This window comes from Miniopterus schreibersii, assembly GCF_964146895.1.
Source record: "Miniopterus schreibersii genome assembly, chromosome: 7".
Classification (NCBI taxonomy): domain Eukaryota; kingdom Metazoa; phylum Chordata; class Mammalia; order Chiroptera; family Miniopteridae; genus Miniopterus; species Miniopterus schreibersii.
Genome location: NC_138108.1, coordinates 21255599 through 21327687, shown reverse-complemented (window position 1 = coordinate 21327687; position 72089 = coordinate 21255599). Strand labels below are relative to the sequence as shown.

General features: G+C 37.9%; 1 protein-coding gene across 1 annotated transcript; it reads left to right on the top strand.

The window, feature by feature from the left end:
• Window positions 1-31022: 31022 nt before the first annotated feature.
• ICOS (inducible T cell costimulator) lies at window positions 31023-48004 on the top strand. Its single transcript, XM_081143225.1, has 5 exons — window positions 31023-31096; window positions 43284-43613; window positions 44301-44407; window positions 45445-45529; window positions 47378-48004. The coding sequence occupies exons 1-5, from the start codon at window positions 31039-31041 to the stop codon at window positions 47416-47418; spliced, it is 621 nt and encodes a 206-aa protein (XP_080999351.1). The 5' UTR covers window positions 31023-31038; the 3' UTR covers window positions 47419-48004.
• The last annotated feature ends 24085 nt before the right edge of the window (window positions 48005-72089 follow it).

Here is a 72089-nt window from a genome sequence, read left to right as displayed (position 1 = left end):
AGAGTGAGGGAGAAATTATAGCCAGTGGCTGCTGCAACTCCAGCTGTTGATCTGGTTCCAGACATGAGCATGATAATGATTTTGCTGCCAAAAAAATAACACATATTCTAGCCAGAGGGAGAACACCCAAGCATCTGATGATTTGCTTCAATAAGTGTGTGTTGTCTCATGAGCATCAGATGGATGAAGCTCAGTTTAAGTCTTTCCTTCAGTATTATTTGAAGGGATATATTTTGTGATTTTGTTATGATTTTCTTACTCAAAGTGTGGTTTATGGACCAGCATCATCCATGTCACTTGAAGCAGGTTAGGAAAGCAGAGTCTCAGGCTGCATCCCAACGCCAGTGACACAGATTCTGCATTTACACCAAGATGCCCAAGTGATTCACATACGTCTTATGACTGAGAAACATGGAAAAAGGTAAACAAAATCAGGTTGTAATATTGGGTCCGTAGGATTAGGGAGCAGAGTTGGCTGGGTGCAGCAGAGGGAGTGTGAAAAAGACCATACTGAGGTATGAGACCTGCTTCTGCCACTTCCCCTCGGTGCGACTCTGAAGAAATCACTCCCTATCTTTAACCATTGATTTCCTCATCTTTAAAATGGGAGTATAACATCTGACTTGTTTACCTCAGGATTGTGTTAGGATTGAATGAGAGTATCAGGAAAATGATCTGTAAAGTAAAAGCACATTTCAAAAGCAAGAGAATGAAAATGGTTGTAGTTGTTCAGATTTACCTAAAATGGAATTTGGGCTTTTTTGACTTTTGAGAAATGAGTCATAGCACTAATCTAAGTCAGTTATGAAGAGAATGTACGTGACAGGCAACAGCAGCCCATGAATCAAGAAAATATCTCCTCTGAGCCACTTTCCTCAGAGATGAACATAGAATTCTGACTCATAAAAATGGATTCAATGAGGCACTGTTTATGAAGTTAGCAGTGGTTCTCAGCCAGAGCTCTTCATTACAACCACCTGGGGGATCTTTTTAAAACTGTTCTTGTTTGGGTTTCAACTCAGACCAATTGAATCAGAACCACCAGGGCTGGGACACAGGCACTAGTTTTTAAAATCTTCCCTGATGATTCTAATGTGTAGCCAGGATTGAGAACCACAGATATAGTGCTCAGTCAGAACAAGTTGCTGTGTACGACTGAAACTTTCTTGTCATAGACAACTGTGGAATAAAGCTAGAAGGGGAATGCTTCTGTGTTTCCTCCTCATGTTTGAAGACTCCCTCTTAAAGTAATTCATTTAAAAATGTGGATGTGGATTTTGAAAAGCTAAAGGTGATGTTGATTCTGCTGGGTCAGGCACCACACTTTGAGAACCCAGTTCAGCGAAACAGGCATTGGTATCCCCACTTTATAGGCACAGAACTGGAGACTAGGAAGTTTACAGGATGTGCCTGAGGTTCCTTCAGAATCAGATCCAACCCAGGTCTATCCATATTCAAGTTCAAGACCTATGCTTACACAGATGTGGTGAAAGGGAAAGGTCAAGAAAAGGGAAGAAACCTACTTTGAAATGACTGGTTTCTTGTCCAGAAAATAAAGAAAAGAAAAAGCACTGGATTCAGAGTCAGAAGCTTTGCTCCATGGGACCTCATGCAAGCCCTGAGCCTTGGACTTCCTATCCATGAAAGGTTATTGTAAGGTTCAAATATATGTGAGATGGGAAAGTGTTTTGCAATATCCAAAGTGTTGCAGAAATATAAGGAATGGTTGTAATAAACAAAATAAATGAAAAGGTCAAGATCTTGATTGATAAGAAAAAAAAAATAAGTAAAAATGTGGACTTGGAGAAGCGAAGAAAAAGATAATTTTATTTTTTAGCATCAGAAACTTTGAACATAAGGAATTCTTTGAGTCATTTATTATGATATGATGCAGTCAAATGGGGCATTGCAGTTCTGGTTTATTAGGCTTGATAAATGGGTCCAGTCAAAAAGGGAGATGCTGAGAACTAAGGAATGGGCTCAGAGGACATCCAGGCAAAAAAAAAAAAATGTATTGGTTAGGAAAGGTTGATGACTGTGTCAGGACGGAAGACTAGGGAGCTTGAAGATTACTCAGCAACATGTGGAATGGGCACAGTGAGGTTTCCTTGGAGTCAAGTAAGCTTTCTGAGAACTTTTGTCTTTGTTCTGGGTCACTGAGGACTCTCATACTGAGTTCTTCTTTCTCTATAACAGGGACTACCTCTTTTCTGACTAGGGCTTCAGCTGAGCTGAGGATGGGATCAGCCTCTCTCACACCATTTCTGAGGAATGTAGCCAGAAATCCTCCATCTTTCTTAGTATAAGTAAGTTCCTTAAGATGGGGAGTGATCTGCCAACAGGAGGAACCAGAGTATAATGGGTGATTATACTCTCTCTACCACTAAAAATGCTTCATGTTCTGAAGCATGAGACATGGGGACTTTGGCTGTGTCAAGTGCCATTCCCCCCTCTCACATGCACACAAACAGAATTAGTTCATTCAGTTCTCTTTTCCTGAATAGCCTTCATCTATCTCTCCAAATACCTATGAACCCCAAGATCTACTTGGTCATCCATTGTCAATTAGCACTAGCTGGTCTTTCTGGCAGAGGGCCCTATTCCCCTAGCCCATCATCTGCACATTGCTGGCCAAGAATCAGACACCTCACTTGTCCCTTTGAGAACTGGTGCTGGCTCAAGAACTGAACACACTGGACTGAAACTGCCTGGTGTAAGACTGCAGAAGCAGCACATAACTTCTTTCCTGCTGAGGGTTATGAATTCAGCTCCTCCCACATTTCTTTTCTCATGGGACTCTTTCACTGGCTATCATGAAAACCAAAGGGATTTGGGAGCAACAGTTCTTTTAATGGAGCACATTTATTAGTAAAGCAAAAGAGAGCTATAGCTTAATTTTCTCTGTACTTTTGACCCTGAAAAAAACAACCCCACAACCCCACAACGATAGATAAGCAGCTATTTTAGGGGTTGTTAAAAAATGTGGGATATCATCAGTACTAGATTGCTTACACATGTGCATATTAGCTATTATTATTTACAAAATGTCTTGTACTTTCCTAGGAGATTTAAAAATTCTAGGAAAAAAACCAAATGAAATGAAACAAATGTCTTTTACAGTTTGCTGTGTTTTTTCTCTCTCAGTTTTGAAAAAAAGTATAATGGTAGCTGGAAGAACAAACTAAACCCTCTGGAATCAGATGGTCAGCCTTGCCTCCCAGCCAGGCCTCTAAATTACTGTTTGGCAGTTTGATTCATTTCTGAGTCCCATTTTCTTTTTTTCTATAAAGGACAGAGAAGATTATTGTACCTACCACCCCATGTTATTGTGTGGATTCAGTGTAGTAATGTCTTTGGATTTGTCAGTAGTTTTAAGTATTTTAAGCAGCCAGATCATGAAAGAACTTATTTATTTATTATCATATACAGTTTATACAATCATGTCTCCAAACACCAGTTTTAATTATTGTGAAAAAAAAACATACTCATCCTTGTACCCTGCATATATATAGTATATCTACTGTACTGTAATAATATAGCTTAGGAAGTCATCAGCCAAGATTCTTGACTGCCTTCCTCCTGTCCCCTTCCCTGGCCCCCCAATCATTCAGTTTCCTTTGCTTGGGGCCTGTGGTTCACTCCTGCTGGTCCCTGGAGATATGTGCCAGTTATGCAGGTGGTGAGATTGCTCCAGAGGGGAGAATCTTGAATGCCTAACTCTGCTAAACTGATAATAATTCAGTTCCTTGACAATGGCCTGGATAGTAAGTAGATAGTAGGCATTTTTACTTCTGGCATTTTTATTTAATTTATAGCCCAGTTCCAGATATGCTGCTTCTAATCTTTCTAGCCTTTGCCACAGTTCTGAAAGGAGGCCCAGTTAACAATGTGCTAGTTCTGTGGCCTCAAAAATCAGATTACATTTCTTTTTTTGGATCTGGCAGAAGGTGAAGAGATGAATTATGAGGTAGGATGGAGATCACATGCACCAGTTTTGGGCAGTTCCCAGATACATTATTTGGTAGAAAAGGTTGACAGTCTAGAAGGGTGGAACCAGATTTGATCTCCAAAGTGTGGTAATTAACCGACCTCTCTTAAATTTCTTAAAAACAGGATATTGCTGCTCAGGTGTGTTACATTTGTGGTCTTATTGGGTGTTCTTCCTAACATCAGTGCTGCACAAGCCATAGAATAACATTCTCAAATAATGGCCAAGCCTTCTTCCTGCCCCTGATTAGGCTCTCTAGGCCATGTAATCCAGGCAATGAAATTGCAAAAATGTACTTTACCTAAAAATTGTTCCAGTTCATCATTCAAAAGTTTCAGAGGACATTTCACTTAAAGCCATAAATGGAACCTTCATTTTTATGGGGCCTCTCTTGATTTCTTTAAATAGTGAGTTCCTCATTCGTCTTTCACTTCCCATTAGAAAGTGCTGACGTTGCTTTAACATTTTTAAAAATTTTTTTGGTATACTTATTACTCGTTGTGACTTCTATAGAGCTTCTTCTTATTTTTTCTTCCTGTTATTTTGTTTTTTGAACATTTGTAGGGTGTTAGGTGTCAACACCAATTAACCGCAACCAGAGGCCTTTAATCATTTCATAGTGGGGCTCTACGAGCAGAGAACTCTGTGGTTTGCCAAAATTCCAATCAGTAAGGAAGAGCCCCTTCCTCCACTCTTTTTTGTATTATGGCTTTTCCCCCTTCTTGCTGTGTGATACTTGTGAGAGCACAAGGCTTTGGGGAAATGAAAAATGGCTTCTGTTATCAAATCTCACTGGGGACCCTTGCTTTCTAGAAAAGTCACAGAGACATAGCTCTATTCTTGTAAAACTCTCCACCTTCCCCAAATCCTTGCCATTTTAAGAATACATTTCTCTAAACCACATCTTACCATTCTATTATATTTTCCATTTCATTCTTAAATGTCAGGATTTATATTTCAAATTCTACTATAAATGAAATTATTTTTGTACTAGTTTATCTACCTCTTTCCCAACTCCAAAAAAAGTAGACTTAGAAAGAAGGCTTTGGTGCCTTTTCTTCCTCTGATACCACGATCCTCTAAAGCTTCTGAGCCAGGGGCAGTTGTCAATGATAGATGTGTTGGGGGCTGTGTGTGTACCTCTGCTCCTTTTTACCCAGACCCAGAAATCCCAGAAATTAAGTGGTGACAGATTGTGATGGTTAATTTTGTGTCAACTTGTCTGGGCCATGGGGTGCTGAGATATTTGGCCAAACATTATTCTGAGCATGTCTGTTGATGTATTTCTGGGTGAGATTAACGTTTAAATTGATGGAGTAAAGCAGATTGCCCTCTCTAATGTGGGTGGGCTTCATCCAATCAGTTGAATGCATGAATAGAAAAAAAAGGCTGACCTTCCTGCCAGTAAAAAAGAACTCATCTTGCCTGATTGTCTCAGTTTGGGACATTGGGTTTTTTCCTGCCTTAGAACTTGAACTGAAACATCAACTCTTCCTGTGTCTCAAGACTGCCAGTGTTCAGACTAGAATTACATATTGACTCTTCTGACTCTCTAGCTCTTGACTACAAATCTTGGGATTGTTGGGCTCCATAATGTTGTGAGCGAATTTCTTACATACTCTCTCTTTTCTTGTCCTCTCTCTCTCATCCTACTGACTATATTTATCTCTTGATGTTACAGTAGCATCCTTGATTTTTAGATTTTCATGATGAGCAGTGCTAGGAGACCATGTCTCTTAGGGTTTACACCTTGGATCATTTGTTTCAGTATACAGACTTGAATTTAAGACCTGGTTTTTATTCCCATCTCTGCCACCAACTAGTTGTGTGTTTAGGGACAAATTACTTCTCTCTGTGCTCTATTTTCTTATCTACTGTATGAAGGAATTACAGTAGGGTATCCTTAGTGTCTCTTTAATCTCTAGCCCAATGGTTTTTAAAACTAAAATAATCAAAATTCACTCAGATGATCTTTATAAAATATAACCCAAGAGGGGGCTGATGAGGATGAAGGGAAGGAAGGGGATCTAGGGAATGGTGGGAAACATTATTTGACATCTTATCTTTCCAAGTATTCTCTTTGTTCTTCCTCTCATCTGCCTTGAACTCACTGTCATCTGGACTGATCAGAATTTGGGCTTTAGGCTACAGGTAACTGAAAACACTGGTGCAACTGAGGTTCTGTATCTTGTGTCTACCTGTGGCTTACTGGCTCTGTCTCCCTGTTTGGGTTCGTATGACAGGATGGCTGCAGTAATGTCTTGGGGGCAGGAGAGACGAGAAAAGTTCTCTCAAAAGCCCTTAGTAGATTTCCTTTTATATTTCATTGGCTAGAATTGGATCACATGCCTTCTTCTATAGCAGCTACTGACAAGGGAATAAAATTATTATCATGGGTTAGACAAAGGGTTGGCAAACTATAGCCAGTGGGTCAAATTCAGACCGTGGTCTGTTTTCACGACTCATGATCTAAAAAAAAGGTTTTTACCTTTTTAAAGGGTTGTAAAAAATAAAAATACAAAACAAAGAACATGTGACAAGGACTTCTGTAGCTGAAAACCTTAAAATATTTACTACCTGGCCTTTTACAGCATCAGTTTGCTGGGCAAGAGTTTAGATGAGTCACAATCTACCTCTAGATCTGAGAATGGGGTCAACTGTCCCCTGAGTTGCATGGAGGGCAGGGTTGGATATCTGAACAAACATTGAATTCTGTTAGAAGGAAGAAGGGAGAAAGAGATGTTTGTTGTGTAGGCAGCCAACTGGGTTTCACAACACTACCCCTTCTTAGCCTCTCTGATTCTCTCAGGTGTGGGAGGTAGGTCTGCATTGCCAAACTGAAGCACTGGCAATGATGTGTCCAATGAAAGATAGCATTTCTGAGAATTTAAGTTCCAGATGGAAAATATTTTGTCTCCTTAATGTTCTGCTTTCTCTGTTTATAAACAGATTTTCAAGTAACGGTCAGCTCTGCTTTTTCCTCTGGAGATCTGAAGAGAGTATTTTTATGCTATCTCAGACACACATTCTCACACACATATAAACATGCTGACACATAGAAAGACATACAAAGAGACACTCCCCTGAGCTGCTCACTCAGAGACAACTCAACAAACTTGTGCACACTATTATAATGGCTTTTAAAGGGAAAAGCTAATTTCAGTTCCTTATTTAGTTTTGGGTAAGCCCAGGTTGCATTAGGACTAACTGAGCCTGCATTTAACTGATAATATTTCTAATTACCCACATGTGCTCTTTTCTGAGTTCCTAGTATCCCACTGAGTACAATTGGTTGTTAAATATGCTCAGAAGCATAGAAGACCCCATAAACACCCTTTAAAGGTGTTGGTCCTTGAGCATTGTTTATGACCCTAAAAGAGTTTATCTTGGAGATGAGAATTCACAGACATGAAGAGCTGAATACTAATAAGCACTCATTTTCTTTAAGCCAATTATTGACTTTGGCATGTTATTCCCTATTCTGCCTTGCTGTAAATTCCTAAAACCAACTGAGGAGATTGTCATCACAGCCTCTGCATAGCTGGCCAAGAATAGTGAGAGTGAAACAGCCTGGCTATGCCACAGGAAATTCATAGTTGAAATTTATTCTTCATATGCTCAGTATGATGAGCAAGGATATGGTTTTCCCTGCCTTCTAATAAGACTTTCAAGAGGAAAGTAAATATTAAACAATTTAAAGGGATTATTTATAAAGCAAAGCAGCTTCTAGTTATTTATTCATTCATTCAACAAATATTTATTTGCTGCACTGATACGTGGCAGGTTCACTTCTAGGCACTGAAAATGCATCAGGAAAGAAGCAGACAAGGATTCCTATCCTCATAGGATTTATACTCATAGGCTGGAAAGTGAATGTAGATAGACTAAAGATTTCCAAGGACTGGGGAGCACTCTAATACTATGTGGTAGGAAAGAGCAGCTAGTGATGATGGAGGAAATCCAGGAGAGTGAGGTGTTCTGTAAACAAAGTGAAATGTTTCAAAGAGGAGAAAATATACAAATGCATCAGATACTAACAGGAGAGTACAATGAAGGCTCAGAATTAAGCGTAGAATTTTATGACATGGAGGTCATTGTTGATCCTGATTAAATCAGTTTTGGTGGAGGAGTGGGGAGAAAGGACTTGACTAAAGCATGTTCAAGATAGAGTGAAAAGAGAGAAATAAATGGCCAAAATAATAATAATAGTAATAATAATAATAAGTCTCTAACAAGGCAACATTTAATAAAGGATATTTTTGTTCATTTATTCTGCAATACCAACACCATGACTATATTGAAATCTATAGCCTGTTAGATAAAAATACTAGTCCTCAACAACTCTTGAGGTTTTATTTTGTTTTTTTAAACCTGGAATTTTAGACAAAGATTGTATTAGTTAGGGTACTAATTTAGCTGCTTTAACAAAGGCCAAAATAGCAGTGGCTCAAACAATATCACAATTTCTATCTCTCTTACTTAATGGTCCTAGTAAAGGAATTCAAGATGATCAATGACATTGGGGTCCTCCTTGCTCTACTATGCTCAACACACAGCTTCTATACTGTGGTCTATAATGGCTGCGCTATCTTCCACCATGACTTCCACATTCTAACAAACAGGAATAGAAAATAGGATATTTCTATCTCTTACTTCCTATTGGCCAGAACCTAGTCTCATGGCCACACCTAGGTGCAAGGGTGGCTGAGAAATGTAGGTTGTGGCTGTGTAGTTATGTGTCCAGCTAAATTTTACTATTACTAAAAATGAAAAAGGGGCAAGGTAATGGGATGCAATTAGCAATCTCTATTACAAAGATGGATTGAAAACAACTCAACTATGACATGAAAATTTCATACATTTTTCTATACAGTTAACTTGAACATAATTATATTCAAGAAATAATTTAAACTTAAGTTTTTCCAATTAGGAATTAGCCCAAATCTGTCATTTTCTGTGCTACAATGGTTATTTCCTTTCCTCTAGCTTGTATCTTTTACCTATCAGTTGTGTAAAATTCTTGTTTTCTGAAAATACATTTGGTTATAGTATAATCTACAAAATGCTTGTTGCCAGCCATTTGTTTAATAAGGCACAGCTTCTCTTTATTTTTCTATCTTACTCTGAGATCTTTCTATTGCTTCTGCCCATTGTTTCTTGCTCAGTATCTCCCCAAAGAACACTTTCTAACACATTTTAAGAGGCCAGTATTACCCAAATACCAAAACCATACAAAAAGGTATCACAAGAAAACTACTGATGATATTCCATACAAACATAGTTGTAAAATCTTTAACAAAGTAATAGCAAAATGAATCCACTAGTATATAAGAAGGATTATACACTGGGACTAAATAGGATTTGTCCCAGGAATGCAAAGTTGGTTCAGCAAACAAAAATCAATCAATATAATGAACCATATTATTGAAATAAAAGATTGTCTCAGTAGATGCATAAAAAGCACTTAACAAAATCTAATATCTTTCATGATAAAAACACTCAACAAACTAGCAATAAAAGGGAGCTTCCTCAACCTGATAAAGGTCATCTATGAACATCCTAGCTAACATCATACTTAATAGTGAAAGACCAAAAGCTTTTCTCTGAAGAATAGGAACAAGACAAGGATGTCTCTTCTTGCCACTTGTAATCAACATTGTACTGGATATTATAGCCATAAAAATGAAGCTAAATAAAGAAATAGGAGCTACTTCTTCCAGATCGGAAAGGAAAAAATAAAACTATCTCATTTGCACACGACACAACCATATATATAACCTAAAGAACCAAGAAGAAACTAATAGTGCTAACATACAAGTTCAGCAAGGTTGCAGGATATAAGACCAATATACAAAAATCTGTTGTGTCTACTCAAAGCATGGTGAAGGTTGGTAGTTTGTTTCTTTTGGAAAATACAATCACTTTCTGATGGGTATTCTAAGAAGGCTATACAAAGTTATACATGCCATGGTGCTTCCTTTGTAGTACTGTGAAACCATCCTCTATCTGCAGCATTTTGGGCTTTTCTGCTTAATTTCGTGCTCACAATGGAGTAGTCTAGTGGTTTTCAAATGTCAGACCTAGAAGGAGGAGTACTTTTCTTTGACAAAGTTTTACTTGTCTAAAGTTAGACGAGAAAAACATGGTTGATGTAGTGTACTTTTAATTCCATTTAAATAACCTTTGCTATTTTGAGAATATATTTTGTCTGGTAGATTATACTATGATCTTTATTCTTTAAAAAAATTATTTCCTTAATTTTATTGCTTGGCAAAGTGAAAGTTAACAAAGTTCCCCACTGATTAACCAACTTACTTTGAAATTTTACTTTGTCAAATTAAAGACTCTATGAACCATATGTGAAAGCTATATTAGCTTTTTTTTTTTTTTACTATATTTTTAGGGCTCTCTCTTAACTGTATCTGTACTCTTTCTTAGTCTCATCTTCTCTTTCTCTTCCTCAACTCTGTTATGAGCTAAAACAATGTTGGGGCGGGAGGAACTAGAAAATAGCTTGAAGGGTTTGAGATTGCTTAACTTGGAGTATTAATATCATTCCTCAGAAACAGAGAAGTTGTAATGTGAAGGGCATGGACCGTAAATATTTTTAGTCATTAAAATAGGAAGAACTGGGTTAAAATTGTTGAGCATTTGGTTGAGCCACAGGATGGAATTTATGAAATGGAGCAGTTCTTAATCTTGCAACAGCCTTCTGAGATCCATTTTGGAGTTTTAGTCCTGTGGAATGCTGGCCACATCAATTAACATCTGTCCAAGTTTCAGACATAAAAGCTTGGCCTGGTAACCTCTGGAGAATACCAGCTATCTAATTACAAAACATTTTGATGGTCCACCCAAAATTCCTGCATGATTTTTACAACACTACATGTGGTCTTGAAATTTCCAAGTTTTTAAAGTAAGGTCTATAAATCAGCACTGACTCATGGGCTAAAAATGTGTGCTTCAACCAATAAAGTGACAAACAAACCAACAAACTTCAAAACCAGTAGCCAGAGTTTGAATGACTTCATTTTCAAGGTTCTGTTGACTTGAATTATTTCATGATTATTTTGTTCATAATGATAAAAGCTGGTAAACCTTCTGCAGGCAAGCCAATGAGTGTTTTGGAGAGCCTGAAGTGCTTTTGCTTGTCTTCAGAATAGTGAAATAAAGATTAAGTATTTTCTAAACATATTCTCTATATAAAAAGTTATGTACGTTCACAACATTGGACTTAGAACCTTACTCTGAATGGCACTCTCTTTTTTTCATTTTGAGCTAAGATGTTCTCCAGCTCTCTATATAAGGGAAGGAATGGGGAGGTTCTTAGAGGTTAACCGTCTTGCTTAAGCTAATGCAATGAAGATTAGAAACCTGATTTCTAGCCTATTATTCTTTCCATATCATCAAACTGTCTTCCTCAGGATTTCTGCTCTGAAAAAAATAAACTCGAAAGAGAAAGATTCAAGCAGGGTAAAAGAAATTGTGGCACATCTCTGAAAGCCTCTTTTTTTTTTTTCGGATGAGGGATGCTATGATTTAGTTTTCAAAGTGGAACTCTGGTGCTCCACAGTTCAACACATGGTATTGTTTGAACAAACTCGCCTGTGTTCACAGACTTGTGAAGTGCCGGAACCTGTGAGACATTTGAGATTGTCCAATCTAGAAGCTTCCAAATGATTCAAAGCTGCAGAACTCTTTCTTCAAGCGAAACCTTCCATAGAAATCCATTATAAAAAGCACTTCCAAGCGAAACTCTCCCATTGAGGTGGGGCAGGAGTTGGGGGTCTGTTCCACTCCCTCTGTCATTCCTCATCTCCAGGGACCCTTGTGTTAGAGCATTGGGCTCTGTGGTGAGCAGTTTAAAAGACCAAAGGCCTGGCTTTGGCCCTCATTTTACCCTTGAGAAAATGGAGAATATACCTTTGTTTTCTTAAACTATATCCTCAAGTAAATTATTAAGAAAGGGCGTGTGTAAGGCAAATATTTGATCCTTTTGCAAGTCTGTAAAAGTTTTTATTTGGCTCTAATACTGGATTATGCATATGTAAGTTGAAAATAATTTTCCTTTAGAACTTTGAGCACATATTGTCATTGGCATAGTAGTCTAATGCCATCTGATTTTCTCATTCCTTTTGTAGGAAATATATTTTCCCCCCACTTTCTGACAGACTCTGATTTAAAAAAAGTTTTAAAATTTCCTTTGCTACATGCTTGGCCTTCAATATATATATATATATTTTTAAATATATCTTTATTGATTTCAGAGAGAGGAAAGGAGAGGGAGAGAGAGAGATAGAAACATCAATGATGAGAGAGTCATTGATCAGCTGCAGCCTGCAACCTGGGCCTGTGCCCTAACCGGGAATCGAACCCCGATCGCCTGGATCCTAGGTCGATGCTTAACCGCTGAGCCACGCCTGGCCGGGCTCAATATTTTTAATTATTTGTATTATATGTAAAAGATGCACATATGTAAGTTTGGGTATGTGTATAAATATGTGCATTCCTTATCACCCTTAACATGTTAATGTTCCACATAGTCCTTACTATTTGGATCTTATTTCATCTCTGTTTCTGCAGAGAAATGATTGATGTTCACAGCAGCCAACACTGTCAATCCCTTCCTGCTGTCACTGCTGCTGCCCTAGAACCCACTTAAAAAAAAGACTTGGAGCTTTTAAATAATCTGTGGGTTCAGAGACATAGGAAGGAAGGGCAGATGCTATGAAAGCAGGAACTACCATGAGCTGATTCTGAAGCTGGAGTCTTAGCAAGGACAATTCTTCCTATTCCTATATTGGTCATGATGGTCAATTTGAACAGGCCCTAGCTGCTAAGATATTTGGACAAACATCATTTTGGGTGTGTCTGTTAATGTGTTTTTGAATGAAGTGAACATTTAAATTGGTAGACCGAATAAAACAGATTGCCCTCCCTAATGTATGTGGGTCTCATTCAGTCAGTTGAAGACCTGAATAGGACAAAAGGGCTGACCTTCCCTTGAGTAAAAGAGAATTATTTTTTTGTTGCTTGCCTGACTGCTTTTGAACTAAGACACTGGCTTTTTCCTACCTTCAGACTTGAACTGAAACATCAGCTCTTCCTGGTATAGAGCCTGCTGGCCTTTGAATTAGAATTACATGGTAGGCTCTCCTGGTTTTCAGTTCTTTGGACTTGAACTGGAGCTACCCCATCAGATCTCCTGGGTCTCCAGCTTGCTGACTGCAAATCTTGGGGCTTGTCAGCCTCCATAATTGCATGAGCATATGTATCTCTCTCTCTCACACACACACAGTTGGTTTTGTTCCTTTGGAGAAACCTAATACAGTGGTGTACAAACTGACATTATCTGTATGTTTTAACATTAATTTTGTGTTATTAACTGGAATTCTATTAATTAGAGCTTCACTTAGTTTATCAAGCATTTTCCTTAAAAATATTGATTATCTAATACAGTGATAGAATGATAGTTGGATTCCTTCATTAAAATTAAAAACTTCTGCTCTAAGTTACTTTTCTTATCACACTAACTAGAACTTCTAGAATAATGTTGAATAACAGAGAAAAATAATTGGGTTCCTAGCCTTGTTCCTTACTTTAACTTGATGAAACATCTAGAGTTTTCATCTTAAATGTAATGGTTATTTTTTTCTCTGTTAATAATTCAGGATTAGAAAGACACATCTATAAGAATAAAGTATACTAAGAGTTTTTATTAGAAATGACTATTGAATTTTATCAAATATTTAATAATTAATTTAAATTATTTAATTTTATTTATTGTAACTTTTGTACAAATTTCATAATTATTTATGTGTACATTTACTTATGCACATGCATAATTTTCATAGATGCATAAATGTGTGGTGTATGTACTTTTTACATCCTTACCACATTTTCTCCTATAACCTAGATTAACAACCTAAGATGTATCCTTCCATCTTTTTTTCCATAATAATGTCATTCTTTACATATGTGCATTGTTTATACAGTTTTGGAGTTTGCTTTTTTCATACAATAATACTTCATGAAAATCCCTCCAAGTTAAACTGATGTTATGTTTTAGTCTGGGCCTGCTATTTATTAACTGCATGTTCTTGAGTAAGTTAAGTAACTTTCCTGGTACATGTTTTTCCACCTGAACATGAGGATAGTTATTTCTTTGTCCCAGGACTATTGTGAGAACCAAATGATATCATATGTATAAAGCACTAAACATGGAACCTGGCAAATGGTAGGCTCCTAACAAGTGTTACTTACTCTTATGCCCAACTCAGGGAGAGCAACCCTTTTCCTTTCCCTTTTGGCTGTCCTGGTTTTGGTCCTATAACTTTTAAACTCAGCCAATGCCCGAGAACTTTCTGAGAGGCCATGAGAGAGCCTGGGTGGTGGTTTCGTTCAGAGCAACAGTTCTGGAGCTTATGGCCTGGTTTTGAGTCCATGCTCCATGACTTCCTCACTACATTTATTACATTGGACAAGTTTCTTAACCTCTCTGTGCTTCAATGCCTTCATTTTAAAAATGGAAATAACAGCAGTACATATCCGTTACACCTATCGTGGGTGTAAATGAAATGATGCATGTGACGCACTTGGAAGAGTGCCTGGTACACTGAAAACACTCAATAAGAACAGGCGAGTAAAGTAAAAGGGCACAGGCTCTGAAGTCAATTGGTTTATCTCTGCCATTTTCTGGCTGTGTGACCTGGTGTGAGATTTGATGAACTCTCTAATCCCAATCTTCATCTGTAAGACAAGGATAGTAATACCCTCCTTAAAGCATTGCTTTGAGAATAAAATAAGGTAAGGTATGGCCAGTGGCGGTGGTGGTATGTAGTTTGTAGCCAGGGCAGTCTGCTTCCCTCTGCCTGTGTTATAGTCCAGCCTATGGGTTGGATGTGTTTGATCAGCTGTCCAAGGACTCTAACCATCCTTCTTAGTTCTCTCAATTCCAAACAGGGGACTGCCAATGGACTTTCAGAATGTATGTTCTCAGTGAATTGGGGCATGCCTCTTTCCTGACTGTCCGTTGTCTTCTAGTGGATCATCATAACATATCCCAGTGGACACTGGGGACATGCTCTGTTCTTAGCAGCCTCTGCCACCTCCTTTTGCTTCATTCTTGCATGTGGGAGTATGTATTTTATTTCAAGTTACCCATCTTGCTCTGTGGGGTACAGATTTACTGCTAGTGAGACAAGCTCATGAGGAGAGTGATAAGGTGTGTTTGCAGGTAAAGGGTGTGGGAATGGGGTCAAGATGAGCCAGTTGGGTGCATATCAATTTCATCTGGCTTTCTTGCACTCACTGGGATATGCAGTTCTCCAATGATATTTCAGTTTCCTTTTCAAATATTTGAGGGGAAGCTCTCTCACTACCCCCAAAACAAAGAAACACACAAAAAGCACAGGCAGTCATCTCCTTCAATGCAAACACAAAATCCTTTCAAGACAATAATTCAAGGGGCGATATCGCTACATCAGATAACTTGTCCCTCTCTTCTTGCTGAGCTTTGCTTGCTTCTAATGGCAATACAGGAATTCACAATATTTGCTCTATGGGTCTGCATTGAAAATGCTTTAAAAAAAAAAAAATCTTGCCCCTTACATTGCTCTGCACACTTGCCTATGAAATGAGTTGTTCCCTCTACCAGAAAAGAAACAAGCATTATGAAGCTGTGAATTTTGTGTGAAGTATGATTTAGCAGCATCCTCTAGTGGCTATATTTGGGAACTGTAGCAGGCTCTGAGATGCAAAGGAATCTTAGGACTTCAAAGCAGGAAACTAACAGAAATCTACATTTTTTTCCTTTTAACGTCTAATATTGTGAGTCACACCCACCATTCCAAGTATGTTTAATTACATAGAACTCTTTTTAATCACCTCATTACCTTTTTAAAGGCAACTCAATTGAACAAAGAAAAAACTGCACCTCTCTGCTTTGGTTTCATGAGTCACTGGAATATTCCTTTGGGGCCCCATTTCTGTCTGCATCCACTTAAGCAGCACAGCCCCAGAAAGGAGTACCCAGTTCTACTCTTTTATTAAAGATGATTCTGTCATTCAGCCCCTGGGGTGGGCCTTGATGTGAGCACAATGGGTTTTCACTGTGATATCGATTTCCTTGCCATGGAGGTACTGGCAAAAGGAATTATCCCAGGTAATAACAAGCAGGTCACAAACTCTGGTTTCTCCACTAGACATTCTTACTAATTAAGAGTTACCTTATGTTCCCTGATAGATGACTTGGCTTCCCATGCTTGGAGAGCCTAACCCATTTTGTACTTTGTACTAAAGTGACACCACTTTCTCCATTTGCTAAGTGAATGGGCACATTAGGGTCATTATCTTTTATCATAAAACCTACTGATGGATAGAATATCTTCAGTATAGAACTGATTTTAAAAAATTAAACATTAAAATCTGAAAAAATGAAACACTTAAGGGGTTTAGCTAACTGGAGAATGTGTGACTATAAAGAGAGTGATGAAATATATGAATCCCAGCCTGCAGTAGCTATTTTCTTGAGCCTCGATTTTCTTACCTGTAAAGTGGAACTCCTGTAAGTATTAAATGAGATAATGTGTATTGAATTCTTAGCACAGTGTATAGAAGCTTAAATGTCAATTTCCCCCCTCTGTCATGTAAAAAAAGAGAAAAAAGCTAAAACAGAGAGTTTACTCTTGAATTATGGGATTTGAATTAACTGATATTGTAGCTTTTAAAAAGTGTAGCAGCTATAAACTCTGGCTCTGGAATTCTGTCCCTCTGTTCAAATTCTGCATCTGCCACTTAAGCCAAGGGACCTTCGTGCAACATACAATAGCTTTGCCGCTCAAGCTCCTTGGCTACAAAGCAGGGAATTACAGCATCTACCTTATCAGATTGTTTAGGAATTAAATGATTTAATAGAGGAAAGTGTTTACAAAAGAGTCTGGCATAGAGTGGGTTCTCAGTAAATGTTAATTGTTATTAGTATTAAAAGGTGAAATACATCAAAAAGGTCTAAGAAAAACATAATTAAATCCATATTTCTGTTACAAACATGCTCTTTTGTTACATACTAATTATTTTATGTATTGTATCAACCAGCGCTGTCTGATAGAACAGTATTTTGAACTACTAATGTATGTAAAACGTTTATAGTAGCCATGCTAAATAAAAGTAAAAATCAGCAGTAATAAGACATAATGACACCATAAACTCCTTGATAGTATGCACTGAAAAGAACATTTCTCAGCTGTGGTCTTTCTTTCCCAAAAGCCATAACCTCATTCCAATTATGATAAAATACAAGAAAACACCAGCCTAATTTGAGGACATTCTGTAAGATAACAGGTAAGTACTCTTCATAAGCATCAAGATCATGAATGACAAGAAAAGACTTAGGAATTGCCATAGATTGGAGGAGACTAAGGGAACATGACAACTAAATTCACTGTGGTATCTTAGCTTGGATCCTGAAACCACAAAAGGGACATTAGTGGAAAAAAGTGGTACAATTTGATTACAGATTATTGTTTAGTTAATAGTATTGTATCAATGTTAATTTCTTGGCTTTGATAATTATAGTGGTTATATAATCTATTAACTCAAAAGAGAGCTAGCTGAAGAGTATATAGAAACTCTAACAATTGCGCAACTTTTCTCTAAATCTAAAATTGGTTCAAAATAAATTAAAAAGAAACAAGTGAATTTAGCTTTAATATTTTATTTAACCTAATTTATCCCAAATATTATCATTTTAACATGTAATCAGCATAAAATTATAAATAAGAGATTTTACATTTTTTGTACTGTCTTCGAAAATCTGGTGTAATTTGCACAGATAGCACATCTCAATTTGAATTAGCCATTTTCAAGTGCTCAATAGCCATGTGTGTCTGGGAGTTGCCATACTGGACAGCACATGGGCAGATGCAGTGATGGGATGTCATCCAGGGGTCCATCAACTCCTGGTTAGCATTTTTCTGGGGTAACATATCTCCAGCTCTGGTCCTGGGCCTTCCCCTACAACTCTTAGAACCCCTAGAGGTGATTAGCCCTGGGGGGAGGAGGGTTCAGGTTAACTAAAGTGTCCTAACATTGTTGTCTGGTCTAATGAGAACATGTATTAACTTGTAGAGAGCATGGTCCTTTCTAGGGTATGAAATGCTCACAGTCCCAGTGCTTGCTGAAGTGTAGGATAAATACCACTAGTTTTAAGAGGGGTGTAAGAAAAAGTGACTTCAGGTTGTACTTGGACATTTCATTAAATTACATTGACTCACAAAGTGAGAATATTCTTTTTCCATTTAAATTCTTTCATTCCTTTTGGTTACACAGAGGATCAGGTCTCATTTAGTGCCCTTATATCTTAGCACTTCCCAATGTTTGCTAATCTCAAACTCTTTCTCTCTCTGGCTAGAATTCAATGCATTACTTATTTCCAGTTTATTTATTTTTGTCATGACCTTTTATTTATGGAAAATAATACTGACTTTCCATTTAATTACTGACATAAAATTTCTTTCTTTAAGCTTTAGATAAAAATATAAATATAGGAACGCATTTAATAAAGATATAAATATTAAGATAATTGTAACTCAAGTGGCCCTGGGAAATAGCAAAACAAAATAGAAACAAAACCAAAAACAAACTCCCCTCCCTAAATCATCAAGTGACTACAAGAACGTCTGAAATTTGGGGAGCTTGTAGATCAAGTCTCAGCTTCAGAGGTTTTACCTTAAAGAAACCTCTAAGAAAACAATTAAATCTGGAAGCAGAATGGGGTGTTTCAATAAATCAGCTCCCTCATTAAATCTTCCCCTAGAAAGATGGATTTTCTTCTTACAGTCCTCTCTTCCTCTGGTGGTTGTCTTTCCCTCCCCCTTTCAAGTTATTTCTTAAATCTCCTGTCCTTTCTCTGCTTCCTCTCACATTTTGCTCTTTTATCTCCCACCTTTTGGTGAAATTTCTGGCTCCCATCCACCAATCACTGCACGCTTCTGACGTTAGTGTTCCAACACCTGACCAATCAGGATGCAGCTTCTGAATCCTTGGGCTTTAGGCTTCCTTGTGGTATCTCCAAAAGAGGACCCATGTGCACACAAGACATTTCCTGGATATATTTTTTAATTCTTTTAAGGTTATTTTAACAAGTTCTGAGTTCAAATTCAAAGCGACTAGAGGATACTCTTCTCCACAGAGGGAAACATTTTCCATGGCTTCCCTGGATGAGATAGGTGGGTTTTCCAGGTTATGGTGCACATTGTTGTTGCTTTTTATTTTATGCACCAAGGGGCAATAAAATGATACTTCTAGAAACTGGTTTGTATAATTTATGTCCTTGAAGGATGTTATTGCATCAAATTCTGGGGGTATATAGGGAAAACACACCAATGTGAAACTATATCCAAGAAGGCAGTCAATTTGAAAATGATTTGGGCAAAAGTAATTTTTCCCTCTCTTCTAACATTGCTATGGATGGAGTTTGATAGGTAGGAAAGATTCAGTGGAGGTTTTCCCACTATGAGATAATACAAGAAAACTTTCTACCTCAGGCCTGAAAATAATGGCAGTTTCTGCTTTTAGTTTCTTTCACCGCTCTTCTCCTTTTTTACATTTCATGTCAGTCATCTTTTTATATTCAGCTTTTGAGCACACATAATAAAATGCTTTTAAATTTTTATTAAGTCTTACAGGTCAAGCAAGAGAAAGTTTGAAGTGATTTTTTTTTAAGGTGATTAATCTCTGCATCTTCAAAACAAAACCCACCAAGGAAGCTGGTGTCACAAAACCTCAGCGCCACCACAGGCCCAGCTCAGGGTCCCTGAAAGAGAGCTAGAGGTTTGACCAGCTAACCACGCAGCACACCCCCTGGTTCACACAAGCATTCCCAGTCCTTTCATTGGCTCTCTGACGAGTGTAGGAGGTAGAGCTGAGGTCTGCAGAGAAGGGCTGAGAACTCATGCGCTATTTCTCTGCTCACTTAACACTAGCGGCAACCAATACTTCCTGAACAGTTAAACCATATTATATACTAGTGGAAGTACTTTGCTTGTGTTATTTGATTCCCACAACAAAGGAACAGGATAGGTACTGTCATTATCTTCATTTTACAGAAGAGAAAACAACTGAGAAGTTCAGTCACTCACCTAGGGGCCAGCAGCTAGTAAAACCAGGAGCTTGGGTTCAGATCCAGGAGGCCTGGCTCCAGAAGCCCAGCTCTCAATGTCTGCATGAGGCGCCCAACCCTCTGCTTGAAGCACTGTTGCTCCAACAGAGCCTGGAGCCAACAAGAGTCTGTGAAAGGGATCCAGTTCTTGTGTTTTGAAATCAAGTTGTATTTTATTGGAAACATTCCTGGGCACAGGGTGTAATAAACATCACATTTAAGAATGTGGCAAAACGTCTAATTTTAGATAGTTGAAAGAAAAACTTACTCCTATAAATTATTGCTAAGAACACGGAGCCTCACTAAATTAAATACAAATTAACAATTCTGGAATTTGGAACTAAAATGAGACAGTTAAACAAATGGCTCCGTCAATGGGGTTTCTATCACATAGGATATTTCATTTCTGAGGCTGACTTCTCTAAAACTTCAGCAATTTGGTTTTCATTTTCTTTGTTTTTTAATCAGTCCTAAACCTACTTGGTGATTTTACATTTATTTATAAAGCAATGAGTTCCCAAGGACAAATATCAAAGGAGAATTCTATTACTTTTTAATAATTGCAAGAGAGGCAGGGGGTATCCCGGCAGTATTTATGCCCACAGAGAGAAAAAATAAATGGGATTGTGTGGCGCTCTTTCTCTACTTTGCTTTCTATTGTTGTTTAGATTTAATTTCTGTGTCCATGTAAGGCACTGCCAACAGCACACTGAATAGACCAATCTTTAGCAAGCAAATCCTGCCAATTAAGGGCTTTGGGGTAGGTCAGGGTATGGGCTCAAGGAGACCCAGAAGTTTTAGATAAGGCTTTGTAAATAACCTTTGTTGGAGTAGCGACACCTATGGATTAGCTAAGTATCCAAACTCTGCACTCCAAGAATCTTATCTTACCTTATTTTATTTCTTGCTTATCACATCAGTTGAATTTCCATACCTCTTTGTTCGGTGATCCTTGCACAGGACCATTGTGTGAGAAGAGATACCATGTTAAGTTCTAAAATGCCAAGTCCTTGCTTAGAAAAGGAGCTTTGTCCTAATATTTGGGAGGATGGGCAGTAGTCCAATTATAATTAGTTCCAAACAAAATGGTGAAGAAATAAATGCACTGGCAATTCGGTTGCCCAAAATGATGGATCTTATTACATATATTGATGGAAAGATTTTAAAAAATGGTTACCTCCCCTTAGGATTTATATGCATGCATAAGTTGCAGTTTAGTGATGTTAAATCAATAGATTGATTTGGTTTTCTAGGTCTGATGGAGGAGGCATTTTTTTTTCCCCCCAGAAGAGAATTCTTTACCTTAGAAACCATGGGGGTGGCTGTATTACTTTGCTAGGGCTGCCATAACAAAGTGCCACAGACTGAGTGGCTTAAACAACAGAAGCTTCTTAAGATTCTGGACACTATAAGTCCAAGATCAAAGTGTTGGCAGGATAGGCTTCTTCTGAGAGCCAAAGGATCTATTCCAGGCCTCAATACTTGATTTTTACTTTAATTAAATACATTTTTAGTAACTTTATTTTCTGTTGACCATATTTCCATTTTCTTTTTAAGAGTCTGTGGAAGAATAGCTTAAGACCACTCAGTGGTTGTTCCTACCCATTCAGTGGCTTGAGTAGAGGAGACTGCAGACCAGTTTTCAGTGGCAGGCCAAGCACTCCAGTCTTCAGTAGGAAACTGCTGAATGGGCACAGAGGGCCCTTGGACACTTTCAAACCAGTCTGTGACCTCAGGCTGAACAACAGTGAACTTGGGAGCTGGAGCAATCCATCCACCTTGAAATTTCACCTTGGTCTTAGCCTTTCCAGCAGTGGCTTACTCTTCCTTTTGAATCTCTTCAGGATCTCTGTGGAAGTAGAGATCAGGGGCCCCAGGCCAACCACATGAACTAAGAGTTGGGTAAAAGTGGTCCCTAAAGCAAAATCTAGGCGCTGTTACCAGGAAAGAAGAAAAGGAACATTGGGCAAGCAAAAGCCGCAAAAGTCTGTTAAGATGGGAAAATGGTTCCTTCACCTTGACACTGGGGATAAAATAAATGTTCAAGACACAGTATGAAAATTCATTGTGGTAGGATGTATAACCAGACATTTAGACTAAATTATTGATAGTGATTAACAGAAGCTTTCTCTTAGTTGTTTCCTCATTCAAAAGAGAGGGGAAAACGAGAGCCTATAATTAACACTCATTGCTTGTTCCAAGGCCTTGAATAGTTACCTCATTTGCAACAAAAAATGAAACACATTGAGTGAGAAGGACCTTTTCCACTCTGCTCTGTGTTTTGGGAGGTTGAACCTACTGAACACATCAACTCCCTCAGCTCCGTCCACTAGCTTCCAGCTGTAGGGACTCTGGTGGGAGGGGGCAGGGCAGGAGGAAAGTAGAGTTGAGTAGTCATTCCCTAGGACTCTCTTCAAAATCATAGCTTCAGTCAGAAAGCCCCCTCTCACAGCTACAGCTACTCCCATAACTCCTATAGCTCTGCCTGGGTTCTGGTAACATTCCCTCTCCTTGACCTTTAGATCTAGAGGTGGTAATGGCTTCCTTCTGTTGCTTGCTCTGGTATGTTTCTCCATCTCATACTGGTTTTCTTTAACTTTTCCTACACCTTTCAAATAATCTCTTTATTAAACTTTCTTCAGTTACTCCTACTTGAGTTTATTGCCCATTTCCTTTAAGGAGGGGAGGTGCCCCGTAGATCTAAGGACCAATTTTGTAAAGAGATTAATAGTAAGTGCCTGGTTATATGTATTGTTAGTTCAGGAGTGAGGCCAGGAAAAGGCCTTTATCTCACCCTACCCCTCACCTATTGATCTTACTCATTGATGGGTGAATTTCCTTTAAGTGGAGATAAAGCCTTTCATTACAATATTAAGGAGAGGAACATAAGGAGCACATTTCCCTGGCTTAAAATTTTTTCACTATAAATGATTGATATCAGATTCTTTCTTGAGAGATAATGCTGGTAATAGAGAGAGACAGACCAGTGAGGCAGAGGCTGATAAAGAAAATGGTGACAACACACTGAAGGATCCAGGAGGAAAAACAGACTTTGTGTACCCAAGATAGACTTTTTAATTTATGATTTTAAAGACTAACTTTAAAGCTAAGCGTTTCTTCTTTTCTAGCTGATGTGAAATGCTGTGTTTGGTGGACACTGAGAATTGGCTCTCTCAGATTTTATTCCAACCTCCAAGTTAACCTTCCTTTATGGTAAGAGGCAGTAAATCTGAAAACTACCTTTCTGGGCTCTCTTGCAGCTATGGTTCGGATGTAATTTTTGTTCCAGCAACCAGACATGCCAACATAATACTTACTCTTGGGATTGCATAATGGAAGAGAAGAGGAAGGCAGCTATTTTGCTAGCATAAATTATGGCAGAGGCAAGATAGTCAGTAGATTCATGATACGGGAGACTTCAACAATGACTATAGCAACCTTTACGATCATGATAAGAAACCGTGTATATCTAGGGGCTGGAAATTATTTCTGCATGCTAAACCCAGAATACGCTTCTCCAGTCCTTTCAAAGATTTTGTCATATCTGATAACAAAGCCTGTTCTGGTTAAACTAAAGAGAATGGTTTCTGTTACCTACAACTGAACCATATCTAGTCCATTGCCTTTATCAAACATTAAAGTCTTATATTCAGTCCCTAGTTCTGAATATATATTCTTTTCCATTGAATTGTCTATCTTTGTGACAGTATAAAATTATACAGTTATTATAACTGTAAAATATATTTTAATATATGGCAAGCTAAGTAAAAAAAATTATTATTCTGGATGACCTCTAGTATAACTCTGACAGTTTCCTCATAGTCCTTGCCCTACCCCCATTCTGTTCCTTGGAGATTTTGATTCAATATACCACTTGAGGAAACTGCTCATTCTTTGGGCTGGGAGTCCAGGTAGGCCTTCGTAGTAGCTTGATAATTAACCTAGTATAGCAATCACAAAATAATTCTAAGAATTTAAGGTGAGGTTTTGGAAATAAAATGAGACATTAATTTTTAAGGTTTTCTAATTGCACCTGCCAAAACTTTGTTTATATTTTTATGTCAAATAACTTGTGAAAAGCTAATGTCAAAGAGGTTTGGACACTTCAGTGCATCTATAATCTGAAGAGGCTGGGTCCAAGATTATTTATAATTGCATTCTTTTGGCTTAGAGAAATGTAAACTTTCAGAGAGTGAAATAGAGCCAAGCCTTCAAGATAAACTTCTATAAGCCCAGCATTTTTTTTCTTTTTCTCTTTCTGTCTGGACATTTATAAGAGCACTAAGCTAGAAACAAGTATATATGAGTTTGGGTTCTGACTCTGGACTAGCTAATTTGGGCAAAACACTTAACTTCTCTTAGACTCAGGTTTCCATTCCTACAACATAAGAATGATAATACCTGCTCTGTTGGTTTTTAACATAAAATGTATATGTAGGTATTATGTAAACTACACCATGCTATACAAATGTAAATTAATATATTTTCTGTCTTTTATCATTTTTTTTACCTAATCATCAAGGTATTCTGCTCTATTTCTCCATCAGACTTTTAAGTCATCTCTTATTTTCCTTGATTTATCATGAGCCTTAAACAGCTATCTATTTGCTTATCTTAGTTCTCATTGCTCAATTAATTTTCTGTAGAATTCCACTAGCTTTTGCAAGATCTATGTCCCTTCCAGTGGTTCAGCACTTAAAAATGGGGAAAACTCTTGTTACCTGTTAATTTCTTATTGCTACCAAAGTCTCTTCAAGGCATGAAATAGTGATTAAGCAATAAAGGTGAACATTGATAGAAAGTATGAGAATGGCTTTATATCTGTTAAACTTCCATTTGACTTTTTAAATAAAATGGTTTATGAAAGCTAGGAATTACTAGGCTGTAAGATGATCCTAGGATTGAGAAGTAGTAACAGAAGTGGGGAAGTTGGACAGGGAGAACTTGTAAAAATTTGACAATGATCCTCAGGTACAAGTGGAAAAACAATGAGGTGAAAATGAACATTTTTGAAAAAGAAAAACAAGTTAGAGGCTTTGCCAGACCAAAATTTAAAGCTCATTATTAAGCTTTTTAATCACTTTTGTCCTTTGTGTTTTATGTATTCTGCTTCTTCATGTATAAGGTAATTTCAGAAAACTTTTAAGAAAGAAAAAAAAGTCACATACACACACACTGTTTATTTTTGTTGTGAGAATGATACATGTCATAGGACAAAAAAATTAAAAGTGCAGAAAAAAAAGGAAAAATAATTATTTGTAATGCTAGCAAATTAATATTCTGGTGCCTATCCTTTGAATTTATTTCTATGTATAGTTTTTATGTATGGCATTATATATTTTTGTTTGTAAGTTTTTATATAAAACTTAAACATTAAGCTCATATATTGTAATACATATAATTTGCTTTTTATACTTCTGTAACATGAACATTTTCTCATGATTTCAAGAAATCCTTGGTTTGAAACTGGCAATTATACTTTTGGCAGTGTTGGACTCTGCTGGATGTAATCTCTCTCTATTTTTTCCTTGGCTTAAAAGATAAAACACTTATTTTACTTCTTAAAAAGAAAAAGCAGATTCTCAGTTTATACCAGTAGGTGTCATCATTCACAAACAGCTCACCCAGGAAACCTAATGTAACTTGACATAGAATTACTCTACATCAAATTACTCTGTAATATCTACTGAATTCCAGTATGATGTTCTAGCTGATCTGAGTCACTTGGGTGAAGGGCACTAAACAGAAATGGAGAAGATGTTACCTTTGCCCTTAAGGTGCTTGCAAAGAAGGAAAGAAGGGGCGTGTGTGTGTGGAGGGGGGGGGGTGTTGAAATGGACTGCATTTCATAGGCTTGGAGTGATCATTTTATTTCCTAAAAATGCATCAGTTACTCTAAGAAGTTATTAAAATCTTATACTGAATAGCCATCTAAACACTGTCGATGAAGCTGGTGTCTTGTTTCCCTGCAGGAGGTTCACCAATCTTAATCCCATGCATAAAATTTAAATATGAGTCTAAATGTAATGAGATATTTTTTAAATACCAAAAAATTATTTAAAAGTCATGAAATTTTAAGTCAATAAAATATGACTCTAGTAACTAGATTGTTATGCTATTATGTAACAGTTTTTAAGAGTTTTCTTATCCATTACCTTTTGGTCTGCACAAAAATCCTCTTAAGTTACAAATGAGTAAACTTCTGTTCAGAAAAGGCCCTCATTTTGCTCAGGGCTACACAGCTGATAAATGATAAAGACAGGCCTAGAACAAGGATCTTCTAACTTTATATGCATACATATATGTATGTACTGCCAAATGCGTGTTTCCTTTGAAGCAGAGGTTAAAAATTGATAGTCCATGGGCCAAAGTGAGTCTTCAGATATGTTTGTTTGCCTCCTATAATGTTGGCTCACACTGCATTTTAAATGTTTTGAACAAGTTGCAAAATTTAAATATTGGGCTATTTCCCATAAAGACTAGATTTTCATATCTATTTGGAAAAAAATCAGAAAATAATAGCTATATTGGACTCACATTCCCTTGTGGCAATGTACACTGGATCTGATCAACTGCTTCTCCTAATTTGTGTACTCTCTAATTTGCCCCAATTTCCACCACTCTCTATTGCCTTATACCAGGTCTACTTCATTCATTTTTTTTCTATCCACCTTGCCATTGTACATATGTAAGTTTGGGAGCCTTTTTTGAGTTTTAGTCTTTTGGAAGGATTATGTACTCATTTTAACAATGTTATTATGGTTCAAAACATTTTTGAAATAGCTTTCAGAATCAGGTTAAGAGTCACAGAAGAAAAATGGTGTTGGTATTTTATCCTATTTAAATTTTTAAAATTAACAAGTGATATTATCTGCTTGATCACTCAGGATTTGTAGAGAGAATGAGGAAAGCCGAGGAACTGAAGCTCAAGTTCTGGGGAATATCAACATCAACATTTAGGAGAAGAGAGGAATTACAACTGGCAGAAAAACCCAAGCTGAAAGGGGTCTAAAAGATAAGAGTTAAAAAGAAGAGAGCAACAACTCTGACCATGCATGGGTACCACAGTGGGGCTTCAATTAAGTATTGTTTGAACTTTAAGAGGGTAAAGATTTTCTTCTGAGAGTTAGATTTTAAATTTAACAGAATAAATCAGGGTAGAGATATACAAAGCAACCTAAAAAACCCCAGAATCGTCCTTAGTTATGGTAACTCAGTCAGGAATGGTGGTACTGTTTCAAGATAAAGTATAACATCAACATAAAGTAAGTATAGCATCAAATGATTCCCAGTGGTCAAGGAAGGGAAGGATGGTGTTGGTTGGAGTTGGCATTGTGGAATTCATGGGTGGGCTTTGGAAAAGCAGATTCAGTGGAATGATAGAGACACAAACCCATCTACTGTGGGTTGAAGAACATCTAGGAAGTATGGAGTGGTAGAGACTGAGTGTGGCCTTGTCTTTACTAAGAAAGAAGAAAGAAATGTAGATGCAGGGGTTATAGGATCTGAGGAAATGTCTTTATATGTATTAATGATTGGAGAAGTTATATCATGTTTATAAATGAAGGAAAGGAGCTATAAGAAGGCAGTCCAGGAACAAAAGAGAGGACTGAGGGATCCAGAACCCTGAAGAGGCTGGAGGGAGTGGGTCCAAGGAGGAGCTTTACGATGTTTTGAGCAATAGCACCATCATCAGGAAGAAAGCTTTGCTGCCAACGTGACTAAGTTGGGATATTCATGTTAGAAATATCATCATATCACTTTATAATCATATCTTACATTGTGATTTATTTACCATTCATGGAAATGTGCAATTAGTTTTCTGGGTTTTATGGATTAATGAATAACTTTTAAATTAGAAAACATGATTTGGTTGTTAAAATAGAATGTTCTTTTGTTTGATGATTAGGATGGACAGAATGATCAGATAAGAGATAAATGAGGATGATTAATTTTTTAATTTATTGAATTAATTTCAATGTGAAATACGAAAGCATCTTGATAATTTCCTGCCCTCACATTATGTGTTATGATTCAAAGAGTGAAATGTTAGTTGGTGATTGTTTCTGAGGTAACAAAGAGCTTATTGGTGAATTAGTGGAGAGTGGAGTGGGCTGACACCCAGATTCCTGGCTAAGTGACTGATGGTGTTGTCACTCACCAGTAAAGGGAACAAACGAGAAGAAACTTTGATTCGGAAGAACCCTTCTCTTTCCATGCTCTTCTATTTCAAATTGGCAAGCCAAGTTCAGGTGACATATAAATACTTTGGGGGTGCTTTTTAATCCCATTGTTTGGCCTCAATGGCCTTGTTGTGTGGGCCCCCTAAACATGCAAACGTTGATTTCAGTAAGTTTTAAGTAGGGCAAAAGAAAGATATTTACCTGTGGAACTTCAGAAAAGCAAGCACACAACATCTTGAACTCTGGTGCCCACAAGGCAAGTAATAATAAAAACTCTGCTTTTAATGTAACAGATTTTCCATTCCCCACCTTTGCCCCAGGCATCTGCACACACAAATCAAAACCTTCTTAAGTCATGGAATGAAAAAAACACACACACATAAAAGCAAACAAGAGTGCTTCCTGTGCGTTGAATGGAAATTTTTGCCCAGTTTATTTTGTAGGCACATGAAAAGTAGTTCTGAATATTTAAAGCCATAAGTAATTGTGTTTGTTGTATAATTTTCTCCTCTTAAGATAGAAATGCTGCACCTAAATTTTACTAGGAAATCTCTTTTGCATTCAAATATTTTGGAACTTTGTCTAGGACCTAAAACTACTCTTCTTCCACCAAAATATGAGACCAAAAAGCCATGTTACCAGTAATTTCTGGAGAGATAAATGAAGACCAACATGAGAATGTAGTGTGGTAATTAAGAGTGTGAAATTCAGAGTTTCCTTGTCTGGGCTTGACCTGACTCTATCACTTATTGGTTGTGTGATCCTGGGCAAATTACTTAATCTCTCTATCAGTTTCCTCATCTGTAAAATGGGAATAGTAATGGGATCTACCTCATAATGTAGGTGTGAGAACTGAATGTGAGGCACAGTGTCTGGCACATAGTATGTGCTCAATAAATGTTCATTATTAGATGCCTACCCTTTTTTCCCCTGCATAACTGCAGCTGAGTTCTAGAATTTGTGGCAGCTTTTATCAAATAAAGTAGAAGCTCTCCATACTGTACTTAGTTCCAGAGCTGGACCACAAAAAGGTTAGGAAAAGTCAATTATTCTCCACTGCCCGTGTCTTTGCTGGAAAAAGACTCCAATGTAATCACAATTCATCTAGAAGCATTTCCTCTTAATGCTGTGCAGGGGACACAGTGGAAGGGAAAGGAAGCAATCAGAGCAGCAGGTTCCCAGGGGTCCTGGTGGCCCAAGGCTAGTTCAACACCTCAAATAGCTTCTTTCATACCCATTACTGAGGCCCATGTGCCCTAAAAATTGTACCTGGGAAAACCTCAGCAGCTTAGGGAAATCACTGAAGAATCAGCCTCCTACCTTTCCTTTGTGACCCCTTGGCTCTGGTCCCTAGTTGCTCTTCTATAGCCAGAAACCTGGGTTCTACTTTAGAGTTTGTACATTTTGGACTGACACCTTGGTTGTCCTGCTCAACCGATTTCAACTTCACCTGGATGTCACCTCTGCATGCTGAGAGTTGGTCCTGCCCTGTCACTACTCAGAAACCCAGCCTGGATTCAACTTCTTGAAGCTGGTTCAGACCTCTGGATGGCATTCTCAGAAGCTTTGGCATTAATGGTTCCACCTGCTTGGTTAAGAGTGAGGGCTCTGGAGCCAGACTCTGCATGCTCCAGCCCTGCCAATTACTAATCACACAATGTAAGCCAGGTACTTTATACTCTTGTGCCTCAGTTTTTCCAATCTGTAAAATGGGTAATTAGTAATTCCCATCTCATAGGATGGCTGAAAGGATTAAATAGATTAATACATGTATAAAACATAATTAAATATATATATATATACACAGCTAATCCACTGAAATACATGTGAAACAATGTAAAAATATTAGTTATATTCATAGAATATTTTATATATATTAAATATTTTATATACTATTTTGCATTTAATTTATACTTTTTTGCATTAACATGTGTTATGTCTTATAAAACATTTGTGTACACATAAATATAATCATTTATATTATTATTACTGTTGTTATTGGTTACTCTATCTTCTTGCAGGGATAAAGAAATCATAGGTAGGCTTTTCAACTTTCTTGCTTTTATCTGAGGCTATAGATGCAGTCCTGGTTTCTACAGACTCTTCTGTAAGATGCAGAGCAGGGCTTATGATGGATTAAAACTGACTCCATCATTTAGAAAATGATTATCAACAATGAATGCCATGTAAATATTATTCTCAGATTACTATGTTATTCCTCTTTCAGATATTTTCATTTCAATTTCGGTAATAATTTCATTTATTTCTTGTCTTATTTCAAAGGCTTTCTATACCTCAGGCAAATAGCATAAGACAGAAATGTGTCAAAATATGTTATTCATCATGTGGCTATTTCTAGATTCTGTTATCCCCAATAACTATTGATTCAGAAAAGTAGGGTGGTTCTGAAAAGAATAGGCATTGTCTCTTTCATTTATTTTATTGGAACCAGAATGAGGGTAGAGTTTTCCCGTGTCTTCAAAATCATCAACAATCCATGCATTGTGCTCAGCCCACATTAGTGATAATGCTTCTCATACAGCTACTGCCATCAATTACAAGTCACAGCCTTGCCTTGGTGGTGTCACATTACATCTACCCCCACAAAGCCACTTCCTTTTCAGCAAGTAGAAAACACTTAGGAGCATGAATTTTGCTGTCATTTTTGTCAACACTGAAGGAGAGGATTTTATCAGTTCCTGGCAAAGATGAAGTCAGACCTTTGGTATTTCTTTCTCTTCTGCTTCCAAGTTGAAGTTCTAACAAGTAAGTGGCCTATTGAATAATTCTTATCAAATTTTAATTCAAGTGAACAGTAAGAAAAAATCAAAGGAATTTAGGTGTCAACTAGAAATGGTTTTTTTTGTTTGTTTGTTTGATTGTTTTTTTTTTGGAAAGTAAGAACAATTACAGAAGAGCCCAGGTACATGGATAGCTACGGGCATTTGTCACTCATGTCACTGTTGATGGCATTGAGTTTGTACTGCTTCCTTTGATATTATGTTTTAAGATAAAGAAAAATGTTTCATCAGACCATTAAAATTTTAAATTACCTTCTTGGAGTTACCTTTAAGCGGATAAAGTAGAAGAGTGGCCTACTATTCTCAGAGAAAGATGAAAGGTAGAAGGACTTATGTCAACAGAATGAGAATTAAAAGTCCTGGCATTGGGCTGGGAATTATTTCTGAAGGAGAAAATGAAATGGAAGGACTTTGAAAGAAAAATAGGATTTTGATTTTAATCTTATCCGGGTGGTCTGTTAGAAATGCCTAAGCCTCCACAGACTTTTTTCTACACAGTTTCAGAGGCCCTCTGAAAGGCCAAGGAGTAGTGGATGATGTAAGAACATACCCCAGTCCTTGTAGACATTAAAAAAAAGATAATTCCGAAGGCCTCAGTTCTTTCTCTTAGATGGTATATGCCAGACTATTTGAACAATTTAAATAATACTACCTACAACTAAACTAATATGTCTTTCTACTGCTTCTTAATCTATACATTTTATTTAGTATTACATTTACTTTATCTTTCACTCTGAGCCATGTTTTTGAGGTTGGGAAAAGAAAAGTGAAATTATATTAAATTGGGGAGTTCTAGTAACACTAAAAGTGAAATCACAACTTTAGTAGGTAAAATCTTATCTAGAAGTAAATTTTTAGTGGTACAAAGAAATAGACTACTTTTATCTCCAAAAATAAAAAATAAAAAACAAAAGCAAATTGATTAAATGTTTGATCTTGTGGTGGCTCAAGGTGGCTCAACTGTTCTTAAGTAAAGAATAATGAGGAATGAAGAAATAGGGTCTACTTCTTAGTCCCAAGCACAGTTTGGGACAACTTATTTGTCTAACTATGGCTTTTATACAATCCAATGGAATCCCTTAGCAGCATAAACAACAAATGAATAGCTTTAGAATTAATATTCATTCATTCATTCATTCATTCATTCACTCACTCACTCACTCACTCATCAATTTATTCATACAGCACCAAGCACTTGCCATGCAGGAGGTACTGTGCTAGCTGCTGTATTTACAGTGATGAGCAAAATGAGGTCAGTCCCTGCTCTCATGAAGCTAACTGAATGATTGGGAAAGAAGCATGAATCAAATAAGTCTATGAATTAATGATAATTACAGATAGAACTCAGTTATATCATAGAATGTAATCAAGAAGCCTGTCTAGACTGGGTGGATATGGAGGTGGTGTTGGGGAGCCTGGTTCATTGAAGTCTTTTGTGTGGAAATGGTATTTGAACTGATATTTGAAAGACAAGTAGGAGTAAATGGAGGGAGTAGCATGAAGATTGGGAGGAACATTCCATACCACGAGAAAAGTAAGTGCTAGGGCCCTGTGGCAGGAGGTAATAAAGTCTGGCCAGGGAACCTGAAGAAGGAGGTGTGCCTCAGTAGAGGAGGAAGGCATTGGGGATGGTGCAAGATGAGGGTGGGAAAGAAAGCAGAATCCCAACATTGCTGTATAGAGAGAAAACTAACTTGAACATTTTAGGTCTATGAAATTTTGTGAGACTTTTCCTGCACTGGACAATATAAATAAACAAAAAAATAAATAAATAAATAACAAAAACAAATTAAAAAAATTTAAAGCCACACATGCACACATGCATGCACACACAAAAGACACAGGGAATTATGTCAAATGTATTTGTGTCCTTAGGCAAAGCTGTGGGAATCTTGAAATGTCACAGTAGTAAACAACTTATTACTTTTTGACAAATTCTTTTTTCTGTTGGAACACTGAATTCTTCTGTGCCTATGCATATATGAGTACAAATTGAAGGCCTCTACCTCCTGGAGTTATACAACTTGGCTTATTTACTTCCACATGCTGATGATAATTTTTTTTAAGTTCAATGTGGAGTCTTGAAACTTGAATGTCTCTTCCAACTTATATATCAAAAATAAAAGGAGGAAGATAGATGCAAGAGTTTGGTTCAGTCCAATTAAACATCATTTAAAATGTAACTTTTTTGAATTTGAAAAATCACACTTTCAGCAGACAACATTTAGATTCTTCTGGGGTTTGACACCCAAAAAATGTGAACAATAACAACAACAACGTCTCTACTGTGCTCACAATGAAAGTTCTTTTCATTTTGTACTATTTAGGTCTAAGTTAAAAATCTCATAGTAGTATCTGCTTGCACTTATTTAATTATGACAAAAGTTTCTGGTATGTGTGAATCCATATTTTTACATTTCTACAGGCAGATAAGTCACAGAATAATCACTTAAGAATTTAGACCTTGTTAGAGCGAAGACCCAGACTCGTTGCAAGCTCAATGTATTAAGCACAGGTAACAAATAATTTTTTGGTGTCTGATAACCCTCTCAATCTCAGCATATATGTGGCACCAATTTGACTACTTAAATATTTGGGACAATTACATACCCACTATATCTTAAAGGAGAAGAAATATCTGAAAACACCTTCCAAATTTAGCCTAATATACTAAGTGGCTCTTTAAGAGTATGTACTCTCATCTCAGAATATCTAGGTCCAAATTATGGCTTTACCACATATTGGCTCTATAAACTTGGGCCAGTAATTTAAGCTACAGTTTTTTCATCTGTAAAACAGGGATAAAAATAGACAATCTGACTGAAAAGGCTGTTATGAACAACAAATGATATATTGCATGTAATACATGTAATACATTTAATATAGTACTCAATACATAAGAAGCACTCCATGCTTATAAGTTATTGTTATTATTTTTGGAAGCTTTTGAAAGCTTAGATATTTATATAACTTCCAGACTTATTGGGCTTCACAGAACTGGCTGAGAAACATTCAGTATTGAAACAAGAAAGGTTGGCATTTGTCCTGTCACTATCAGACCCAATAAGTAGAGACAAGTATTGAATCTTTATGGGCAGACACCTTCTTCAGATGGCTGGTGATCTGAGAAGATGGTGGATTATGTACCTAAAAGCTGTCTTGCATCTCATCTCAAGTTGACCCTTTTCATAAAAGAAAAGTGTAGGTAAAGGGCTTGAAATTCAGGAAAAAAGTAGGTAAGGGGTTTGGAATTCAGGGAAAAAGTTCAATCAGATAAAAGCTGCAGTCTGGTGATATTACAAGCATCCCTTCATATGCTGATGGTGATTCTTAATCTGTGTCCTGGCCTTAGGACATTCTCTCCCTGGAGCACAGTGACTCAGATACCATCTTGGTCTCTTGCAGTCCTCCTGGGGCACAAAGGTCAAATTGCTTGCGAGTCTCCTGAAGTCAGGGCAGGTCCATTCCAGTCCCTGGAACGGTAGCTTTCTTCATTAATTACCAAACTAACTAACTATATAACTAAAGCTAAAACTTTTAACTTCTTGAGTTTTCCATCATTATGAATCTTAGCCTTTGGACTGGGAAACAGGTGTCCTCCAATACCAGTAAATAGGATCTCTTACCCTGCCCTTCTTGCTCTTCTCACCCTGTTGCAGGACAGTTACCAACCGTGCTCAACCCCTGTATTCTTCTATGTATTTATTCATTTACTATTATTGAGCTTCTAGTATGTTCCAGGCCCTGGGATTATTTAGGGGAGCATGATGCAGTCCTTATTCTTGTGAAGCTTGTGGTTAAGTGAGAAAGATAGGTAAAAATAATTATGCTCTAAGCATATATGAATTATAAATATATTGGTGTAAACAAACTACTATTGAGAGAATAGAGATAGAAGTGTTTGGGGGCATCACAGGGACAAATTCAAAATGGTTCTTAAAGAATGAATGAGGGTTTCTAGGCAGATAAGGGGGTAATAGGATATTCTAGTCTATGAAAACAGAAGTAACAATATAAAAAGAGTGGCCAAAAAATTTGGTATGGCTTGAATATACGATCTGTGAGATTGTCAAAGGATTTTGTGTTATGCCAAAAAAAAATATTTTTTACCTCATAAGCAACACTATAATGGAAACTTTTAAGCTGGGGAGTGAAATGCTTTTTTAGAAATACAATTTTGGGAGCAACCCTGGAGGAGGGACTCAAAAGGGAGAGACTGCTGTTGAAAAGGACTGTCAAGAAAATGCTTTCACAGTTGAGGGAAGACATGAAACGATCTGGATTGGCAATGAGAGTGGAGACAAACAATTGAATTCAAGAGATATCCTTGAGCTAGAGTCAACTGGACTTGGTGACCAGTTGGATCAGGAGAGCCGGAAAGGGAGAAATGAGGATGACTCAGATTCTGAGTCAGACTAGTGATTCCCTTAAAAGCGAAGGTTTGGGTATGTGAGTGAATCCTGAATTCAGTTGGGCAATGTTACTCTTGCTGTGACAGGGGGTTTCCAGAATGAGATGTTGAAAGGCAACTGGAAATATTCTCTTGAGCCAAGGGGAAGGGTGGGCTTGAGAGAAAGGTATGGCTCACTGGAGTAGAGAGGAGCCTTAAATGTAAACAAGGTCACCCAGTGAGCACCTTGTCAGTGTGCAAGGGCTTTGCACAGCAGTTGAAGGACAAAAAGTAACGCGGTATCCACAAGCACTGATGAAATTCTCCCTCCCTCTCCCTGGAAGAGGGCTGGGTCTATTTAATCTCGTGTGATTTCCCTAGTAGAACAATTTCAAATCAAAGGTAATGAAATAGCTAAAGAAGTAACTTGTTTGCAAATTAACTACTTAGTGAATATTTGCCACAAAGTTTTATATCACCTCTGGGATTTTTCCATTTTCTTGAAGAAAATCAGCTTTTACTAGAAGAAAATTAATCTTTCACTTAACTTAGAGGATCATGGCTTGTTTTATTCTCCACTACAAAGTTCCTTGGAGAGTGTAAACAATTCACACATTGTGTGTGTGTGTGTGCATGTGCATGACCTCTTTTGGTTTTGTTAAATTGTCTCCTCACTTTTTAGCATTTTGGGTTCTCTTTTCTGCAAATGTTAAGTATTTGGATTGGGCTTATTTGCCTACTCTTCCTACTGTTTCAATCACTTTGGCTTATGGGTGCCTTTGAATAATAATGTGAATATAGAAATGATGCATACATAACATTTTTAGCTAATAGACTCTTAAGAAATGACAATGCATTTATGAAAGGTGAAAAAAAGTGGTAGAAAGCACATTTTTAGGATTTCTTAGTAAAAGACCAAATGGAACAAAAATCTAAAATAAACATTGCAATTTTTAGATCTTTGTCTCTATGTCACATAAATGTGCTATGTTCAGCTAAAGCTCATCATGGTTTGATTATTGAAAATATGTTTAATAAGCACTGTCGATAATGTGAACTCAGGAAAGTTGTTTCTACCACTTTGACACCTCTGGGTGGTTTGTGGTTAGAAGTCTGAGATAAGAAGAAAAAAGTAGAATTGCTTATTTGTTTCATAACCCTGCATTGTGCTGATTTTTCTGTGTGATTTTGTCAAAAGATTTTTAACCTGGGATAATACAACCCATCCTGATAGGATGGGTTCAAACAAGACCATCTTATATTGAAGAGATGAAATAGTTTAGATATTAAAAGAATCAATTTGCAAGTAAACTTTTAAACTATTGTGCAGTTCTCAGGGGCATACATTTTTCTTCAGAGGTTTTCTTAACAGCTCCCAAAAAACAAAGAGGGAAATGCTCTTATCCTCTGAAAAATTTGAAAACTTAAAGAAGTCACCTGATATAAAGATTCTGATTTTTCTCTTAAAAACATTGGTTTATGGATAGCAACAGTAATATTACAAAAATCATAGTTAGCAGCAGTTAACAGGGTTGAGTCTCTATTGGTAAGATTGTACCCTTTAGACATGGTAGTCAACATGATTAAGGAGATAGAGTACCTGTTGTCTAGAGCAGCGATTTTCAACCGGTGTGCCACAAGAATTTTTAAAACATGCAATACCTGACTATTTAGTCAGGGGTATTGACCTCTTTCCCTTAGATTGTGAAATACAAAAATGACAACAGCCAACACAAGAGCCATCGGGTGTGAATGAATCAAAATTATACCTATTTTTTTTTGTCAGATCAGCAAAAAAATATATTTTTTGGTGTGCCGCAGAATTTTAGTAGTTAGTTTATGTGCCATGAGATGGAAAAGGTTGAAATCACTGCTCTAGAGTACTTATAACCTGAGAGTACAAAGAAGAAGTGAACAGATAGGTCAAAACAAAAACTAAGAATTAATGTTCAGATTTTAAGACATCATCAGGATTCAAGAGAACATATTCCTATCTGTGTTCTTAATAATGTATTAAATGCTAAAAGATATGGCATGGTGTTTACATAGAAATCACTAACATGCTGTGGTTATGAAACATCTGGGTGTATTAGAACAATCATTGGTCCCAGGACCCCTGTACATTGGGCAAATTTAATAACTGTGTACTTTGGAGATCCAAATTATCAACCAGACAAACCTGACCTTCCCTCTGTAGGCATAAAAGAGCCAAGATAATCTTTAATCACCTAAATAAGTCTTTATGAACCTGGGGGATATTTACAGGTAAAGAATCTATTTCTTCGAAGCTCAGACAGATAATTTACATTAGAATCTGATATCCCAGTTGAACAGGTGTCTTTTCTGCTTGATTGTATATTTGCATTTCCTTGTTTTCAGAAGAAAGGCAACATGGTTTAGCTAATTATGGAACCATGTTCCATCGATGAGCTATAATCCTGGGCAAGATATTCCCTTATTTTGGGGCCCCAGTTTAACTTACAAATGTAAATGTAATAGAAAGGCTTAACTGGATCATTCCTAAGAGCCCTTTGGTTCTTACAGTTTATAGCCAATGTTTCATCTTCTCAGATTTATAAATAGCTACATTTTTATTTGTCCATCCATCCATCCATCCATCCATCCATCCATCCATCCATCCATCCAAGAAATACATATTGTGATCTACTACATACCAGTTACTGTTATAGATACTTGGAATGGATCGATAATAAGATGAACAAGGTCCCTGATTTTAAAGATTACATTATGGTGGGTAGCCAGACAATAAACAAATAAACATATAAAATGGATAATTTCTGACAATGATAAATACTTTATCTCAGGTAATATGCTAGCTATAAAATGACCTGGGGTGTACTTTGTATTGAGTGATCAATGGTTGCTGGAGAAGTAAGAAGCATGTAAAGATTAGAGAGAATATTCCAGGCAAAGAAACAATAATTTTCAAAGCCTTGGGGACCAGCTTTTTGTGTTTGAGGGTTTAGAAAAAGAGCAATGTGACTGCAATGTAGTGAATGACTGGTGTAAAATGGTGTTAGAGAAATTGGATGAGTCATGTAGATCATGGAAACCAAGCTAAGGAGTTAGATTTTATTCTAAGTGAAATGGGAAGGCCCTAGATGTTTTATAAGCAGGGCAACAGCACTATCCAACTGTGCATGTTAGAAAATCATTCTGATTTCCTTCAGAAGAATGGATGGTAAGTGGGCAAGAGTGACAGCAGAGAATTAGGAAACTCTTGTAGTCCCAGAGAGAGGTGGGGCTGGTTTGGACAGTTGTAGTTTAGATGGAGGAGAAGTGAAAACATTCTTTTGGGCATAAAACAGAGGTATAGGAAATTAGACTTCCTTTAGACAGATAACAGTGATCCTGTAAGATTCAGTCTGTGGTGAGCACTGTCTAGCTTCATGTGGTTGCTTGCTTCCATTACCCTTCCCTTGGTTGTTGCTAGTGACACTTCAGCTTTAAGTTAAACCTCAAATCTTTCATGCATCTAAGATGTTATGTGACCTTATAAACAAGTAATCTAAACTGTCTAAGCCATTAGTTGTTTGTACATGGAAAAATCAGCCTTGATGTATGATTTCTAAGTTTACCAGTTCTGACTGTGTATGATGCCAGGCAAAGGTTAAATTATGTTACAGGAAATGTGTATGTGAATTTGGGGGTGCTTACAGGGTGTCTGAAACATCGACAGGCAATGTATATGAGAATTTATGGGTATCAGAGATGGAGATGGTATGTTAGGGAGAGTGAGGAACATATATATGAGAAGTGAAAACATTCTTTTGGGCATAAAACAGAGGTACACGAAATTAGACTTCCTTTAGACAGATAACAGTGGTCCTATAAGATTCAGTCTGTGGTGAGCACTGTCTAGCTTCATGTGGTTGCTTACTTCCATTAACCTTCCCTTGGTTGTTGCTAGTGACACTCCAGCTTTAAGTTAAACCTCAAATATATATGATAAGGTGGGAGAAGACATTTTGGAGGATGGTTTTATATTGAGGTGGTATGTGAAGAAAATTTAAGCATGAGAGAAAGGGAGAAAGGCCAGGAAGAAAGTGATTGCTGAAGGGGACACTGGGAATTTTAACTACTGGTATGGCAGAGGAACTGACCAAACAGAGTTGACACCCAAGCAGTTAAAACAGACACTGGCTGTAAAAATGGTGCTATCCTATCAATACTCCTGGTTGAATATTAGCCTTGGAGATAAGAACATCCAGGGAGGGTGGAGAAAAGATTCCAGCTTCTTCTGTAGTTATATGAAAGTAATGTACAGATTTTCCTTAAATTGTCTATCTATACATTAAATGCTTTAGCCATGGTTATAGGTATAACCTCCTTTTGATACTGTTTTTCAAATGTCACCAAAGACGAAGGAGAATTTGTGATGAGGTATTTGAGTATATCTTGTTCTGTAGATGCCAAAGTCATTATGAAGCAATTGATTAAGTGCCATACCTAGTTCCCTTACTGGAACACATTCAAATTGCAGACTTAGATTTGCCAAGTGGTTTTCCAGATGGAGAGCTTAAACATTGATTATGTGGAAACTTAAGTCAGGCTTTTTATCACTACATTTGATAATAAAGAGGTGACCTAGGTAATTTTTAGACTACGACGAGATGAAAAATTAAGCATGTCTAGTAGAAATGACATGTTGGAAGGAATCTCCAGTTACTCCTCTGATGTCAAAGACACAAACCATCAGCACTGTCACTCAAGAACACCTCAAGTAGTCTTCCTAGCCCTACCTAAGTGCTTTTATGGGCAAGTAAGATAGTCTCATTTATATTCACTTTTCCTGACTCCCTGGAACAGCCCAATAAGATGCAGGGACAGAGAGGGGATTATAGGAACATGGTTTCTTCTCTGGAGGACACAACAGCAAAGTAATTGCTCTCTTGGCTATCTGTAGTCTCATACGGTGGCTATGTTCTGATCCTGGATTCATAGAGAGCAAGTGTTAGAAAGAACTTTAAGACGTTTTGATTTCACTTTTTTATTTCACAGATGAAGAGACTAAAGTCAAGAGGGGTACTCTAGTCACAGGGGCTTGCTAATGTCAGAGCCAGAATTTGTGTCTGGTTTCCTTGGTAACCACTGCATTGGACTTCTACCATCCTGTGCTGCCAACCATCAACTTTCATCTTGTGTTGGGTTATAAGTCATTGTGTGGACACAAACGGGGAAAAAATTCATGACAAAATCATCTTCAGAAATAGAAGACAATGCATAGTGGATGCAGAAACTTTTACTCCAAGATGTCTTTGTAGTTTACTTGCTACCATTCTAAAGTGCTTGGGAAATTTACTCTGTTTCTAAAGGAACTGAGAGCCAGACTACTGATTTTATCTTCTGCAGCAGACAGTAGAGACATAAACATCTAAACAATAATAGTGCAACATAATTTACTTGGACAAATAAGTCCCCAAGCAAAACATCTTTCATTTTCTTATAATGCAGACTTCATCTACTCTCATGCTATTGGTTTTTTTGCCTTTGCTTATATTATTCTTATTTTTAAAATGAAATCAACTTTATTTTCTCTATACTTAAGAAGTTTTAATTCTAGAACAAAGCATATAAAGAGAAAAGTGAACAAACATAAATGTCCTATTGATGAATAATTATAAAGCATACTACCTCATTCGTACAATCACTACAGGTCAAGAAATAAAACATTGTCAGCACACATAAGCCTTTCCATGCCTGTGTTTTCCTTCCTGATTTCAATGATTCCAACTCTTCTCCCCCTTACTGAACTTTGTGATACTCTAAATGAGTATTCTGGTTCTATACTCTAAATTCTGTATTCTGGTTCTATGTATTCTTTTATTCATTATCACAATATGCATACTCCACTTATCAAAGTTTCAAGTCACATATACATTCACTGTCCTTCTAGACAGTATCTTCTATGTTGACAGGCAGTTTCTTTCAGCACATTGAAGATATAAGACATAATTTCACTGTATCATAACTTTTATTGTTGCAACATCACCTGTTAATCTAATAAGTGCTTTTTGAAGGCAGTCATTCTTTTTTTCTCTTGCTGCTTTTAGGATTTTCATTATGCTATGTGTAGATGTAAATATTTTGAAAACATCTGCTTGTGATTTGACCTAGTACTTTCTTCCCATTTAATAGTATTTTGAGACATTTTGTTGAGCATTTTAGTTGTTGGAGTGTGGGAATTAGTTTGAACAATCTGGACTGCCATAACTGAAAACTAGGATACTTGTGTGTAGAGTCACAAGCAAACACCAAGCTGAAAGTTTCTTCTCTAGCAATAAGAGAGAGAGAAATGGAAGCCTACAGATATTAAGAAAAAATAAGTAACTGTGGTAAATCTTAAATAAAATTAAAGCAACTAGCACAAGTAAAGTTGTGGTAAATGAATCCTCCTGCATAATGCTAGTCGTATTATAAATTGGAGAAGTTCTGTCAGCAATGTGGCAATACACAGTGTCAGCAATGTGGCAATACACAGTGTCATATTAATGTTTAAACATTTTGACCAAATGTCATAGTATTTACATAAAAGCAGAATGTTAAAAAAATACTCAACGTTAGTAGAATGCTTTAACAAATTATGATAGATTGACATTATGGCCTTTTATACCATCATTAAAAAGGATTATTATGATGACTACATGTCAAAATGGAATGTTTATGATATAACATTAAATGACAATAGAGGAAAACAAAACAATATGCTTGCCATATAAAACAAGTATATATCTGGATGAGAAAAGGCAAAAATACACAAATATTTCAGAATAGAGACAGAGATTTTAAAACAAGTAGAAAACTGTCATGATAATAATTTTCCCAAACAATTTCAGCATAAAATTTCTTGCATTAAAAAAAAGGAAGGCAAAGAGAACTTTGAACTTATAATCTAATACCTCAGAATCTGCAGCCAGACCAAAACCACTTAAGTTTCTTCCTTCTGTGATCCCCATGTAGCTCACAAAAACAACACTGGCTTCCTTTAAGCTTAAAATTTATTTTAAAACATGAAACAGTAAGCAAAAATTGAGGGCCTTACCTTTTTCATCAGGGCTTGGTTTAGTTTTCAATGGATGAGATTCAGAGAAGACACACATTTCTATCATTTGAAAATGATGCATCTGTTCTTTCACGCTCTAGAAGAGTATAATATAAACATATTTAAATATAATCACTTATTTTTAGTTTAAGTTATTTGTACTTTTAAAAGCTTTTCCTTAACTACGTCATTCCCAAAATCTCTCCCCCAAGCTCTCCTTGCTTGACTAAGTGTGAATCCTCCCTCAATTTCAATATTAAAAGTCATTTCCTCCAAGGGGCATTTTCTGATTCTACAGTGAAAATTAGAACTGATCCACCACCTTTATTTGATTAGTAGTCCACTCCTTGCACAAATTATGGTGCATTACTGCATATTTATTTGCTTACCATCTGTTTCTAATACGGAAGCTGCCAAAGGGCAGGGGTCATATCTGTTGGATTTGTACTTTGTAAATGTATTATCTAATATATTGCATATTCCATATTCATATACGAGAAGCAAGCTTCTGGTTAGGTTTCTTCTAGGGCACAGTTTTCACTACTGTCGTGTTCTTTACTGTTGTGAAGTTTCCTTCATTTTGGTGCAATAGAGGTGACTTTATGAAGAGATTACTTTTGTGCTCAAATATAATTATTAAGGCAACCTATACATAAAAGGTCACTTTGACTTTTTCTTTTTTTTCTTCTTTCTATCCAGGAGAAATCGATGATTTTATGAAGCCTGAAATGTTCACATTTCACAGGGGAGGCATACAAATCTTGTGCAGGTACCCTGAGCGGGTCCAGGAGTTTAGGATGGAGCTGCTGAAAGGGACGCAAATAGTCTGTGACCTCAGCAAGAGAAAGGGGAGCGGGAGCGCCAAGTCCCTTGGGAGCCCGGGGCTCTGCCAGTCGTCCAACAGCAGCCTGTCGTACTTCGTGAACGGCTTGGACAGGTCCCATGAGAGCTCCTACTCCTGCAAGCTGTCCATTTTTGACCCTCCTCCTTTCCAAGAGATTCTGAGGAGAGAATATTTGCATATTTATGGTAAGACAAGGTTTTCACCATGTGGTTACAGGTGCACACATGCATTTTGACAGCTTTTCTCACTAAGGAAAACAAACAAGTATCTTTTGCGTTGGGGTTCACTTAGGTGAGACTGACTGCAATCACTTATGAAAATACGCAAGGGATGATTTATTAGTAATAATAATTAGTAGTAACCAGTAATATGCAATTTAATCATGCAGACTGCTGAGTTAGAAATAGGTCATGTTGTCTTTAAAACACATATGCCATTAAAAATCAGGAAAAATGAAGACAAATACCCAGACCCATGGTTTGCTGACTGTCGCTTCTATTCTCATAAGGCTCCAGGTTGTGATTTTTATGCCAGGTTTGTGGAAGGCAGTGAGATGATTGAACATAATGGTTTTATGTCATTACTTTTCCTACTTATCCTTTTGCAAAAATATAGACAGAAAAGTCCTTTTTTTCAGCCACATTTATAAATATATATGTGCATAGGGTCTTTTAGGTTTTAGTTTTCGGATCCCCACTATAATAATAAAATGATGTTATTTACTATTTACTGGGTTTTATGGTTGTAATAAAGACAAGCTCATTTGATTAAATGGTTCTTTTAAATTTGGCAAAAGAACTTATGATTTAGCACCAAAAAAGGAGATCTGATTTTTAGAACTTGTTCTTAATATATCTTTTCTTCTAACCCAGAATCACAGCTTTGCTGCCAGCTGAAGTTCTGGCTACCCATAGGATGTGCAGCTTTTGCTGTAGTCTACATTTGTGGATGCACATTTTTTTGCTGGTTTATGAACAAGGTGAGCAGTGCCTATTCTTTCTTGCATCTACTTTCCTGAGGAACATCAGTGGTTATTTACTCATCAAGGCACCTATTATTCTTGCCAGAGCAAGCTGATCAATAGGTAGATGATTTTTTTTCTCAAGATACACCTACTGATTAAACTACTAACTTGGAACAGAAGCTTATCTATTTTACAGCTGCTTCATTTAAAAATCATTTGATGGCTTACAAAAAGATATGTTATTATTCAATAAAGATGAAGAAATTGGGGCTAACAAAAAACAAAGAGTCAAGAGGAAGGTAAAAAAAATTAAAATAGATGCTCCTGGCTTTTAAAAATTATTTAATGTGGACCGCACATTTGATTCTAAGCTTCCTGAGTCAGGACAAAGAGGAAACAGTTCTGTTTCTTTCACTTGGTCAATTAAGAAATAATCAGCAAGAAAGTCTTATAAGGTACCAGTAGTGGCCGAGAAGTAAATGGCCAGCTTGTGTGCCTGGTAAATTGTTAGGACTCCTTGTTTCCAAAAATGAAAGTTATGCAGAAAGAGAAAACAACAACAATAATGATAACAACAAAAGATCTTTCTGTGCTGGGAATATTCTTTTTAGTCTTTTGCCATACAAGATCTCAAAGAACTTACACCATCCTGCATATTATGCAAATCCGCTAATACTCAAGTGTGTCCACAGTGTGATCACTGGCCACATGGTGTGTACATCTGTGTCAGAAGGGGATATAAGAAAGAGAGAAAGAAGGAAGAGAGTGAGATAGGGCCCATGATCTAAATCCACTGAGGAAAGAACAGTAGAGGCAAAAATGAGGAAGTTAGTTCAGCAGAAAACTCTTTCTGCTTAAAGCCCTTTTCATATTGTCCGAATTAGCCTAAAGCCAGGAGCCTAAGCTCCGTGATAACATTTGTCACATACCACTTCAACAAAGAATAGAAAAGAGTAAACAAACAAAATATCAAAACAAATAAACAAACAAAAATCACCCATGGAGATGGGGGAGAACAGCTGACAAGCCAGGTTTCTGACTTTTTCTTTCAGAAGCATCGAACCAGCGTGCACGACCCTAACAGTGAATACATGTTCATGGCTGCAGTGAACACAGCAAAGAAGCCCAGACTCTCAGGTACAGCAACATTTAGGGGTTTGGGAAAGGAAGAGCATTTTTCACAGTAAGCCTGAAATTTGAATTTATGATTTTAAAGGAAGGGAAAATGCCTCTATGTCTGAATCTTAGTATTTTTTGTGAAAAACTGAATTTTTATTTTAACTGAATTTATGTTTTCTGCAGAGCATTGAAAACCAACAAGGTTGTAAACTACTATTAAAAATAAACAAACAAATTCATAAATCACTATTGTATCAAGGAAATTTTCCAACTGATATTTTAAAAATAGAGATTATTCTAAGTCTTCCTCATTAAAAAGTTCATTAAGTCAGAGATTTACTGAATATCAGTTAAGTGCAAAATCTAAATGAGGCACTGTAGGAGATATATAGATATATGGAGATTTTAGACTGAGATTTGGAAGAGAGACCTGGGCTGGTGTTACCAAGAGAAAGAGGAGAAATTAGTGAAGATATTGTTAAAATGTGCAAGTTTAAAAATCGTGGATGTCACAGAAGGCCACTTAGGTGGGACTTTGACTTTTTCCATTCAGAGTAAGTGTTGTCAACTTGAGTGTCATTAATTTGAGGATCATTCAGAAAATTTGAAGCATCTATTGTAGAAAAGGTGTAAGTTTTATGCTTTTGAGGTTGCAGTGATATGAGGCATACAATGAGACAGAAGCCTTTGCACTTTTGCCACACCTCAGTGGTGAAGAACTTACACTAAAGCAACACGCAAAATATCTGTCATTGTAGAATTAAAGTATGGGAAGGGAGCTAAATGCTACTTTAATCATTTCTCTCAATCTCTGTGCTTGTGATAATGTGTCTGCCTTGGTTTGGAACCTTGAAAACAGACCCTGAGACAGAGACTTGGGTGCAAGTAATTTAGGTGGAAGGTGATGCCAGGATGAACGGGTGAGGGAACAGGGGTGAGATAGGCAGGGAGGAAAAGCAAATGAACATTGCATTACTGAGATCTCAGCTAGAGGTCACAGAACCTCTGAGAAGTGTACAGATGTCTCCCACGAGGGGGGCATTTATTCACTGGCTCCCAACCCCACTGGTTTGGGGTTGCCTACAGAGCACATTGAGATCTCTCGTCCCTGAGCTGTGCCTTGTTCTTGGGGTAAACTGGCTCACACGTTTTCAGAGAAAGCCCTAAGGCAGAAAAGCAGAGACAGGCACAATGAGGCTGTTGATCTAGAACAGTCAGCATGCATGGAAATGTCTACCCAGGGGTGGCTGAAATCAGAGGTGGGTGCTTTCATGTCCCACCTACCAAGCCTAGCATATATCTTGCAATTAAATTTAAACAAATACCTATGAAAATGGCCAGAGGGTAAGCTTTTTGAGGGGAGGCAGTATCTTTCTTCTCTATATTCTGAAAGCATTACACACACACAATTTCAAGCAGAGCCTGACTCAGCACCTCTGTTAAATATTTATTGAATCATTATTATGAGACTAGCACCATGCTGAGTAATGTGTATTGGGTGGAGGGAGGAAAGACCTGAGACTGTCCTTGTTTTCAGTTTGTAATGTCATTGGGAGAGGTGATATGTTTGTACGGAGAATGGAGTCACGTGATAGTGTCAAAAGTACTCAAGTGAAAAGTGTAGAGTTCCGATAATATCTCTTAGATAGGAGTTGAGAGTAGGCTGAATAAAACTTCATGGAAAATGTGGAACTGGTGTTAGATCTTGACTGATAAAGAAAAGTTTGGATGGGGTGTGTCTGTGCGTGTGTGCATGCGTGTGCGCATGCTCATGTGTTTATAAGAGGTATAAAAAAGGGAGAAACTTATTGAAGGGAACTGGTACATGAAAGCTTTTAAGTAATTTATGCTAAATTTTTGTTGCAGATGTTGCTCATAACTTGGGACTCTCTAACACCCAGGGATGAACCACATTGGCCATCTCTACCCTACTTGAAGTGCAAGATTTCCTCATTTCCTGGACCATGGAGAGCCTGGCTTGATTTGACTACATACATCTTCTACTGGTGTTTTGTTCAGTCTGAACCAGTGACTAGATCAGGCAACAGGGATTTCAACAGACTGCCTCAGTACTGTTGAGTTCTATCAAAACAAACACCCTCTTGCGACTAGCTTTATAGAAAGCCTGGCTCACGTGTGCTCAACAAACAGACCTTGCTGGGATGGAATCACTGTCTTCACATCTGCTTTTAGGAATGTACCAGCCAGTAAAACAAACACATCTATAAACATTTTAAAAATATGTCAAGAGTACTGAATCTACAGAGCAAATAGGCAGCTGAGGGCCAGCATCTGTCCATATTTTACTAACAGACTACCTCTTCTTGTAGGATGAGCATTCTTTTTTTAACCAGACAGTATAGGAGATGCTTCAAAACTGTAGCTATTCTATTTCAGAGATGTCAACATGTAACTGTAGTGTCCTAATACATTAGTACACAGTATTCTCCAACTTCTGAACCCCAGCCCACCACTCCATCAAGAGTTTAGATGTCTTCTGCTCTCAATTTTCCTTTTAAAAATACTCTACATGACTACTTGACAGACACTCTGAGTAGGGACTTATGTCTATATTTTTCCTCTACCACTCAATAAAATACATACATACATATATATATATATATATATAATATATTAATATACACATATATATATATTCACAGATTAATGAATATGGTTTACCTGTATTCTTCCTACAAGAATACTTTTGCTCCAAAAATACATATTTTTCCCCAAATTCAGTTAAAATGGTATATTTTCTTGACTTGTTGGTATTAATGATAGGAATCGTTGTCCAGAATGGAAAGTGACTTCCTTTTATGATCTTATTACCCATGTTTTCAAGGTATTATTAATTACAAACTAAGTTATTTTTGTAATCATAATACAATTGCAAACAAACAAACAGAACCATCTATAACTGTCAAGCAATGTCCTGGGGTAGAGCCAATGATCTATTCAGCATCAAAGCTGCAGTCTCTGGTGGTCACTGCCAAACTACAGCCCTGCTGCTTCTGGGCTTGACAGGTTGAAATGACCCCCATCAGCTGGGAGCAGCCATCCAGACCTGGGTGGATTTCCAAGGGGTGAAAGACTCCCCTGCTCTAGGGACAACCAGGCACTCTTGCCCTCAGAGGCTGAAGTCACTCTGGGGACCATAGTGGGTCAGCCTGCATTTGTACCTCTGGGATCTGTGAAGAAACACAGACTTGTCAGGAAGCATCAGCACGATTGCCCCTCCTAGAAACCAGTCAGCCTGGAAAGGGGCCCAGTCCTTCAAGACAGTCTTCCTCCTAATACGATTTGGTTGGAAAGATCCTTAAATACATGTAACATGATTACTCTTAGCCTGAATATTTTCTTTACTTCCTGTGTGCATGCCAAAGACTTCTGAAACAGCCAATGTGTGTTCAACAACATTTTAAACTTTAGGTAAAATTGTGTTATTGTTTTAAAATGTGTAGCTGCCTGCTTATAGCCTACTTTTAAAAAGTGAGACCTGATGTGTCATTATGCATGCTTACATTATTTTAAGCATGTGCAATGCTGGATGTGTACAGTACAATACTGAATTTGTAATTTGAATCAAGTATGGTGTACTCTGTTTTCAGCTGACTTAAACAACCTGGCTGGCTGCAGAGGTGTTTCCTGAGTCATTTGCAACTTTCTGTGTGGGGGATCAGGGTGGAAGGAGACCCTTCACGTGGCATGGTTGTCCAAGCTGTGCCCTGAAGCAGCCTCACCCTCAGCATGCGACATGTCAAAGTGAATTGTTGAAGGATACAATTTCTGTGAAATAAAAACTGGTTTTAAGAGGTGTTGCTTATGAAATGGATTTTAGCAGTAGTAGAAAACTAAAGAATAAACATTTGATATTCAGCAATTGAAAATACCTCTCAGTGTTTTCTTGAGGGAGGAAAATGATTACCTTAGCAAATTTGCCCTTGTTCTTGAGGTGGTTCTATTGCTTAGAATAGTCACTCTTTTCATTTTCTCCCTCCTCCCCCTCCCTCCCTCCCTCCCTCCCTCCCTTTCTTCCTTTAAATTTTTTCTTTAAACAACCCCGAACTTATAAAAAGTTGGAAGTATATCAGAACAATTGCATTTTTCCTGAGTAAGTTTCTGACCTAATGCCCTATCACCTGTGAATAGTATGTCTTTCCTTTTAGCAAGAACATTCTCCTCCATAACCGCAACCCATCAACACTGGAAAGTTAACAATATATTGCTACCATCTGATCCTCAAACTGCATTCAAGTTTTGCCAGATGCCCCCATAATATACTTTATAGAAAAAGATTCCATCTAGAATCTCTCGCATTTAGTTTTCACATCTCTATTGTGTCCTTCACTGTGGACAGTTCCCTCATCTATACTTTCACGGCCTTGGCTCTTTTGAAGATTACAACCCATTATTTTGTAGAATGTTCCTTGATTTGAGTCAGTCTGATGTTTCTTCATAAGTAAAAAAATCAGGTTATCGATCTTTGGCAAAAATAACAAACAAGTGATGCTACATTCTCTTAATTGCAACCTGTCAGGTGGCTCACAACCTCAATTTGTTACGTTACTTATAACATTGATTTTGGTCACTTAACCGAGGTGTTGTCTGTTGAGTTCTCCACTGTAAAGAACTCTTTCTTCTTCATAGTTAGTAATTTATGCAAAGGCACTTTGAAATTTTGCAACTCTCCTGTTTCTTGTCAAAGTTTCAATTTATACATTTATTCATTTGCCTCTATATGGTTTCCTAATTTGCCCGATGGGTAAACATGTGTTACTGCCATTATTTTATTTTTATGCTTACATTGTCCCGTCCTTGGCCAATGGGAAGCTATTCTAACTAGCTCTCATGTTTGTCTAACAAGACACCATCATTCTTTCAGCACTTCCTTGCTTTCTGGCTGAACAAGGCATCCCAGACTCAGCTTATGTTTCCCCTGTCCCAGTGCTGGAATCTACAGTTTCTCCAGGGAGCCCTGGTATACCTGGAGTGGGCGATGATTTTTAGCAGCCAAGATCTAGGCATTAGTTATGCTTATTACTATTGGGATTTCTCTGCTCCTAGACCCCTCAGTGAACAGAACTGGGATACACAGACACGCACATGCACAAACACGAATACAGATGTAAATGTGTATGCATATATATATTTATGGATATTTAAATATATATGTAAATGTGTGTATGTACACTCATATACCAATATATATGTAAACATAATATATGTAAGTATAGATATAAATGTGTGTGTGTATATATACATATATATACATATATATGCATACATACACATATTTATATCTATCTTTATATCTGTAACTATCTATGTATGTTGAAATCCATAAGTTCATACTCATGACTTTAATTCCAGTACAACAGTACAGGGTCCATCCTAGATTTATTCCTTTCTGTTATTTGTCCCTCTCAGAATAGTGAGAAACCTGACTCTCATTACCCTTTTTATTTTTTTAATCCCATCCAAGGATATGTTCTGTTGACTTTAGAAAGAGAGGAAAGGAGAGAGAGAGAGAGAGAGAGAGGAGAGAGAAACATTGATTTGAGCGAGAAACATCGATTGGTTACCTCATAGGAGCCCCAACTGGGGATCGAACCCACAACATTTCTTGGTGTATGGTACGATGCTCCAACCAACTGAGCCACCCGGCTCGGGCTTGTTATCCCAAATATGTTTACTTATTTGCTCAATCCCCCAGTATCAAATCAATCTCCCACTTGGTGGTACCCCCTTCCCCATGTGGTAGCTTCCTCTCTCCTCCTGGGCTCTGACTCTTCCATTCAGGACACGCAATCCTGGGATTGGCCAGCTTGGGCTCTGACTCTCTATGCTGGGCTCTCCCACTCCATGGATGCCTTTCTCATCCAGTTTCGGCTCTAACACCTTAGGCTGTGGTGGTTCCTCCATCCCTAGCTCAGGGCCGCAGTGGCTCCCTTGGCCTGGGGTGGCTCACCTTATGGCCTGTGTTGAGTTCCAAGTGTCTATAGTGATTACTGGTTTGACAGCCATTCCTCCCCTGTGTCTCTTTCTTACTTCCCTATTGGTATTTCTTTCACTTCCCACATAAACTGTATCTCTTTCTTACTTCCCTATTGGCGTTTCTTTCATTTCCCACATACATTGCTTCCTTCCTTCCCTATTGGTGTTTTTTAAATGTCCCACATAAACTGCCTGTCTCAGCCTCAGCATCTGCATCTTATAACTCCAACTCACACTCCCTGTAACCCTCCAGACTTAGAAGAAATAGTGGTTTTCCACTGCTGCTAGTCCCTGCTGCTTCATTCTCTCTTGTTTGTTCCTTGATTTCATCTATATCTTTAGAAACAATCCCTTCATTACTCTCTGCATGTAACCTTTGGGTTATTACTTATTTCTGTAAAAGCTCTGACTGAATCACACCCAAATATGGCCTGTTCCTCTGCTCTACTCCCCTTCTGTGACACAGAGTCCTCCTAGGATCTGACCTCCTTGTTTAGGAGTATCAGCTTGAATTCCAATGAATGAAAATCTCCACCTTATTATAGCTTTTTCTTTGTTAAATTCACATTCTCCACAGGAGGGGACTCAGAGTTTCATTGAAATAAATGACTTTCAATCAGAAATAAATTTTAACTGGAAATATATCTTTTCCCAGTCTTAGGAGAATGTGCCAAAACGGGGATAGGTTTCATTTGCAAAGCACAGGGAAATTTTATTTTAAAAAAACCCTTTTCCTCATTATCAGTGCCTCCCCCATGCCTAGAGGCGGCTCTTGAACCTCTCTGTCCTCATTTTCTTCTCCTGAAGCCTAATCTAAGCAGCTCACATACCTCTTCCACCTCCTCCCTATATTTTCTCATTCAAAGAGCCTGATGAAATAGCTCTTTCTTCCTAATTCATACTCTCCTGTATTGATTTTCTAGAGCTGCTGTAACAGATTACTATCAACTTGGTCGTTTAAAACATAAATTTATTCTTTTACAGTTCTGGAGTCCAGAAGTCCAAAATCAGTTTTACTGGGCTAAATCAAGGTGTTGGTGGGGCTGGTCCTTCTGGAGGCTCCAGGGCAGAATCAATTTTCTTATTTTTTCAAAGCTTCTGGTGGCTGCCCACATTCTTTGGCTTGTTCTCACTTCAATCTCCTCTTCCGTTGTCACACTGCCTTCTCCACTTCTGTTGTTGAATCTCCCTCTCCCTTCTCTTATAAGGGCACTTATAAAGGCATTTAGGGCCCATATTGATAATCCAGGATGACCCTCCTGCCCCCATTCTAAAATCCTTAACTAATCATATCTGTGAGAATCTGTACAGTCCCTTTGCCATATAAGGTAATTCATAGGTTCCAGAGATTAGGACTTGGGTCTCTTTCATGGACCATTATTTAGCCTATCATAGTCCCCTAACCACCATGGTTTGAGGGGGTGGGGAAGAAACCCCCTATACATCTTTTCTTCCACTCCCAATCTAGGCCTTTATACTTAGGATCCCCACCCTCTGCTCTAATCCTTTCTTCCTGAAACTCCACATTCTGGAGTCTTTCTCTGGCCAGCAGGCCATGTTCTAAGTCATGAGGTTTAGACCTCAGCCAACTGGATGGCTGACATTATTCTTAGCAGAGCACAGGCCACTGTGGGCTGCAGATCCATGTACAATGGTGAACTCAACTTTGCCAATTTCCATTTCCTTTTCATTATGTCTATGGAAAGGAGCTGCAGACCCCATTGGTTGTTTGCTAGTTGGTCCCTGGTAGTAAGCACATTCCTGAAGAAGAATCTATACTTGGGAGTCAGTACAGTTTGAACCCATGTTAAGAAAAGACTCAATTGCCTCACTAAGCCAAGAGACTGTCCTGTCCTCTTTGCCACTGGGTCCCTGTCACTGTAAAATAAAGTTTTTTGCTTTATCTGGCAAGACCTGCCAGAATCCTAAAAGAAGTTGACATTAGCTTTCAATGGCTGTTCACTTTATTAATGTGGAAAGTGAGCTAGAGTTAATTAAGTTATGTTGGGTCAGAGCTTTCCCTTTAATGGAAATCAGGGTGGGGATCTTCTATTTTCCTCCATCCCATGGTATATATTAAATACTGTGGGGTCTGAATTTATTTCCTAGCAACAGTCAAGAAAAATGGCTATTTCTGGGAAGCATTCCTCTTTTAACATACAGAAACCCAAAGGAATGAACATGAAAAATATGGGAACCATTAACTTGCCTTCCAGTTGAAACTTGGATCCAGCCTAACATTTCCCAAACTGCTTTGAGAGTAAATCCTACTGGTATGTGAAGAGCAAAAGAGTGATTTAAAATGATAAAAATGCCTACATACCTTTCTCTTCACTTCCTAACCCCCCACATATTCACTGCAAAGGAACAATTAATTTATGTTGAATTTTGTATTTCAGAAAAATGTTACAGAAAGCCAACTGTTCAGATTTTCACATGCCTAGAATAACCCATTTTAAGTGAGTGAAGGCAAGGTCTAATGTATCAAATCTTATCACAAGGAAAAGTGCTTATAAGGCTCAGCAGAACAGCCAGGGAATCTATATAGGCTCTTCTCTAACCACAGAGTCTCCAGGGGTCCACCGTCCAACTTTATAGATGGTCCGAAGAAGTAAAATGATTTCCCATGATTACAATCCTAGTGAATATCAGAAGCAGACCAGAAGCCGTGCCTCTTATTTCTGACACCATTGCTTTTCTCTTTTCCCTCTTGCTTTTTCTTACCGAACCCAACTTCGCACACCCTCTACCCTCCCCATAAACATTCATTCTGCCCTCTTATCTGTCTCCCTCCTCCCATAGAGGAAGACTGAGGAAGATATGGAGGAAGGGTGAGGGTGGCAAGTGAAGGAGAACCTTATATGGAAGGCAGTTTGTCAATCCCCGTTTCCTTTCATTCTTCTTTCTCTTCACCATGACTCATCCCTACCTCCAACCCCCTGTGTGTCCTCCAGTGTTCTCCCGACACTCCACTCTGCCCCTGACCCCTGGGGCACTGATATAACTTGGTTCCTCTTCCAAGTTTAAACCACACATGAGAAGCTATGGCCAAAACTGTTTTGGGGTGAAAGGGTGAAAGAGTCAGTGGAAATGAGGGCTAGATCCTTGAGTTCTGGGACTCAGACTCTACCCTTTTACTCCCCACTAAATCCTTTCAGTTTACTTGCAGTTCTACAAATCATCATTTTGCTAAAATTTGAGGGTTAGGTGATTTCTGTATCATTACTCCTGCAAGAAAATAACTTGACAGCATTGACTTTTGCTTTTAAGGTTTCTTCCGGTAAGCAGTCTGTGTAAGGGCATAGTTGCTAAAGTTTCAGAACCCTACTTATCAGAGTTGGTATTTTACTATGACTCCAGCTGGTGTCATCCACTTACCTAACTACCAGTCAGAGTGTGGTACATTTTTAGGCTCTGGGCCTGCCACTGGTTTGGATATATGAAACAAATATAATAAACACAATGAAAAATCTGTTCAACATCACTATTTATCAGGACAATACAAATTAAAACCAAAATGAGATGGCACTACCCACTCTCTGGTATGGCCAAAATGAAAGCTTGGCCAGATACAGAGTGGCTGGAACTCTCATTCATTGCTAGTGGGAGTGCAAAATGGTAACGACACTTTAGAAAATAGTTTGGCAATTTATTGTAAATTTAGCATACCCTTACCATATGGCATAGCAATTCCACCAGTGGGAATTGTCCCCAAAGAAATGAAAATATACATCTTCACAAAACCTGTATGCAAATGTTCATAGCAGCATTATTCATAATAACTAAAAACTGAGAACAACCCAAATCTCCCTTAACTGGTGACACTCAAGTCCAAAAGTCATGGTATTCTTACTTATGATAAATAAGAACGTGATCCATGTAAGAATTAGGTTTCATTGTTAGAATCTCAACTGAGACTTGGAGAATATTTATAGGACAGAAGAGAAAAACGAAACCCCTGAGTCAGGTCTTATGATTGAAGAAAAAAAAAAAAAAGAAGAAGAATGAAATTCTACTCATGAAATTCTACTCAAAGCCTAGAATATCCAAAATCAGAGGGAAGACAGTAGTACTCTGAAGATACAGGGTAAAAAAATCAGCGTTCATTGACTCCCTAGGAGGAAAAACATTCTGAAACATGGTACGAGCTTCAGTTCAGAGACCTACTGAGAGTGAGCCACCAGCAGAAAAAAAAAATGTAGTAGGTAAGGTAATATCATTTCTAGAAAACAGGTTTGACAGGCCCAGGCAATTCTACTTCAAGAGATAGGTGTAGCAGCCATTAAGTCATAGGACTGAAAATGTTTCCTCGGCAATCAGTGTGATAATGATGGTCTAAACAGATACCACACTAGGTATGGCACCTGGGCACCAGAGATATAAGACTTGAAGGGGAAATGGAAATATCTCATGACTGGTGTTGTAACCACTGTAAATCTCTACACTTTCTAAGAAGGCTACAATGTCTCTAGCACCTCTCTTAGAAGAAAAAGGTAGTATGCGCTTGGATTTTCCCTCAGGTGTGGCATTAACTTCTTAGGAAAAATTAATATCTTATGAGAGATTTCTCCTACTTGGGTTTAACTTCACAGTCATGAACTTTAGATAACTGACATCAGCTGACTGACATCTTGGCAAGACTAACATTGAGATTTTCTCCTGTCTGGCTACTCGTCTTCCCTCAGTGCCATGATTTACCGCTACAGTTCATGGCCACATTAATGTGGGTCTAGACTAGGTATTGTGTTCCAGAAACAATTTCACCTGAGATGAGATTTTTTGGGGCTGGATTTCGTCTTGTTTTAAATTTCATGAGCATAGTCCTGTCTGATGTGATAATCTAGGTGTGTCTTTGGGTTCTTTAAATGTTGAGGAACACAAGAAATTACACTTATTTCAGTGATAAAAATCCCAGACAGCAGTGGTAGAAAGAACTCAGACTCTTCCAGATATCTGAGACTAAGTCCTTTAGCTGAGCCTAAGTAGAATAAGAACTTGGGGAGGAAGAATTAAGGATGTTAATTCTTTTGCATATTAATTTATTAGAATTTGAATTTGCAAGAGAATTTAATCTTTGGGCTTCAATTTCCTCACAATGGGAGGAGCTTTGTATGTTGTTGGAAATTTATTAGTAGAATATATTAGTGTTGCCATTTAATTATAATGCCTAACCTCTGGTGAGCTATACTGGGCAGTGTAGTTGGGCATAATTTGGGATGGGAAAAAGAAAAGGGAGCAAAATCTCAGCCTTGGATGCAGTGTAGATTTGAAATTAATCTAATGAATGTACTATCTGGGAGCATTTATATGCTTCCACAGGAGGATCCCAAAGGAGCAGCAGGTGGTATTTAAGGAGGCAGAAACAAGACTGCCTTGACAAACTGCTGATGTCCTCCCTTTTCACTCCCTTGGTTGATATAATGCATGGTGAATCCCAAAGGATAAGATAAAAGAACATGGAAAAAGACTGGGGGAACTCCTACCTCTTCCCAACCTTTTTTTTTTTTTTAAAAAAATGAGGCTCATTAACACCTTTGTCTTTTACCTATCTTTTTCTTACTCCACACCTTCTGGTGGTAGGAGACATTCATTCATCCGTGTTGATCCATTTGATGGAGTAGATTTATTACAAAGCTCCAAACACTGGGGTGCTAAATTCTATTATTTTCTCTCCATCCTGGATTAGTGTGAGGCAGAAATCCTGAATAGTGTTTTATTTTGCAGACCCAAGTTTTTCCCTCAATGCACTTTCCTAAGGATTATGAATGGGATATAGTGTAATAGACAGTATCAGGAGACCTATTTTATTGTGTAAATTAACCGCATACTCCCCTCTAGCTTTCATAGTCATATTTCTAATATTTTGATCTCCATCTTCCTGACTCCAATTGACAGTTTATTTCTCAATTTGTTTTTAACTCAGGGGGTGGGGAGGTATAGGTGTTGTTTTAATGGATTTTCTTAAACCAGAAGCATCAGCGCAAAATCACAAAGATAGCAAAGGGTAGGGTTTGTTGGAGACAAGTCAGTGATTTGAGTGTGTATGAAAGTGGTGGGAAACAAGCCAGAAAATGTAGTTTGGGGCAAAACATGGCAATGGCTTTAGATTTAATTATTTTATTCAATGAGGAAAGCAGTGGAAATGTTTGAACAGGGCAGAAATATTTCCAGAGATGAGTTTTCCAAAGAAAAATATAGTAGCAGTATGTAAGTAGACTGAGACAGATGAAAGAAGACAACCAAGAGGAGAGGAATGGCAAGGAAACAGAGGCAAGGAGGAGTGATAATAATACAGAGGTGTATTATTTTTTATTGAGGGTGAAGGAAGTGCAGTTGTCAAAATAATAAGGTTGTTCAGCTTTGGAAGTTTAGAGCAGGGGTTGGTGAACTTTTTCTGTAAAGTGCCAGATACATATTTTAGGCTTTGTGGGCCATCCAGTCTCCATGGCAACTATTTAGCTTGGCCATTATAGCACGAAGGCATTCATAGACAGTATATAAATAAACAAACAAGGCTGTGTTGTAATAAAACTTTATTTACTAAAACATCTAGCTCACAGGCCATAGTTTGCTGATCGCTGACTTAGAAGGTTATGATGCCAGTACTGGTATTAAACTATATCACCTCTGTGTTCTAAACTCACCCTCTTTTTTTCTTTTTCTTTTTAAAGTGAAGACATTTGATAGTGAAAGGAAGATGGGTGATTACGCAGGAATTTACCAGCCTAAATAAATTAAAGAAATTCTTTTTACTAAGAAAAACTCGAAGTTTTTTGGTAGAGAATCTATCAGTGGTGAGGGGTGATGGAATATGCAGAGGGTAAGGGAATAACACATGTAATACATAAATGGAGAAAGGTAGATGAGGGTGGATGGGACAGAGAATTCAACCATATGTAAAGGAAGGGCACCGCTTTACCTGAGCTCCACATAAATTTCATGTGGGGAGGAGAAAAGCAGAACTTGTTATGAAGAATGAAACTGCCCTATTTCCTTGCCCCTGTATTAGAACAGTAATGGGACCAGACATACTTTCTTATTCCTGTGCTAAATAGTGCTGAGAACAAGCAATAAGAAGAATGGTTACTTGCTCAGGGAATACATGCTCATGGATGATGATACTCTAAACCACCCCACCCAGGTCCTTCTTCAAGGAAAGACTTCTGCCCTAGCTACTGGGGAATGGTGTCAGAAAGCCTTTATCTGTCATTCCTTTCAGAGATTGCCTCAGCTGAAGAAAGCTGCTTTCTCATTACTTCCTTCCAGGAGTAACCTATGTCCAATGATATGGCTCAGAGTAGGACATTTCTGATGAGTCATTTAAAATATATAGAGCTCCCTATGGGATTGACTTAGGCTGTGAAGCCCACATCACAGCTTGAGTTCTCTCCCCGGTCAATTCAGCTTCTTCCTCCTCTATTGCAGGCATTTATCTCAATATGCCTGCAGTAGGTTATTTCCTAATAACCGTCTAAATAGTAAATTCTGTCTCAGAGTCTGCTTCACAGAGAAGCCAACCTTTAATGCCAGCAAAACTTCTACTTCTAATTTGCTCATCAAGATCCACTGTAGTATCTATGCCCCACTGTATCTACCACATCAACTTACTTTGTCATAAATACAGCCCAATCCCAACCAGTTTCCTGCCTTGGAAGCCTGACTTAAAATTATCCAGCCTACACCTTGAAACTCTATCAATAACCTGTCTCAATTTTCTGTTTTGAAACTGTCAAGGTGGTGTCCTTTCTTTCTTCAATAAGTTTAATATACTTAGTTTTGCTTGATTTATAGGCTTTTCGGGTAGTCTAGAGAATTTACAGTTGAGATTTTATAGATCAGATGTCAGTATTTTTCTCAAGTTTTAGAAAGCCTAGTAGCTTCAGGGGAGGAGGAAAAGTTTGAAAAATATATTTTGGCCAATGTAATAAGGAATAAACTCTAGAAACCATGTTTTCTATCTTGACTTAAGATTTTGCAAGAAAGGTAGATCTTCTTGGGGTGGCAGGGGTTCCACAAATGGGCTCAGATGACAAGGTATAGGAGTCAGTGTTGGTAGCTACCACCTTCACCTTTTAATATGTGTTTTCCCAGAAATCCTGTTGCTCTGATGGGGCAGCTTGGGCTATGGTGGAAGATGAGTTCCTGGAGTCTGACTCAGGGGTCATGTGTTTCTTTGGGTTTGAGATGACTTTCCCTGATCCTGAGCATTCTCATATATTCTTTCTTCCATTTTCCTAGGCTTCTCATCCCACCTCCTTCACTCTCTGCTGCTCGTAGGTTCAGCAAGAGAATCTTGTAGCCACAAAAAGCTTTCCTCACTTTATTGTGTAAAATATATTAATAGAAAATTTGGGAACACAAAACAAATACAATAGCTTTTCTTCCAAATAATCCTAGAGGTATCACAAGAGCAATATGTGAGATGAACTTTGATGTGTCAAACATGATATGACCTTGAAAAGAAGTATCATTTATTCTCCTGCCTTCTACTTCATTTTTAAAGTATTCAGAGACGGATGTTTCTTATAGAGTTATTTTTCATTAATTCTCACTAGAATGTGCTTCTTATCTGTTGAAATATAAACCAGTTTCTTCATTTGTTAATGAAAATAGCTCACACTATTAATGAATGCCTGCTCGGACAAGTCCACAATGATATCATGTTATATCCTTGAAGATCATTAGTAAACCTCCTTTCCACCTTTTCTTCATTAGGCCAAATAGACCTAATTTTTTCCTTCATCTGATTTCCAAAAGATGGTTTCAGTTTCTCTTTTTTAAATGCATTATTGGTAAAGCAGAGGTGGGACATTATGTCAAGTTCAGCCCACAAAAGATCCTTAACTCAAATTACCAGCCTCTGCCTTTTGAAACGTTTGATGCTTAGGCTTATTTGAAGTCTTTTGGGTTTTCCCCTCCTTTTATTATCTTCATTAGCAACAGCAAGCTCTGGTGCCTGAAGGCACTGAGTATTACAATTTCAAGCACTCCACCAAATTCAAATTCTGCCTCTATGCTCTTGAAAGCACCTTGAACTGAGCTGGCTGTGGGGGCCATCTGAGAGCCATTTGCACTAAGAAGCATAGCAAAGGTAGAATACAGTGCTCAGAGAGATAATGAGACTGAGTTCTGGTGCCTATAATCTAGAAACTCTGCCACCTCCACAAAAAAACAAAACAGAAGCTCTTGCTAAGCATTTTTTTTCATAGTATAATTTGCTTTTCTAAAGAAGAGGTACTTACTGTTGTTGTAGATTGAATTAACATGAATCTTTACAAAAGACAAACCTGAATTCAAAAAAAAAGGTTAGAACTTTTTTTTTTTTTTAATTACATGCTTGAAAAAAAGTTTATAATGTGGTTATACACTTTTCACTAACAATCTGTCTAAAATTAGTCAGTTTTCTCATCTCATAATTGTCATGAGCTTTTTGGCTTTCTCATCTCACACTTCTTCATTTTCCCACTGTTATCACTAGCTTTGAATTTTCCAGTTTTTAAAAAAGTATTTTCACCTTCATTGTTGCCAACTTCTTTGTACTCAGGAAGGGGGAGCTAGGAGTGTGCCATAGGTGCGCCTGGACTGATGCTTAGGGTCCTTGCAGATGAGGCCACTATGTAATTGCATCACAATTATACTGAATCCCATTTAGTTTTAACTTTCACACATAATTTTTCTTCTTACTCAAAGCCTGTTGACTTTTGTCTGTGCACCTATCGTCACACACTCAATCGTTTCACTGACAGTCAAATACACTCTAGGTCTCATTTTCCTTAGTTACAAAAGGTAGAGATGTCTCTTCTACCTTTACAACTTTACTATTCTAGCATTTAAAATTGTTTAGCTCCATCCTCAGCACCTGAATTTTAGCATTTCTTAAAATCTTTCCTGGTGACGATTTTAAGGGTTATCAGAGTCTGTGCTGCTTTAGTTCACTGCTGAGCACTTGTACTTCAGTTCTTTATTTTCCTCAGGTGGTTAAGAGATCAACCCTTGTCTGCAAAAGTACCATAAATTACATTCACAAGATGAATTTATATTTTGGTAAAGTCTTGTACTTAAAGCTGCAAAATCAGAGATTTTATAATTTATTTCCCTAATTTCTGGGAAACTCTTAAAGCTCCCAAAGTCACTGAGAAAACCACCCTACTCACAAGATATTTTCTACCTCTGTCTTTTACTTTTTGACAACTCACTTAGGAAAGATGTAGTCTGTTCAGATTTTTAGTTCAATTTTGGAGTCTCCATTTTTCCATTTTTATTTTTATATTGTGCCTTTCCCCCCCCTTGAACTATGGATGGAGAGAAGGGGATTGCCGCCATGAAAATGAGCAGAAAGGAATGACTTTGCAAACTAAAAGAAGCAGTTTTATTTGTGGCAATCCAACATGGGGGATATGTTTGAATTAGCAACCACCTAATTCTTAGTTTATAGAATAAAAACATATATGATACAAGCTTCTTTTATGAGATTTCAGAGGGGAAAAAAACTTAAAAAAAATGTTATCAATGAAGTTGAAATGCTTCCTGGACTTAAAAATGGCAATTACAAGTGAGCAATTTCAAAATCGGAAACATTTGGGTGAAATTTCTCATAAAACATGGTGGAGATTTTATAAGAAGTATTTCAAAGTAAGTATTGTCTTTTGTCACTAGCTGTCAGTCTTTTAAGAATTTACAGTGATTTTAAATTAAGCGACATTGGAAAAAAACACAGCAATGTAGTCTTCCTTTTGAGTAAATACAAACACTTAGTCCAAGAAAGAGAGCATTTTAATCGCTGAAACTGTCACATATAAGAGAGGCGCAAGGGCAGGGGAATGGAGAAGAAGATGAGAGCTTCTGAACGGTGTAACTGCACATATTGGCACATGCACATTTACAGAATAAGGTGAGACTACCGGGACTGGACAGGTGGACCCATAGGTTGCATCCTAGGGCATGAGTGAGTCAAGAACACCAAGCAGATGCAGAAATCAAATGAGATCTGGATGGAATGCTTATTACCCAATGAGTTAACAACCAGGGTAGGCAATGTAGATAAAGGGGTTGCTTCTGAAAGCTCCAGAGTGTTGAGGCACAGGTAGCAAGAAATGGGTTAAAGCTGATATAAACATAAACATAGCAAATAATATGAAGATGTGCTCCCATGAAGGCCCAAACTAAATCTGAGGATAAGGAAGTCATTCACCCAACTGTGCTCCTGACTTGGCACTTTAAAGTTTCTCTGCCCAACTTCTGACTTAACAATGTTTACTTAGTACCTACTATAAAAAGGGCACAGGAAATGCAAAACATATTAAACTCAAGAAGAGCTTTTATCTCTTAAGCATTCACAGCTCTAAAAGAAAAGGAACTCCTGACTCCCCTTTGTATTTCTGCAGGACTGAGCCCAGGACACTAACTATAAGGGTCAAATCAAAGGCCTTGTGGGCTTCCCTCTGGTTCCAAGGACTCCTGGGAAATTACTAGAAGTGACTGACATTTGAGATGCCATTTTTCAGAGGTGAACTGAGGCCAAGCTGATGAGGTTGGTAGTCCTCACACACCCAAGTAGTGAGCAGCAAGGCCAAGGCCAAAGTCCATGTCTCCTGGCTTTAATTGAAGTATGCTCTCAGTAGCCTCAAAGGTGCCTGCAGGGGTCTGTGCTCTCCCTGGTTGGGAAGGTCTCACTTTGGGCTTAGGGCTAGTTAAAGGCACTTAGTCCTGGTCCTTTGAAATGGTATGTGGGGGTCATCTGCTGGGGTCTTCCATTCCATAGAGTTCAGCCATCTATTAGCATTCTTTTCTGGATAGACTCTTCTTTGCAATCAGTGGTGCATCTGAACTTCTCAGATGACCTCTCCTGAATCCCTCTCCTAGCTCCCTCAGCTGCCCAGGGTGAGAACTGGAGAAGTCCCTAGGGAAGCCTCATTCCACTTCTGCAAACACCTGCCTCCTCCCAAGCCTAACTTGTTCAAAGGAAGCTTCTGGGAAAGTGGAGCTAGAAAAGAAGATCTGTATCCCCCACATTCTCGCTCCCAATATGTCCCCATGACATTCCACAGGCCAAACTCAAGTCCAAATAGAGGTCCAACTCTCCTTTGGACTCACATGAGCATGAAGGCCTCCAGCTGGGTTAGCAACCCAGCTTCCTACTTCTCACCAACCACTTCCCCTTCAAAAAAAAACAAAAAACTTCTGGGCTGGCTCTGACAGTAAGTAGAGGTGTGAATTTTACTCTCTTTGGACTTTAGTTTTCTTATCTTTACAGTTTGTTTCAGGTAGGGCAGAATGAGGGGTACTCTTGGTGACATTTAAGATTTTTCAGGTCTATCAATTTATGGGTACACATTAATCTTTCTTTCCCAAGCTAGTTTCCTCTTCTGACTATACTGTTATTTCCTGGAAGGCAGAGACTGCTATATTCATTTCTGGATCCCAATGGCCTGGCACAGGGTCTGACATAGAGTGTAGAATTAATATTATTGAACAAATGATTAAATGAATGATAGTATGCCCCATTCTCTCTCTCTCCTAGGATTAAAATCTCAGAGTGCTCTGTCTCACTTTTCCTTGCCTACACCTCCACTCCACTTTGCCCTTGCCTATTAAATCAGGACATCATTTTTTCCTCTAAGTGTCTTTCAGATGTGGCTTCCCTTTCTACCTCCAGATAGTCACCCACATCTCTGCAATTCACCTTAAATTTAGGTAATTTTAACAACTTATTTCCTTTCTGTCTTAGTTTCTCCCTCCCACCCCCTGCCCCATGCCACCACTATAGGATGCTCTCACAGCTGTGCATCTTAAAACCTCAAATACCTACAGTGTACACTTACACTCAGTGCTTGTCTTAATCTGGCTCCAATCTACATTGACATGTTTTCTCCACTTAACCTGTCTCTCATGGTTTTCTGAGCACTTGAACATTCCTCTTTCCATATGTTTGCTTATTACTGTTTCTCCTACCTAGAATGTTCCTGTCCTTTCACCACCTATCTCAGTCTACATCTGTCAAAGTCTAGCTTATTATTTCTCCAACAACCTCAAGTCTTTCCAGGTTATATTTTAGCCCACCGTCTTCTGTCCCTCACTCATCTGACAAATAATGGCATCACATACTTTATTAGAATATCTCTAATGCTGTTGTCACATGGTTATGTTTTATCATAGCAAGTATCTTATAAACTTCTTAAGCGTTGGGAATGTGTCTTAAGTATCTTTGTATTTCTTATTGTCTTATGACAACAATAATAATAGCCAAGATAAGGTGATTACTTATGTGTGCTAGACACTACACCAAGCCCTTTGCATTCATTATCTCTTTTATTTCTCAAAACAACCTCATGTAATGGCTGCTATTACTGTCTCCATTTCAGATGGGGAAACTGAAGCTTAGGAATGTTAAGCAGTTTTCATTAGGTCACCTATAATGTGACAGAACATTGTTCAGTTTTTACATAGCCTCCCTCAAAATTTGAATAATTAATTGTCAAGGGACGTGTCTTGATTTTTTCCCTCCAAGTGGCTGGAGTAAAGAGGTTGAGAAGGTTAATCATTTTGGGGGTGGGCACTGAAACAACCTTGAGGAGATTTAAGGACTGCTTGTGAGGGGTAAAGAATTGTAAGATGAGGAAAATATGTTTCAGAACTATTAGATCCATAGCTGGGAAATTGCAAATGTAAAAAGTAACAAAATGTAAAATTTCCCCCGGGTCAATAACCTATGAAAAAGGAGGAAGTTTGGAACAAGCATTTCTGCAAGACAGCTTATGTGTTTCTTTAGCCAGGACATTTGGGTAGTATGGAAAATTTTCAGATAGATTTTTGAGGTAAGCATGCTTTTAAAATGAAGACAATATTTTGCGGTGGGAAAACTGTGATTGTTTGTAATATGATTGGATTACAAGTAGTGGGCTGTATTTGATAGTGTGATATGTTAAGGTACTAAGAGGAAGTTCAGACCACATTCTGGGTTCATTCTCATCCTTGAGAACCACAAAGTGGGAACAATAATCTTTTACTTTCTATTCAAAATACTTTCTAGGACTTTACCAGAGATTCTTTGGTTGGGATTACCATAACAGGGATTGACATGACTACTGGCTTTGGGACTTAAATGAAGCATCTTTTGGACTGGAGGAAGTACTGTGCCCATTAAAGACACTGTCCTTTACTCTGTTCTGGAATTGTGACAATTGGCATTCAGGTTACAACTCACCAAAGAGCACTACCCTAGGGAGTCAGGTGTCTAACTAGTCTCCTTGTTTTGGAAATGGAAGAGACAATGGAGAACCATGGGTTTTGGTGAACTCCCTGGGAGGGACTGCTCAAAGTCTAAAAACAAAAGATCCTGACCTGGAAGGGACGGTAATTGATATTTATTAAGCATTTAGATGATGCACAAGTGCAATGTTTGTTACTTTACACATGTCATCTCATTTAAGGTTCACACCTCCCTCAGTGAGGAAATGGCTTAAAGGAGGGTAAGTAACTTATATTAGGTCTTGTAGCTAAGAAGTGGTGGAGTGAAGATTCACAGCTAGATCTTCTGATTCTGATATACCTTTGTGGTATCTTTTTAGTTCACCAAGAAAAAGACCCTGTTCTCTGAGCTCTAACCACTCAGCTCTGCTGCTAACTGGCTGTGTGACCTTGGCAGGCCTCTTAAAAAGGGCATGCTGACCAAGGTTGCTTCCAATACTGCGAGTCTCTCTCTCATTCTATTACCTAATAAACAAATGGAAACAATCCAAATGTTAGATAGAATTGGTGTTCCCAATCTCATTCTGGTTACTCTACCTAAATTTTTGTACCATTAAGATCAGATAATGGGCACAAAAGAATCAAAAAAGAGAATTCATGGGAAGCCCAAATCCTGGAGCAGTAAAACAGATAATTATCATGGTGATAAACAAACAAGGACAAGCAGACTTTAAAAAAAAACAGTTTCTCTTAATCTGGTCTGTCTTCCCACATAAGCTGAGACAGGCCTGGAGTCTCTGGGTTCTTTGCCTTTGATTGATAAAGGGGTGCTACATTCCCAAGCCAACTGGACTGAGCTCACAATGAAGGTAATGGAGGATTTGCAATGCTATGTGTCTCCTAAATACTACACCAGGGGTTGTCTTCATATGGGGCTGCAGAGATTGCGGAGAAATCATTATTCACAGAGGAGCTCATAAAACTACCATAGGAGAGGATATTCAGTGGTCACAGAAGTTACCTTTCATAAGTTTGAATTAGTTTTATCTTAAGATAACAAAAAAAGATGACAAAAAGAAATGAAGTGCTGATATATGCCACAATATGGGTGAATGTTGAAAACCTTAAAAATGAGGTGATCTGTGTAAAACATTTAGCACTTCCTGGCACATAGGAAGTGTTCAGTCAATGGTGACTATGCCAATAGGATTCTGTCATTATTGGGACTGTTTCTAAAAGTGAGAATGCACATGAAATAACCTCTCTCACGGTGTCTAGCCTGTGGTAGACTCCATAAAATGTTAGTACCTTTCCCCTCAGTGAGAATTGTGTTCTTTGCCTTTTCATTAGAAGACTACAACAAGTAAAGACCAGTTATATTAGCTGGCAAAATAGGCAATTCAGAACTCACTCCCCTCACCACCATTCACCTGACAAAAATGGAGACATTATTAGAATAAATCTGAGGGCTCGGTTTCCATAGATAATTTTTCTCTTTCCAAGAAATCTCACAGTGCAGTATACAGATGATGTGTTATAGAATTGTACACTTGAAACCTATATAATTTTAAAACCAATGGCACCCCAATACATTTAATAAAATAAAAAAGACACAGTTCTTGCCCTTGAAAAAAGTAATTGAAAACACATTTTAACCCCTTCTCCTGGAGTTGTCTTGGTTCAGGGACTTTATCAAGAACTGAAGGCAAATGGAGCTCTTGTCCTGGTTATGAAGTTACAGAAGTCGTCTGTTTGTTTCATCTGGAAATTTATGTTGTTTTTCTTTAGAAGGTGTTCTGTTACAGACCACATGGTTTCTGACTTAGTCAAGTTCTAGTTTCTTAATCATTCAGAAACTCTCAATTCAATCAGACAATGTTAATTATGTGTGGAACTGCCTCTTTTTTCCTCAGTGAAGTGACAAAGAAGCCACCAGCTTTTGTTGATTTGACTGTAGATCACTCATCCTGCTGCTTAAAAGAAGAAATTTACAAAGGCTCCATCTGGGAACCACTATATTAAGACTTTGCTTCTCCAGTTTAGACTTCAGAATTTACTTACATTTTTATTTCTAACTCAGAAACCATGTATTAAGTACCTTTAGGTACAAGATATCTGATTTCAATAATTTTTACATGGGAGTTCAGATAAGTTAGATAAAATCATGTGACACGTTTAAGTACTCAAGGATAGATTATAAAATAAACACATGTCTGTCTACATGGCAGGGTGTGGGGACTGACCACTGTATTAATGCTTCTTTGTTATTGCTGCCAGAATTCTAATTTCAGTAACCATGGTCATTTGAAGTCTTGGAGGTAATTTGAGAAAAAGAAAGCAAAGACTGGGGTGACTTGCAAAAACTTGAAGATATTATTGATTCTTGGATATTTGGCTAGACAGTGTGGATACAAGGCTCATGGTCAACTCTATCCTAGCTATAAGTTGACAAAATGAACAGAGGCAAATCCTTTTTTCCATCTTACTACCAGCCTTCACCCTTAACTGGGCTGTTGGTTCTGTGAAATCTTTTTTACCAGTGATTTTTTGGCATCTTCTGTTTTTCAGCTTATTTTCTCTCTTAACCTGCCCCATGTCTAGCCTTAAAAGATTAAAGACATCAGATAGGGAAACATGCCTCTTTATTCTTCCCCTACTTACATCCTTCCCCTTTCTACTCCCCGCTTTTCTACTCCCTGCTTACAGGTTGTGATTGTTTGTCTCCAGAACTCTGCAGCCAAAGGTAAACAAACCATAGAGAAGTTGTTACATAAACAGAGCCACAGAGTCATTTCATTTTCAAGGAAGTATCCTGTCCAAAGAAACCTCAGAGAGAGAAAAGTTCTGAAAATCTCCCATTTTTAAAGCTAGTTACTTAGTTCACCCTAATTGAGACAACTTTAATCTCTTCAACACAATTGCGTCTTCTTTGTGAGCTGGGGTTTTTCCTTTCTCCTGATTCTCAGTGATAACAACCTTGTTCAAAATCTTTGGGCTATGCACAGCTAAGTGTCATAGAGGAGGCACACGAGGGTGACTGAATCTTCAAGAAAGGAGAATACTGGTGAAAAAAAAGCTTTATAGAGGAGATCATTTTTGAACTGACCCTTGAGATATGAGCCAATGGAGCAGATATGAGAACTGACAGGAAGTTATAAGAGATGAATCTGTTGCAATAAGCGTTGACCACACATCTTTCCTACAAGTTATACTGAGAAGTTTGGATTTTATCTTAGGAGCAATGGGAAACCACTGATGGACTCATCTAGTAATGCCCATATTTCTGGCTTGGGCACCTCTGTGAATGATAATATTATTCAGAGATAGGAAAACATGAGTGGGGAGCACATTTTGGGGGAAGGATAGCTCTGTTTTGTATCTGTTGAGTTTGGAGGGCCTGTGAAACTTCAGAAGATATTCAGCAGGTAGTTAGGAGCTCAGGAGAAAGATCTGGACAAGGGACTTAAATCTGAGACTAAAGAGCCTATAGGTAGTTGAGAAAGTTGTGAGATAACTGCAGTTTCCCATGAAGTGAATGAAAGAATGAGAAGAAAAGATGACAAAAACCAGAAAGGCAACAAAAGAGACTAGGAAAGAATGGTCAGAGTAGTGAGGGTAAGCCAAGAAGGAGCCAATGTAATAGAAGCCAGTGGAGAAGAGAGCTTCATGAGAGGAGTCATCAAACATTCCAGGTGCTACCAAAGAGTGGTCAGGTCATATTGGCATTGAGCTCTGTTATTAATGACCTTGGCAAAAGCCATTTCAGAGGATAGGATTTCAAAAGGATGGAGAGAGAGTGCAGAATGTAAGATTGGTAGGGCACGGCACTCTGAGCCTTCCATAGTGAGAGGGACTGGGAAGTGGGGCATAGGATATGGAGGCACTGAGTTATGGGGGGAAAAATAGAAAACTGTAGACAAGAACAAAATCTCTGTTTTGGGAATCAGTGAAAGGAACATTTTATAACACGCTTATGCCATGTTTTGATCTCCCTTTGCAGGCAAGAGGGTGCCAGTTGGGCTAGACACCCAGCTGTGGTCCAGTGTCTTAGGAAGAGCTGGACTGAAAGGGTATGTGGAGGGCTGGCTCATGTTCTGTGTGCATGGATCTAGGAATGATCCAAGAAACTGTTTGCAAAAATTAAGTTGCACTGGATTTTCTCTGAGATTTCTTTCAGTTCTAAAATGTTATGATTCTGTGATTAATTTGCTAAATAAATTAATAGTACAAGTGGTATTTCAAGAGGAATGTTTAAATTAGTTATGAGAACAAACTTTTTAAGTACTCTCAAGTATCATCAGAACATCCACTCCCACAGAAATAATTCATATACCAATTATAATCTTTCTTAGCTATTCATTCAAGCAGAGTTCCTAAGAACTATGCTTGGCCACATTCTATTTACCTAGTTCTAGTTCTTGTTTGTATTTCAAAACCATCAAACTGGATTTCTTTAAACAACATGTTTCAGCCTGGCCAGGCCTCATTGGGGTGAATTGTTAAAGTTTTATATTATGTGCAAGATGGGTTCTTGATGAATTGGTTTATCTCAGGAGAAATGCCCATCTTCTTCTTAATTTAGGACACAGCCGTTAGAATTGCAGGCTTCATAAAAAATTGCCATATATAACTAAGACAGCTCGCATTTCCTCTCAATTGGTATGGTCTTGAGGACAAACCACAGTCTAAAATGTTTGTGTAACAGGAAAATGCGGTGTCAAGATGATCAAAACGAGATGGAAAATAATATATTTTTACAAAATTTGCATATATTATTAAAAAAACACCCAATAATACACCTACAAAATGAGGACACAGCATTTAAGAGATACAGCCTGATAAAAATGCAGACAGATTAAATTTGCATGTGACCGACAGACCAATCATTAACAACAATGAATTTGATTTTTTTCTTCAAGTTTGGTAGGACATCAGCAATCCTCCCTACAACTGCGAAAGCAGGTGAAACCTCTGCTTTTCATCTTATGTTCTGATTATTTTACATTGGGATGAAATGTGTGAACTAGTTAACCACTCTGAGCCTTAGTTTCCTTAGCTGTAAGAGACTATACGGCAGAGCCCTGGAAGAAGTCAGAAGGAACATACAGACTGGGTAATTCAAGGAACATTTAATCAAAAGCTATTTACAGAAATGTGGGCAGAATTCAGGAAAGGCAGCGAGTGATGGGGCAATTTCCAGAGGTAGCAGGAGCGAGGGCCCTGCAAGCAAGCTCTATGTAGAAGGCACCTGACATGATCTGTGACCTTAGGAGAGGTATGAAATCAGCCTATTGGAACTTGGGAGGAGAGAGCTGGAGACCTCACTGCCCACGTACCCTTCAGATCTCTTTTTGTTGCCTCCAACTGGACAGACCCAACTATAAGCCAGGGATCAAGGGAGCTAGTTGGGGCATTCCATTATTATAGGCAGTTGGTGCTTGACCCAGCCAGGACTTTCTGAGGAAGACTTAGAATTTATTCCAGGCTAGTTCTCTCAAGACATTAGGGTGGGTGGGAGAACACTAGTTTCATCAACCATTGTTAAGAGTTGCCCTACAAGGTGCCAAACCTCTTGTATTTCTAAGCTGCACATTTATGAGTCCAGGAAGGTTCCCCCAGGTGTCCCAAGACACATCAGTCTTAGGGCTGAAAGCTGGAGATATGTGAGCAGCTAAGGTAAGTTTATACCAACTGCTTGCTGCCATAATGACTAGAGTAAAGAGTGGCCAAATAGAATACAAGATGAGGCATAAAGGATGGCTAATAAAGTTGCCAGGATAACATTTAAGCAGAATGACTTTGTATTGGGGTGGATAAATGTGGCTTGTTGTGCTCTGTTACAGTGAGATGCCAGGATAATTTGCTAATTTTGCCAAGACCATTATTTTTGTAGAGAAAACTTTAGGCCCGTGACATATGGTTACAAATAAAAGATGAAAAGTTTTTTAAACAGCTCCAAATGCAAGGTTCTTTTTGAACACCCACTCATGGTTTGCTGTATAGTCTGGTGGAGAGAGCCAACATTAAACAAAAGATAATACATAAATAATGAAATATTCTTGAGTGTTCTGATGGTATATCTAGTCTGGGAGTCAGGGAAGGTTTCCTTGGGGAATTATAATTAAGTTGGGACTTGAATAAGTAGAAGTTATGCAAATAAAGGGAGCAACGTTCCAGATGGAGGGAAGAACCTATAAGATAGACCAGAGCATAACCTACTCAAAACTAAGAGAATCCTGCCCAGCTGGTGTGGTTCAGTTGGTTGACCATTGTCCCATGCATCAGGAGGTCGCTGGTTCAATTCCTGGTTCAGGGCACATGCCTTGGTTTTCATCTCAATCCCCAGTAAGGGGCATGCAGAAAGCAGCCAATCGATGTTTCTCTCTCCCTCTCT

Excerpts from the sequence above, each read along its gene's own strand:
- ICOS (XM_081143225.1), top strand. The coding sequence starts at position 31,039 with ATGAAGTCAGACCTTTGGTATTTCTTTCTCTTCTGCTTCCAAGTTGAA. Across the intron at positions 43,614-44,300 it reads AGAATATTTGCATATTTATG|AATCACAGCTTTGCTGCCAG; the intron begins GTAAGACAAGGT and ends CTTCTAACCCAG. Across the intron at positions 44,408-45,444 it reads TTTGCTGGTTTATGAACAAG|AAGCATCGAACCAGCGTGCA; the intron begins GTGAGCAGTGCC and ends TTTTTCTTTCAG.